Genomic DNA, 72,089 nt, shown 5'->3' on the forward strand with positions numbered 1-72,089 from the left:
AAAACGACACTATTGGAACTATAGAAATAGTATAAATTTTGGAGTACGTTCTCTGATATCTTATAATAGTAGTATATACAAAAATTTATTAATTGATTAAATTTTAACTGAATAACTAATAATTTGATACAAGAGTATCAAATATTTCTTTTTTTTTTATTTCTTTTGTGTTATTTCTAATTACAAAATAAGAATAAATATCCAGGTATAGACTGTCTACGTTAACATGGCACGCCCCTCCACCTGTTCACTTCACCGTGTGTGCCTCTATACAGTCGTGGTGCTCTCGTGGTCCCGAGGAGCCGTCTCCAGCAGCGGTCCGGCCGGAGGAGTGTTGTACTCCCTGGTCGAAACTTTGGAAATATTTTTACTTACACATTTTTAATTCTTTGGGTTTTGGAGGGGTGTTTCTTATATTGTCATGGACAATCTATAGCACATTGGACGAAGAAGACGAAAATTCGCAAACGAAGTGTACCTACTCATTCATTCATTCTAGTATAATTGTATTGTATTGAAATAAACAATGCTATTATGCCTTAACTGAGATACTGTTATTCTAAATATACATATAATTGAATGCAACGAATAATAAATTATATTCTATTTCAGAATAACTTGAAGTAAAAGTAACCAACCAGAGGGAACTTTGTAAAAAAGTCGTTAGCTTAGGTACCTCTTTCCCATTCGTATTTCAACCGTAAACCAGTTGTGTTTGCATGGCTGTGTTTCGATTTGAAGGGTGGGATATGGCGTGAATTTACAGGGTACAGAGGAATAACACCTAAATCCTCAGAAATGGCAACGCATGGGGGGTATCATGGACGAAACAGTATACTCTGTTATGTCCATAGTACTGCTCATGTCTATAGGCGACGTTTACCACATTTCATCAGGTGGACCGTCAGCTTGTTTGCCATTCTAAGTTGTATAAAAAAAATATATATTCCGGTCAGTAAACATATATTGGTTTGAAAAGCGAGTTTCATATAAGACTATTAAAAATGTCTCTGTTTACCCTATCTGAAATTGCCGTCGTTAGCTCATTTATTTATTTATTAAACAAACTATTTTTCAAGTGTGTTTCAACAAGGACTATTTCTATTATATATTTTTTTATTAATAATACACAAATATAAGAACGTAAGCGATCTCAGTAAACAGCCATATTCATTTTTATGATGCGAATATTTACTTTTTTTCGTAATTAATATAACTACCATCTATTAAAAGACACAAAAGAAGGAAATCTTTCCTTATTACTAATGCTTAAGCTTTCAAAAGAATGAGTAACTAAATTAATTAACATTTTCTTCGTACTTAGCATTCTTTTGTTAGTTTCATTCAAAAAGATAGCATCAAAGGAATATCAACAAGGCAAAGTATTTTTAAACATTTTATATTATGATTTAACTCGACCATCATCCTTACTAATATTATAACTGTAAAAAAGATTTTGCTTGTTTGTTAACTCTTAATGCATTTTTATCTCTTACTTTGAACCAATCTATATGAAATTTTGTATACAGGTACAGAACATAGGTTACTTTTTGTTTTGGTCAATGAACTTAGTCCGGTTTTTTTTTTGGTGGGTGAAAATGGAATGGTAACTCCGCCTGCGCTAACGGGTTACGCTGGCGGAGCACCAGTGAAGGGTGATCGATGAGAACGAAAACAGGCCAATTAGGGGGAACGGCATGGAGGTCGACCTGACAGGGTATATTGCTAGCAATGGAACTGATAGCTCGCATTACTAACAATCCCTTCCCCCCAACTTAGTCCGGGTATGCAGACGAATCCCGGGTGAAAAATAATAAGTCATATTTTGTGAATATGTAGTGAATTTAAGTTCAATATGCCTGCGCTATCTGTATACACTAATCAGGCACCAGTGAGAGATGAAATCAGTCCCTTCATGACGAATTCGACAAGATTTAACAACGATGATTTCCAGGGGGAACCACATGGAGGTCAACCTGGTGAATGTACCCTACATCGCTGGTAACGGAGCTATTAGATCCCGTTACTAACAAATCTTTTTCCCCCGACCAAATATGTCAGATGGACGAAACTCAGACAGACTTTTGTATATAACGAACATATATTATCCGATATACAACATCCGAGGGTCAGCTGAGATTGCTATTTAATTGCGAGCAACATTATTCACTGCCCCAAAAACTGTCTGAACAAAACGCAGCGCATTTTTCTTGTGGCGTGAAACTGGTTAGTCATTATTAGGTTTACTCAGTGGAGTGGAGTATTAATTTATAGTATAATATTACTACTAGAACTATACTATCTACTATTATTCGTGAGTAGTTATCGCCCTCTGATGTCAAGAGTTTTTAGATCGCTTTTGTTGTAATAGCAGACCTACTTAGTCATCATCATTATCATCACACCAGAGGGAGACTTTGTACAAAAGTCGTTTGCTTGGGTACCTTTATCCTATTCGTATTTCAACCGTAAAGCAGTTATGTTTAAATAGCTGTGTTTCGGTTAAAGGGTGGGATATGGCGTGAGTTTACAGGGTACAGAGGAATAACACCTGAGTCCTCAGGAATGGCAACGCATGGGGGTTACATGGGCGAAACAGTATACTCTGTTATGTTCGTGGTACTGCTCATGTCTATAGGCGACGGTTATACTTTCCATCAGGTGGATCGTCAGCTTATTTGCCATTCTAAGTTGTATAAAAAACAGCAAACTATTAATGCCATTATTTAAAAATTAAAATTAATTCATGAAGTTATTTAAAAACTAAACCATTGAACCAATTTTGATAATATTCCTACGAGACTAATCTAATGAAGTAACAAACATAAAAATGTTTGTTACTTTATCAGATAATAATATTAAATCGAATTAATAACCTCTTATTTAAAGTCGGCTGAAAAATGGATTGCTGCTACCACACTGAAGTGGTGACATTTTTTCGAGTTTTCTCGTACTGACGTATATAGTATGTATCTATTTGTTCTTCATATTTTATTTATCAATAGTAATATAAATAACTCAATATAATCAACATTTAGATGCAGCGTTTACCTATAAATTACAAAAATTTATAATTGTTAAATTTTATTCATAAAATACATATCATATATATATATATATATATATATATACATATCATCATTATTATATCAATCTTTAACTGTCCACAGTGAACATTAATCTCTCCTTTGGGGGCTTTGCCACTAGTTGACGTTTGCCTTAGTAGACGGATTGGCAACCGCAGGTAGGCTTTGTAGATGTTTTAAGAGGAACGCTGCTGCCCATTCCTCGCCCTTCTTTAGACACCCACGCGAAAGGAAAGGATGACCTATTCTATGCCGGGACCGACACGGTGATATTTCATATATATATAGATATCGATCGACAATATACACATATTTTTGACATTTAATATTGCCTTTTTTTTTTCATATAGTTCATTCATTCGTTTTGAAGAACCGCTAACAAACATCTGTGCTTGCTCCATGGTTGACTGGTAAAGAACGCCTTTAGGGGTTACGTGCGCTATATGTACATAAATATGTATATATAGTTAAATAATCTTAGGAACATTACTTTTATAAGCAGACTAAGCCGTGGCTTACGGCTAGGAATAAAATAAGATAGAGTATCGCAAAGCTTAATATAATCTCATCGGATGAACGTTGGGCCGTAATACGCATAATTTATGATTTCGTTCCACAAAAAAAATATATTTTCATCGTGACAAAATTAGTATGGGACGAACGGAGAAGGAAACGCCATAAATTTCCTGTTACAACTTGTACTGATAATAAACCTGATGGTCCATCGAATGTGTAATTGTAATAGCACCATGGATATCACAGACCATGGTTTTGTAATGGCAATAACGAAATTGTAACCCTTCGTTTCTATCAGCTTGTACCGTGTAACCCTTGTTACACGGTACAAGCTGATAGAATGCCAAGTGATAATAGGTGAGGATGGAAACATGTTAGTTATACCATCATCATGAAAAATTTATCAAGAGTTAATCATGAGGATTTGTAGAGGAAATCACGTAGAAATCGACTTGATAGGGTTATATTATATATTATAAGAAGTAGGGACTAGAGGGAACCTAATGGTCTAGGGGTAGGCAGCAGTGATCTTCTTAAAACATCACCAAGAGCTAATTGCGGTTGCTAAACTACTAGTCAAGTATGGCAACTACTGGCCAAGCCCCTCCCTTATAAGGGAGGCCTATGTTCAGCAGTGGATAGTTAATGGCTGAAACAATAATAAAATTAAGTCTTGAATTCGTTTCTCGATCGGGTCAATGAACTTTTCTAAATTGACTCGAACCTGCCCGGTTCCTCATAATACAGGGTGTCCTAGTTTGAGGACCAGGCAATTAGTGTCACTGTGTAGCAATAATAATTATACCGTCCAATTGAGAAATTCCACCTATACGAAAATTTAATTTGCTACCCATTTGGTCACAGGGCACTGAGCTGTGCCCGTGACTGGATGACAACCCATGATTCCCAGTCCGTGATTGATTTGGCCCCTATATATTTCGTCTGACATGTGATTAATGCTTCTTAGAATTGTGTGGGTCGCTGGCGTAGTTTGCTTACTAACTTTTCGGTGACGTTAGCGAATAGTTGGTTCGAGATTTGAATAGTTTAATTATAAAAGTTATTTTTTTTTGTATTTATAAAAAAAACTATTTAAGTAACATTACTTAAATACTTTTTAATAGATGACGTCAACTATTTCCAAGCTTTGCTTAGTTTGACACTAGATGGCGCTGTGAAATATGTACGAGTTATATTTCCTCTTAAATGTATTCCGGGGCTTTATCCGTGTGAATTAGTATGTGAAGTATTGTATGTTTTAAGTTAGGTTGCGACATATCTATGCATCAAATTTCACTTAAATATATACAACAGTTTTGAGGGATACTATATTGTATTCAATTACAATATATACAAAATTTATATAAATGTTACTGTGTATATATGTATTCATATTTTGTATGCAACAGAGTTTCAGTGTTTAATTGTGTTATTAATAGTTTTCTGCTCGCTTCTTCCTTTACGTGAATATCAGAAATAGAATAACCAATATAATAACTTCTGGAAGACGTGTGACGAAAAAACACACCAGTTTCAAAGTTACACCTTCAGGATTACAACATTAAAAACAGCTTTAAATTTGATATTTTTTGAGTGAAGCCGGAACAAACAAAGAGACGGACAATATGTATAAAAAATATTGTTTTTGCTTCTATTGATACTACTAAAACTCTTTTCATAAATTTTTCTTAAACATTTTCTATTACAAATATCGTCCAGTTACAATTTTATTATAAGATACTGGTAACATTTTTTAGGGTTTCGTTTGACAATTTTTTACGCTTGAAACACTGAAGCGATATACTAAATACTGTTACATATATATTACATATAATTTTATTCTTAACTGGAACGTTGATGTTGGTAACATCTTAATAATATTTTTTTTCCCTTAATATACCCAGTGAAACTTGTAAAGATAAGAATAATCTACAATATAATGGAGTCACGAAAAATAACGTTTTGCATCTACGCTCTGTTCATTTTATCTACTTTCGAATACACGTGATATACGGATTATTAATTCGTCAAGCGACTGTCAAATATAGTTATTTAGTAGTAATTTTCATATATGGTACTGAAAAAAATTTATCCATTTATTTATACTTTTGCATACATTACAATATGTTTATAGGGCAGATTTTATGCCCGATGGCATTCTCTACCAATCAATCGTTACGCTAACTTGTATATGACGAATATATGAATTAATGAATAATTTATTTGCATTATACAACATGGAGAATAAAGCGACACAAGTTATAAATGTATCAACACAATAATAAAGTGAGGCCGTCTTATTGCTAGAAGCAATTTTTTCAAGACAACCTATGGGTAACGGATTAATTGTTGTACTAGTAGGAATTCTGTGAGATCCGGAATACAATGGGCCACCCCTTCGGCAACTTTAGGCGACTATGGGAATTTAATTGTCGAGGGATGGGCAACATCCCTCCTAAAACATCACCAAAGCCTAACTATGGTTCCTAATTCACCTGCCAAACATGGCAATTGCTGGCAAAATCTTACTTTATGGGGTGGTCTTTCTTTTAATGAGTGATAATGGTATGGTAACCCCGTTTGCGTTATCGGTATACACTGGCGGGGCACCAGTGACAGATGACTGATGAGGATGAAAGCAAGTCAGTTAGCCCATCCTGATGAATTCAACTAGAATTAGCCACGGTGGTTTCCAGGGGGAACCGCGTGGAGGTCGACCTGACAGGGTATATTGCTGGTAATGGGGTTATTTGACTCCATTGCTAATAATCCCTTTCCCCCCTTATAGGGTGGTCTATGTTCAGCAGTGGACAGTTAACGGCTTTACTAGTATAGTATTATATTATCTGTGATAATAGTAATAAAATAATTGCAATATGCTCATTGTCACATTCACAAAAAGGACAAATCTAACATAATCTCAATAATATACATCTGGATATACTTATAAAGGGTAAAACGTTAGTCAAAAATCGATAAATAAGTTTTGCTGTGCAGACCCTAAAAATATTGTTTTTTTTTTATACAACTTAGAATGGTAAATAAGCTGACAGCTCACCTGATGAAAAGTGGTAACCATCGCCTATAGACATGAGCAGTATCATGGACATAACAGAGTATACTGTTTTGCCCATGATACCCCCATGCGTTGCCATTCCTGAGGACTCGGGTGTTATTCCTCTGTACCCTGTAATTTCACTGCCATATCCCACCCTTCAAACCGAATCACAGTCACTGTTACACGCTAGAAAAACGGATAAGACAGAGGTGCTCATGCAAACGACTGTTGTACAAAGTCTCCCTCTGGTGTTTAAATACACATTACAAATACTTTTTCAGTATTAACTATTTTCTTCGTTTTCTCTAAAAAAATAGTGTCTATTTTTTTGTTATATTTCTTGGTTCACCAAATCGTTCAGCCGTATGACACGCGTTCGTTGCCAAAGGCTCGTTCGTTTTTATTATAAATCGTCTTCTCATTTTTCGATCGATCAGACTTCAAGAGATGTTCCCAACTCAATGGATTGAGATAAATGTAGGCCGCTTCGTTGTTCGCTGCGAGGAAATATAGTGGCTAGATGGGAAGGGAGGGAAAACCGTATTTCATTGGTATGGCAGAGACCGTATGGAATGGAAAGATAGCCCGAAATTCGTTGTAGACTGACATACGTTGGCTATACACGTGACTTGTCAACTTTTTATTATTTTCTTCGAGAAATATTATCAATTTGTTTACACACTTATGACTATTTTTCAGTTTTCACAACTAATGAAAGATGATGAACTTTCATGTGGTACATTGAGTCTTGAGGGAAGATACAAATAAGGACATATTTTAAATTAACACTATATAGAGGAAATAGGGTGTATATGTTTCGAATAAAGGATAGTTTCTGTCAAGCGGAGCAACTACTTACAAAACTCTCTAATGAAGGAGGCCTGTGTCCAACAGTGGACAGTTAACGACTGATATGATAATAATAAATTTAGTTACAGTTCTAGTATATTCTATTCCATGTCTTTGCTCACGTGAATAAAAGTGTTGTATGTTATTGTAAAATACACGTGTACCAAATTTCATTCGTTCATTCAGTTATTTATACATACATGATTAAGTAATAAACGGCTTTACAAACTTTCACATTTATAAATAGGACTAGCATTTTCGCGTGTGGGAATTTTGGGAAGTTCGTGGAAAACGCCCACGATATTATAACACAATACGTCGAATACAATCATGCATAATAACATTAATACGCATATAAGACCAACATAACTATTTAACCACTATAGAATGCACATTCATTTAATTAAAATTAAAGGATATCTGTCCAGAATTGGTAAGGAAAGAAAGGATTTCGAGTGGCAGTCGCATATGTTTAAACGTAGTGATTGGTGCAGTGACCAATCACTACGTTTAAAAATCTTTTAGGTGCAGTGACCACCTCAATATGTTCCAGGCTAGCGACGATAATAGTCTAACTCGCATGGAGTTCTTCGAAAAGGGCGTATTAAGGCTTCTTAAGACTCAGCAGCGCGCGCGTGATATCCCTGATGTTACAAGCGTCTATAGATAGATAGATAGATAATTTATTTGCATTATTTACAGCACACAAACAAAAATAGACATAAGTGCACAATGAAAAAAGATACATGTACAAAAAATAAAAAAAAAAAACAAAAACAAAATGAATAAAAATAGTAACAATTTTTTCCCCTCATGCATGTGCCACAGTAAGACAAAATGGTCACAACTCAGCTTATTGCTTTGCCCTAAAAAGAGCAAAACACTGATATTCTGTTTTGGCCAAAAGTGATATACTGCACTACTGTACGGTAGTAATGGTAAACGGGCTATGGTAAGCCCGTTTACCATTAGAACGACCGTATACTTGTTTGCCACGATAGAAGTATAAAAAATATATTCGAACTAACTTTTATTTGGGACTCTGTCGGCGTGACCGAGATATATTCACTGAATGATGTATATAGTAGTCTTTCTTCGTCGAATATAGTATGTTTACACCAAATATCACAGCGATTGGTTAAACCGTTAAGGCACTAAGTAGTAACAGACGGAGACTTGGTACAACAGTAGTTTGCTTGTTATTTCTTGACCTGAAGCAGTTGTTTGCAGGACTTTGTTTCGGTTTGAAGGGTAGATTATGACAATGATATTACAGGGTATAGAGGCAACACCTCAGTCTTCAGGAATGACAATACATGAGGGGTATCGGATGACACAGTATACTCTGTTATGTCGATGGTATTATTTATATCTACAGGTGACGGTTACCACGTTCCATCTGGTGAAACGTCAGCTTTTTTGCTGCTGCATAAAAAACAAACACTTTACTTCACTTTGTTAATTATTATCATTATCATATCAGCCTGTCCACTGCTGAATATAAGCATCCCCTTTGGAGGGTATTGCCAGTAACTTTCATGCTTAGTAAGCGGGTAAGTAACCGCAGTTAGGCTTTAGAGATGTTTTAAGAGGGACGCTGCTGCCCATTCCTCGCCCTCCTTTAGTCACCTCTTATGATGGTCATGGAAAAGGAAGTGGTGGGCAATTCTATGCTGTGTGGTACCAGCATAGAATCAGCCACTTTACTAATATTAGTAACAATTAATAACTTAATTTTTAAAAATCGCTTAAAAGAGGCATATCCAGATAATATGGAGTTCTTGTTTTACTCTAAGTTAAGACCGCGTCACCTTCCGTTTCAAGGAGCATAGCTGATTAATGACAACTTTTAGTAATTGGGACTCAATTGGGCTATGAATGATGAGCTTAGGGTAATCATTGAAACGTCAATGCTGGAAAGAGGATCCTTTATTTTAATTGATGGCTGGTTATTCTGGCATTCTAATTTGAATTGATTAATTCTGTTTGATTTTTCACTGTCAGCCAAGGGGCAAGGATTCGTTTGGTTTCATTTTGATAAATAAAAAAATGCGCGGAAATTTAGAATTGATGGTGTCGTTGTCAGTCAGTATCGTAGTATTTTTTTATACAACTTAGAATGGCAAACAAGCTGACGGCCCACCTAATAGAAAGTGGTAACCGTGCCTATAGACCTGAGCAATACCATGAACATAACAGAGTATACTGTTTCGACCATGATACCCTCAATGCGTTGCCATTTCTGAGGACGGTGTTATTCCTCTGCACCCTGTAAATTTACTGCCATATCCCACCCTTCAAACTGAAACACAGCCATGCAAACAACTGCTTTACGGCAGAAACACAAATAGGACACAGGTACCCAAGCAAATGACTTTTGTACAAAGTCTCCCTTTGGCTCCCTTTTCTAGTAATTGTAGGCAATTTTAAACGGAGGAAAATCTCAATTCGTCTCTATATTTTTGCGTGTATATTCAGTGATAGCTTCGTTAACTCTGAACCGAATTTGTTATTTCTTTTTGCAATCGTTAGGTGTTTTTTTATTTATGGATGAAATCAGCTAAACCTGCCTGCGCTATCGGTATACACAGGCGTGGCACCAGTGAGTGATAATAAGTGAAGATGAATGCAGGTCAGTTAATCAGTTAAATAGTGATGAATTCAAGAAATAACCAGTATGATTTAAACAGGAAACCGCGTGAAGTTTGACCTGACAGGGCATATTGTGATTATTGTTACACAATGGGATTATTAGACCCCTTTAATAATAACAATCTCTTTCTCCTGCAATTGTTAAGTTAGGTTTCTGAGGAAGGTTTGTTTGGAAGGCTTTTTTTGTGGAGCAAAATCTTTGAGGAATATTTTTTGTAATTTGCTACTTTAAATAAGACTTTTTGATATAATAAGTATGCAATTAATAGGAAAGTCTACGTTACAATAAAAACAGAATCGTCAAAATCGGTTCACATATTAGTAAAAACAATATACACACATACACAAAAAGTGGAGACAGTTAAAGTACTTCCTTTTTTAGAAGTTGGTTGAAAATATGATAAGCCTCATTCAATTACCTTTTGTATTAGATCCAATTGTAAGTAAATTGATTTATAGAAACGGAACGAAACTTGATTGATTAAATGGAATAGCGGATAAGAGATATACTCTTCAATCACAACAAATACAGAATTGACGCAGATAATGGTTACCGTTTGTGAGTTGAAATTATTTTTAACCGATTTCATAAAAAAAAGAAATCTTAATAATAGTATTTTTTTATTTTTAATATATTGACGTTATTGTTTGTTAGCATTTGATGACATTTCGAGTTACGGGTTATATATGTTGTTACCATTATAAGAATGGTAATTTATTAGGCCAGTATGCTACTTAGTATATAATTTATTAACTACATTATTAAATATATAATAAAAAAAAAACATATATTGTCAAAATTTGCACAATTTATTCATGGTAGTTTTCAAGAAAAGAGCATATTTCTTTTTAAAAGGCCGACAGTGTACCTGCAATGCCTTTGGTGTTACAGGTGCTTAACACCATTTTGATCCAATTATACACGTAAAACTGAAAATCTAACTACGTTATTAAATATATTAGAGGAGAAATTTCGTTAATCAAAAATTCAAAAATGATACAAAATTTTGCGTCATTCACTCAGTATGGAAGATACGAATTTTACTGTTGGTGAAAATATTCACTTCCATCAAAAGATCATCATTACATCAGTTTTTAACTGTCGCTGCTGAACATAAGCTTCCCCTATAAGGGAGGATTTTGCCAACAGATGTAGTTGCCACGCTTGTCAGGCAGGTTAATAACCTTCAAAGGATGCTAAAGGATCATTTCACTTTAACTATATATAATATTATATTTTCAGATACATTCACGTGCCTATTATTTATTATGTGCTGTACGAATGGTAGTGACAGTGACAGATGGAAAAAAATGTCACCATTTACCGGCACGATGCCGAAGAATACATGGAATAGGGCACTTAGACAAGGGTAAATATTATCCTACATATAGACCGGATAAATCACTTTGCGCTTATGTTAAAGCTTTATGGTGTAGTCGCGAAACAAAGTGAACGGATTCGATCCCGGCTGACAGAAATTTGTTTGTAAATTCTGTTAATTCAACTGCCGAAGGAAGGAAATGATTTTTGGGTACATTCTTGTGTATTATGTGTGTTAAAGTGATTAGATTTTTCATACAACATGTAAAAGAACTTTAAAATTGAATAAATAGAATGATAGAATCGTCTCAATTTTGTGCTACATAAATAAAATACATTATGGAATAATTATATAAATTTTATTACATCTTATTCTCGTAAATATTTCATATGCATAATGAAATTATGGGCCCTTTTTATAGATTTAAATTATTCAAAGGATTTCTGACTATAATATATATATTTTTTAAATAATGTACAAAAATTTTTAATAGTAAATATCGTTATATAAATATTTTTTATATGTTTTATTTATTTATATTATTTTTTATTGTAATGGAATTATGAGTAAATTTATATAAACAATGGATAGACATTTTAATTACGACTCATAATCATAATGGAATTAGGTATGTATCTTTTGTATTATTTATATTAAATTTATAGGCAATAAAACATTATTAGGAAATTTTATGTGTACCTTACAGGAATCCCATTCCGGAAACCGAGGAGGGTCCGCAAAATAAACAATGCATTTGTTCTAAGATTTACGATCCAGTCTGCGCATCAAACGACAACTCCTATTACAACGTGTGCCAAATGGAATGCGAGAATGGGACGGAGAATATGACCGTGGTACATCAGGGCAATTGTATTCCATTTTAGTAACTGATCGTGTGTAAAGCCCGTCACAGACGAAGCTAAAATATATAATTATATAAATTACAATAAGGCATATTATGATATATAATAAGATTTTTGTTACGTTTATGAGTGCAAAAATATATATTACATCATAGTACTGTCTGTGATGGACTTAAATCCATTTTAGTTACCTTCTGAGTGGATAATGTGAGTTGCACAAAGACTTATATTACGAATCGTGATTGCTTGTTACGTTTTACTTGATAAGATAGTGTTAAAAATTGAATAATGAATAAGTTTAAAAATTCAGATACCTCTACCTAAGTTGAGGAGTAAACTTGTAACCGATATGATCACGGAGTAAATTTAAAATGTAAATAAAATTTTAATTTTATTTTTTTTTTATCCACAACTTTCACTGAACTATTAAAGTATATTGTAGCAAGAAACTGAGAGTTCTTAAAATTATTATTATAACATTTATGTTAGTAAGTAAGATAATATAGACAAATTTACGAGCTTCTTCTGTTTAGCGTTACTTAAAAATATAGTAATGTGCTAGTCGTTGCTCGCTTTATGTTGCCTTTAATGGCTAGATTGCACAATCTAGTATGGCGAAGCCATTAAATATAGATGTAAATCTTTCATACACTTTCAAAACTGGTATTTAAAATTTATGGAATGAAACAAATAGAAGTGGAACTAATTGAAAGAACATATTTGGATGTGACTTTGTTCTGGTGAATGTTTATTATGGATTCATATTATATAAATTATATGGATATTTATGTAACTACAAATTATACTTTTATAGTCCTTTTATACTTATTAAAAAATGTTAATCTTTTACATTTTATAATTATTATAATTACCTGTAGTGTCTTGAAGTTTAATCATTTGTAAACTGCAGGTAACAATAAATAAATAAAAAAAAAGTAAGTATTTTTTTTTTATACAACTTAGAATGGCAAACAAGCTGACGGCCCACCTGATAGAAAGTGGTAACCGTCACCTATAGACATGAGCAGTACCATGGACATAACAGAGTATACTGTTTCGCCCATGATACCCCCCATGCGTTGCCATTCCTGAGGACTCAGGTGTTGTTCCTCTGTACCCAGTAAATTCACGCCATATCCCACCCTTCAAACCGAAACATAGCCATGCAAACACAACTGCTTTACGGTTGAAACACGAATGGGAAAGAGATACCCAAGCAATCGACTTTTGTAAAATCTCCCTCTGGTAAGACTATACTCATACCATAAGAAGAAGGATTTATTCTTATGCTAATATTATTAGTCACATAAGAGTGTTTTCAGTGTTTCAAAAGTTCCTAAATCACCCTTTTCTAGAACTACTAAATAGATTTTTAAAATTATTTAAAAAAAAGAACTGAAAAGTTATACAAACTTTTGCATTTACGATTTTACTATAGTGCACTTAAATTAGGACTGTCAATTTGATATATCTTTGTAAATGAAGATACATTAAGTTAAATAACGTTCAATCTAAAATACAGTTCAATTTGTTTTAGTGAAATAGAAGTTTCAATGTTGTAATAAATTGTTACAATTTAATTAAAATGTTGAATGTCGAATTCATCAGTACATTGTATAATTGAATTGCAGTAAAATAAGTTATTGTTGAATTTTAATGATCCTTTTCACTGAGCGACATTTGACAAAATAGTATTTAGAATTTATTTGTCTATAGTTCTGAGATCATGTAAAAAAATATTGCATTAAATTGAATGTGGTTTAAGCAATTGAATTTTTGAAGGTTAACCTTAAAATCAGGTGAAATATGTTATATCTTTAGATGCCATCTAGAAATGCCATCCATATATATATATATATATATATATATATATATGAACAGGGTATATATAAATAATAACGAGGATTTATGTTACTATTGCCAAGTCGCTCCGTGACGGCGGGACAATTAACATTTTATTGTTATAGAATTCCAAAACAATGGTACCATGTTTCAAATGATAACGATTTTAAGCTGATAACTCGTCGTCTCTTCAAAATTCGAAACATGGCGACGCATAAATATTATGATTAATTATTACAATTACTGAGCGCTTCCTCTTCATAAACCTTGAAGAAATTACGTTGTTATTTACTTACATAAGAAAGAAGGTGGTTCAAATTTTAAACAAATTTATTTGAAGAATTTCTTTATTTTAAAGGACTTCGGTTTGTATAAATGGACTTGACGCACTGAAACTGCGTAGAGATGTTGCATTTCTGCAAATTATACTTTTATAGGCCTTTTATACTTATTAAAAAATATTAATCTTTTACATTTTATAATTAATAGTATTAAATATTGTAAATAATTTGATATGTACAAAAAATATAATTACCTGTAGTGCCTTGGAGTTTAATCGTTTGTAAACTGCAGGTAACAATAAATAAATAAACAAAAAAAGTAAGATTTTTTTTATACAACTTAGAATGGCATACGAAAGAAAGAAGGTGGTTCAAATTTTAAACAAATCAATTTGAAGAATTTCTTTATTTTAAAGGACTTCGGTTTGTATAAATGGACTTGACGCACTGAAACTGCGTAGAGATGTTGCATTTCTGTGCATCTTCTACCGAATTTATCATGGGGAGTGCTTTGAAGAATTGTTCGAATTGATACCTGCTGCTGATTTTCACAACGTACAGTCCGCTATACACTAAAATTTCATCCCAACTATCTGAACAAATGACTGTCTTCCACTGTCCATTTTTCAAGTCACTTTATTCCACGCACAAGTACTCTTTGGAATCAACTTCCAGCAGCAGTATTTCCGAACGGATACGACAGCATACCCTTCAAAAAAAGAGCAAATTCCTTTTTAAGAGGCCGGCAGCACACATGTAATGCCGTTGGTGTAGTGAGTGATCATGGGATGCGGTAGTCACTTACCATCAGGAGAGCCGCATACTCGTTTGCCCCCTGTGTTGTAAAAAAAAATGTAGTGATAGTTACTATAACAATAACTATCCAAGTAGAATTAATACTTCCGCGAGTTAAATTATAATAAATGTATATAGACATAATAATAAAAACGTTGTAATCGATAAACTCAAAACTTATTGTCAAAAATTCTATCTACCCGTGCGGATCCAGACTGGATGGATAGCATATTATAAAATTACTTGTAATATTTCGACACATTTTTTTTTAATTTAAAATAATCAATTCTATTGGTAGAACACTCTCTGAAATAATAAAAAAAAAACGTGTTCCACCTTCTTTTATTATGACAAAACTGGTTATTTGAATTTAAAAACTAAACTATTAAAACGACGACAAATTGTCTATGGGATCAATCTGAAAGTATACCTTTTTTGATAAAAAAGGATTTTCCAAATAGTTTTATAACTAACGGAATTAAGAGGTAAAAAACAAAAAAAATACTATTAAATTGAGAACCTCCTTCTGTTTGAAGTCGGTTGAAAAATACGAATCATTTCGTATTCCTTCTGTGTATTTAGTATAGCGATACTAGCGAGTTCTGAGGTCTTTTGTCTCCCTTTGGTTGAATGTAAAGAAATTTCAGTTAAATTCCAAGCTCGGAGCTAACTGCATTAATTCAAGTGAACTCCAGAGGACGAATAAAGACGGGACTTGAGTGAGGCAATTAAGAAGACAAATTACTTAAATATATAATACCGATCTTTGTTTCGCGAGCGGCAGTAACGTGATATCGATTTTTTAAATTTGGACATTGAAATACGAAATCTATTTATCTTTCAACTAGATAACTCTATAAACAAGATTCTATCCTTTTGAACATACTTTTTATTTGATTGTGTGTGAAGGTATATGTGTGTGCGTTCGTGTATGCGTGTGTGTGCGTGTAAGTGCATGCTTGTGTGCGTGCGTGCGTGCGTACGTGTGCAAGTCTGTGTGTGTGCGTGTGCGTGCGCATGTTTGTGTTTGTGTATGTATGTGTACATGTGTGTATATATACAATCAAATACGACATAATTAGTTAGTTATAAACTTAAATTTGTACAGTTCTTCATATTTGACAATTGTTACAACATTATACACCGCTCTACCCGCTGGCATTGATGCTTCTTTCCATTTTAGGTTTGTTGGAAAATAACTCTTTTAGAGTTATGCTCGCCTTTGTACATTGGCCTTTGTATCTCTGTCATGTAATTTTTTATATTATTAGTGTATAGAATAAATTAAAAATAAAGATACTATCGTAAACTTACCACTAGTTTTTTTGGCCACTATTTCGCACGCGTGGAAGTTACAAATAGAAAAATAATGATACGATATACTACTTCTAGATGGTGTATCAAGTTAAATCATATATCAAATTTTAAATTAGATCTTCAGGAATACAACTCTAGGAATTGCATCCTTTTTGGTGTAGTAGTTTTTACGTGATGGCAGAACAAACACCAGACAGATAGTCAGAATCATAAGAAAGGACGATGTAAAAGAGTTTGTAAAAACGTCTTTTTTAAAATAAGATGCTTTCTATTATATTCTAGATCCGGTAGATGGCAGTTGGGGGAAAAACAACTTTTCCTGGGTTAGTATAGGATATTAAGAACTAAGGCTTAACATTATAACTTGTTAGTAGAAGAGTACTAACTTTTGAAATACGCTCCTAGTTGTTGTATAACAAACTGAAGATAATGACTAACTATAAGTGGCTATTAGAACAATCTCTAGTCGTTGCGATGACGTAACCCTCAAAGGCTTATCGGATATGGTCCAAGAAACAACTAGGAACGGATTTAAAATTTGTAATATATTGTATAATTAACACATATATGTACGGTATATATGTATTAGTATTGTATAATTCAAATATGATATGTAAATTATTGTTGTATAGATTTCTATTTTACATCACTGCTGCCCACTCTCTATTTCCTATATCAGTGTGTTAGGTTGACTGGAAGAAAAATCTTTTTCGCAATTTGATCTGAATGACAGGACTCTGTTGATAGACTGGAATAAAAAGTTGCCTATATACTTCACTATCCAAAATGTGTATAAACATTACGATTGGTTGAGCTGCTAAATTGTCAAGTGAATAAAAAAAAAAACAAACAAATCCGCTTTCATATTTACAATATTAATAGGATTTTTTTATTTATTATTACAAAAATTCAAAATCACAAAAAACATGTTCTATTAGCATTCGAACACCATGTATGTTTATATTAAACCTAAGTACATTGAGACTAATTTCAAATTGTATTAATATTATGCAAGAACTATTGTTTTAATTTACACTTCATTTTATTAATTATATATATTTCATTATATTATCCCGTCATCGATTAGTAGTTACTTAATAAGTCGAGAAACTAAGCGTATAGAGAACATAATGTGGTACAGTTATGAAGTTTAAAATATTGAGTTCAAGTGAATTCGGCGCAATTTTTGCTTTACGTTTATTTCTGAAAGAAATACAGCCGTTGTCCTTTTTTATTATTATAATAGAATACATTGAAGGCCAGAATTGAAATTTTTTTCTTTGTGCAAATCGTTCTTGCGGGGACCCATGTGCGTTATAACACAGAATTCAATGCGTTCCATTATCACGGACAAGAATGTATGCAGAGGAATGTCGATAATTTTGTCATCCTTGGGATTGTTTGTTTTTTTTCGACACTCGGATATATTGAGCGACTAATGGAAAAAAAAGTATAACACATTAGTATGAGAGAAGGAAAATTCGAAATAAAACTCTTTACAAATCCGTCTATGGGGAAAGAATCGTCGCCCATAAATGTTACGTTAATGGGTTGGTGACGATAAAATTGTTTTAACTTTTATCCGTGGAGGACTAAATATCTTGTTATATTAGCCAGGGGCATATTACTCACAAGTAAGCGACATATACGAGGATATCTACGTATGTTATTTACAGAAGATAGAAAATACATCGGGAATTTTCCCTGATCTGCACAGGCCCTAAACATTTATTGTGAAAAAGGACATTATTGTTCCCTTTTTATCTTGCTTTTATGTAATTAAGTTTATGTAATTAATTATGCATTATAAAGATTAACAATATGTTTGTATACATACATTCTTTGTAGGGAAAAATAAAGAGTTTTCACTCATTCATTCATCTGAATCATATAATAAATTAACTATAATTTCAAATTCAATTAACATGCTTCTGATATCTCGAGTTATTTTTGTAAGCTGCAGATAATGTTAAACGATGTTATTTCAACTTTTTAAATAATACTTTGAGAGATAGTGCTGTTAATAGAAGTTAAGTAAAATTGCCAATTTCAGATACATGAGATATCGACTAATCTGTTAAGTAAGAAGAAGAAAAGTATTTTACTGTATTGTTTGAGATAATATAGCATAAAGTTATTTTAATACGTTTAAGAAGTGTTTAAAACCACGAAAATAAGGCTCTTTGTGACTGTACTTACCTTAATTAATGTTTTTAGAGTACCAGATTTTATTAAATTGTTTATCATTATAGTGCACGATATGTAATGTGCTCTAAATTTATAGGATAAAATATAATAAAGTAGGCATTAAATTTACTTAAAAGTTATAAAAACAGAACAATTAAATCGATCGTATCTATCTCACATCTCTCTCATTAAAATAAACAGAATAAATAGAACCCAGATGTTTCGATTCCAACAAGCCTCTTTTGCTTATTCCACATTCGTTAATCTTTTCTAACACGTTCTCTGGTTACGGGTACTTTTAATTTGGTCCTTCTTCAGCACGTTGCCTATGTCGACATATGTCTGTCTGGGGCGACTCCTACTGACATCTTCATTAAATCTACAATCGTACAGTTATTGTCAAGGCTTGGATACTTGTTTTATTCTACACATAGGGTCGAAACATTTTTTGTTCTTGTTTTTCTTTTGTTATTTTTTGTGTTTACTAATATTTTTGTTTTTTACTTATTGTTTTGCGCATGTTTGTGTATTGTGTTACTCTGAATGTTGATTTATGATCTTGATGGACCGGGCTAGGTGATGAGGTCTTAAGTAGGTGTGTTTAGTATTTCTACTTCTGCAGGAGCTTTAGGCTGAATTGGCATCCTTTTTCATTTCCATAACACTGACTGATTGTAACTACTCTTTATATATAAATGTAAACATTTTTTACTATATTTCATTTATTTTTTATGTTGTTATTACTTGTAATTTAAGTATATGTAAGTGTTATGGAATATTGAAATAAATTTTCATTCATTCATTCATTCATCTAGTTCGATAAATTTCTTTTGTAATTCTTCTTTTATCTATCCATTCCAAATGGCCAAACCAACGCAACTTTAATAATTCATTGCGAATAAATTCTTTAATAAAATACTAGTACAGTTCATATTTTTCAACTTACGAAGCAAAATAGATTAGCTGTTCACAAGCACTTATTGCTAAATAGCATTGAATTTATATGGAATGAAAATTCTTATGGATATAATCCCTAATAAAATATTTTTGTAAACTATTACAATTAAATTGAACGCACTCATAATATTTGTCATGTTTATGGACAAAATTGGCGAAACATGTTTCAAATAATCACAATTCAATATTAATACCTTTTGTGTAATTAATATAAAAAAGATTTTATTTGTATAGAGAGATATTATATTTGTTTATATTTATAATATAATATATAATATAATATATAATACAAAATTTATATTATATTTGTTTACTGAAATGTCTCGCTGTCATCTTATGATTTGTACCAAACACTCATCGAGGAAACGAGTCAGGCCTGGATTTGCTCTATTATAATTCCCGAGTAGTGTTCGTGTTGGGATGTAATTAAATATGGGGGATGTTGCCTTCCTCGCGAGCAAAAGATTATCTTATAATACGTGTATAGTGCAAAAATGCAGATGGATGAGAGAATTATGTACAAGTATATCAATATGACGACCCTGTACTGGCAATCGCGGTGTAGAACGACCCTCCCACTGGATGAAGCGACGACCTGAAATACATTGCAGGGAGTCAGTGGATGCAGGTGGTTCAGGACCGTCCTTTATGGCAGTCTATGGGGGAGGCTTATGTCCAGCAGTGGACGAATAATGGCTGAAATGATTGTAATGATGATGTCAATATTACTTTGCTATTTATATATCGAATACATGTAAATGCATTTTATTATTTGGCTAGAGACTAATTATGAACAGCTAAATTTTTTGATTTTGTTTATATTTGAAATCTTTGTCTTGTTGAGTTCAATCAGATTGTCATATTTGCATATGACAATCTCATTGCTTCAAATATAATAATAATTATATATTTTATAAATTATAATGGAACCGTAACCCTGCTAGCTTCACTATCATATGTTAAAAAGGTACTAGTGAAGATGAGAGTAGGTCAATTGGTCCTTCGTGACGAGTTTACTAGGAATTAACTAACGACCAATAGAAGTCAAGCTGAGAAGAGCTGTAGTAATTATGGTGCTAATTTACTATTAATGAATCACTAATAATTTCCTCTCCTCCCAATTACTATAGGACCGAAAAGTAAGAGTCATGGAAGACAGCAGTTTACGAGATTTGTTATGTGCAACAATATAAATATATTGCACAGACAGAGTGACAGAGTTGTTATGCCGACCTCTAAACGAACCCACCTGAAAACCATATAGTTAATTATTATTAATGTAGTAACTGACCTGCTTACATCTTCACCTATCATCGCTCACTAATGCCCTACATTTGATTATCACCTTTAAAAAAAACAAAGACTAAGAGCGATTTAAAAAGAAAGAATGTAGTAATACAAGCCTTCATTTTAGTGGAATAAAAACTATTTCTTTTTTTTATCAATACTTATAATAAATCTGTAGAGAGGTCAATTTTGTACATGAAATATATTTCCAAAATAACTATCAGGGGCTGATTAGTGATCGATACTGATGCAAAAAATGCAATTAGTAAAATTTTTGTCTGTCTGTCTGTATGTTTGTTATAGAAACAAAAACTACTCGACGGATTTTAACAAAACTCGGTACAATTATTCTTCATACTCCTGGGCAGATTATAGTATACTTTTCATCACGCTACGATCAATAGAAGCAGAGCAGTGAAGGGAAATGTTGGGAAAACGGGAGAAGCTACTCCATTTTTAAGCTTCCGTCGCGTGTGCAGCCTTAATGGTCACTTTATTAAATGTAAAAATGTCCACCCGTATGACGCCGGGACGGACCGCTAGTTTATTAATATACTAACAAGAAATCAAGGCGTACAAAGTATAGGAGAAACACTTTGCTTTGTAGGCGTTGATTTCTGAAGTAGGAAAAACAATAAAATAGATCTTTTCAGGATGGTGTATTAAGATACATATAAGATAGATAACATAGACGAAATTATAAATTAGACGTTCTGCCATATAACTGTGAAAACCGCATCCAATTTGGTATTGTACTCGTAGTTCTCTCGTGATACCCGAATAAACATACAGACAGATAGAGAGAGACAGACAGACTGACATCATTTCTAAAAAATACGGTTTTAGTATCAGTTAGTCTTATCAAAACCCCTTATATTAATTGTTCTTGAATGTATCCCAGGAGAAGATTAGTAAGATTCTACGGCAATAATAAGTTTTACAAAAGAATAACCAGCTTTAATGTTAACAAAATTAATAAGGGACTGAAATAGGAGTATGTTTTATTTTATTAATAATATATACAAACACCTCTGCTGGCTATTCTCACTTTCGTCAAGTTAAGGCAATTGAATTGACATATATTCATATACGTTTTATTGTCTGTGGTGCAAACTGGAAAGTAAACGTTTGGACATTTTTCACACGGTCTCGTCGAGCCTAATGGTGGTAAAAGATCTTCGATACCTTGAAATTGTCCAACACATGGTTTTGAGAGTATAAATAATAATAATAATGAAATAACTGAAAATAAAGCAAGCAATAAATTAATACTGGTGCAAATATTACGGTTTTACTTAGTCTCAAACTAAATAGACTAAAACAGAGTTTTCTGTTATTACGATGTATAAGAACGGCCATGTGGTCTCTGCATAGAATAGGCCACCGCTTCTTATCTCATAAGTATCGTAAGAGGAGACTAAGGGAACTTATAATGTGGTTACTAACTTCTTTTCTTCTTTTTCTTACACATCATCATCATCATACCAGCCTTAAACTGTCCTCTGCTGAACACAAGCCTTCCTCTTGAAAGATTTTATCAGTAGTTTTCACGCTTATAGGCGGGTTGGTAACCGCAATTTTTTTTTAATCGATGATAATGGAACGGTATCCTTGCCTGCGTAAACGGTAGGCGCTGGTGGGGCACCAGTGAGGGATGATGAAAAAATGATGGTGAGAATGAAAAAGCAGTACAGTTAGCCCATCGTAATGAATATATATAGAATCCAGCATAGTGATTTCCAGGGGGAACCACGTGGAGGTCAACCTGACAGGGTATATTGCTAGCAATAAGACTAGTAGTCCGTATTACTAACTATCCCTTTCCCCCCTCCCCCCCACAACCGCAGTTAGGCTTTAGTGACGTTTTAAGAGGGACGCTGTTCTCTATCTCTTGACCATTAACTTCCCTTAGTCGACTCTTTCTTCTTTTCATTTAAGAGTTTCCTCTTGTCGGTGCAACTAATTCATGCATCTTCCTCCAGCCAGCTCTATCCCAGGCCATATCCTTTATCTCCCTATACGACATGACGCCTAGTGTTTCCTTTATCTGTCCCATGTAGTTATTCCTCGGTCTTCCTCTTCCTCTTTTGCCCTTTAAGTCGACTCTTACGCCACGGGAAAGGAAAGGATTGCCCATTCTATACAGAAACCACGCATCAATGAAACTAATACTTACAGTGCTTAATTTTTTTTATATTATTCTCATTTTTGTTCATTTTAATATTAATCTGTGTTTCTTTTAATGAATATTCTCTTATTTAAAATATTAATCAATCTAAACAATGATTGTGCCTTAATATGCATGAGATTAATTCATAATACAATTTTAGCATACTAATTATAAAAGCATGTAAGCTCTTTTTAATGAATCTAATTTTACTTAATGTTGGATAATTGAAATACTTGTCTGATAACATTTTATGAATAACTAGTACTTAAGTAATCATAACTTACTCTTTGTGGTGATAATGAAAGAATTTTTTTTATACAACTTAGAATGGCAAACAAGCTGACGGCCCACCTGATGGAAAGTGGTAACCGTCGCCTATAGACATGAGCAGTACCATGGACGTAACAGAGTATACTGTTTCGCCCATGATACCCCCCATGCGTTGCCATTCCTGAGGACTCAGGTGTTATTCCTCTGTACCCAGTAAATTCACGCCATATCCCATCCTTCAAACCGAAACACAGCCATGCAAACACAACTGCTTCACGGTAGAAACACGAATGGGACAGAGGCACCCAAGCAATCGACTTTTGTACAAAGTCTCCCTTTGGTAAGTGTGGCTACCAACAGTCGAAGATTGATTATTATTATTATCACCAGAAGTGAACCTTCCATATTAGCCGTCAATCTCCACCCGCTATTCAGTCCACGCACGTTTTGCGATACAACCCCTTCCTTTCCCGTGAGAATCGTAAAATATGACTAAGGGAACTTAATGGCCGAGGGATGAGCAGCAGCGTCCCTCTTAAAACATCACCAAATCCTAACTGCGGTTGTCAACCCATCTGCCAAGCGTTACAAATACTGGTACAACTCCCCTTATGGGAGAGGCCTATGTTCAGCTATGGACAGTTACCAGCTGATATGATGACGATATAATGATGATGGTGTCATGCCTCCATACTCTGTAATTCCACTGCCATATGCTACTCTTAAAATTTAAACATACATAAACGTGGCATTCTTACGTGCAGGACTGGCAACGCATGGGAGGTATCATGGGTGAAACACCATACTCTGTTATGTCCATGGTACTGCTCATGTCTATAGGCGACGGTTACCACTTTCGATCACGTGGGCAGTCAGCTTGTTTGCTATTCTAAGTTGTATAAAAAAAACACACACATATACTAATTATAGCGGAATTAAATAAAATTTTCATCAAATAAATGTTTTATTAATAAAAAATACAAATACCTCGTCTAACTATCTTAACATGTTTCAAATTCAAACAATTAAAATGGCATATGTTCATATACGTTTTGTTTTCTGTGCTACACACTGGATAGTACACGTTTGGACATTCCTCGCACTCCATTTTCTTGCCCAGCGGTGGTAGCATGTTGGTATATTTCATTGTCGTAGTACCCCATTTCATATTAGAGAACCTATCATTTAATTGCATTTTTATTTGCGATAGTACAGCTAGAATTGATATAAGCGCAATGCCTGAAAAAAAAAATTAGTACAGCATAATTTAAATTTCAAATTATCTTTCTGGTGACGAAAAATACCAATAACAAAGCAAATAGTAATCCGAGTGACTAGTGTAAGCTCGTCCTCTGCAAAATTGGATTCTAATTTTGCAGAGGGTTGCAAAAGGATTGTTAGGAATGGAAACTGAGAATCCCTTTGCTAGCAATATACCCAACCAGGTCGACCTCCTCGCGATTCCCCCTGGAAACTATCGTGGTTAATTCCTGATGAATTCATCATAATAGGCTAACTGGCCTGTTTTCATTCTCATTTGTCACCCTTCATTGGTGCTCCGCCAGCGTATCCCGTTAGCGCAGGCGGGGTTACCATTCCATTTTCACCTATCCAAAAAAAAAAAATTCTCAGCGAAATATATACACTGACAGGGCATCAGTGAGGGATGAGAGGAGGTAAGGAGAAAAGTTGATAAGTTGACCTATTGTGACGAAGTCATTATTAATAAACCACGATAATTTCCAGGGGGAACCGTGTGGAGCTCGACCTGACGGAGTATAAAGCTAGCAATGGGACCGCTAGTCCTCATTACTAATCATTCCTTCTCCCTCCATGTTGATTGATACGTTCATCACAACTCAACACTCTTTTATGTTTTTTTTTGTGTTTATAAATTTATGGAACTGTATCTTTATTTAAGGGGAACAAAATCGTCATCTCAGCCATTATCAGTCCACTGCTGAATACAGACTCCCTCACAGACTGTCATAAGGAACGGTCCTGAGGCACTGACTCCTTGCAATGCATTTGAGGTTGTAACTCCATCTAGTGAAAGATTGCCACTCAAGAATTTCCCCGTCGGTTGATGTTCTTCGTTCTTCAATCAGCCCATTGGCACTTGAGTTTGCTTATCCTTTGGGCTATGTCGGTATGTAAATAAATCTCTCAGAAACAAGGACGATAAATACTTTAAAATAGAATAATATGGGAATGATAAAGCATGATAATAAGAACTTATAATCATCGTCATCATCATATCAGCCTTAACAGTTCACTGCTGAACATAAGCCTCCCCCTATCGGGGGGTTTTGCCATTGATTTATTGAACAAGAACATTGAAAAACGATCTTACAATCATCATCTTCCTACCCTTATCCCAATTATTATTTGGGGTCGGCGTAATATGGTTTTATCCATATTACTAAAGGATTTGTCTTATAGTTTTACGACCGGTCGCCTGCCTGACGTCAACCCCTTTTAGGAACTTAAAAAAAAATCCTAAAATAAAAAAAGAACTTACAATATTTATACATAATTCTATATTTTGTCAGCGACATGTGACTGTAAGTATTTAATAATGAAAATTAAGTCGACCTTAATAGAACTGGAAATTGATTACTAAGTATTAATTATTGGGTAATTTACAACACACGTGTCCATGTAATTTACAACACACGTGTCCATGTAATCTAATTAGATAGTAGCTTTTTATTTGTAATATCCCGTTTCGTTAATTTTTAAATAAATGAGTTTAACGCACTATATTTAGATTAGAACTAAACCCATAATTGTGACTAAAAAATAACTCATTGTATATAATAATACTCACAAGATTTATAATACATCATTTTATAATTCTTAGCAGCTCGTGGTATTATTTAATAATAAAATAAAAATTCCAATGAAGTTAATAACATTGAAAAAATCTAACTTAGTAATTGGTACAATCTTAAACTGTAAGTGGCATTAAATGAGTAATTATAAATAGTACTTAGTCATTTGAATTTATCAGGCAGTATTTTTTTTTATACAACTTAGAATGGCAAACAAGCTGACGGCCCATCTGATGGAAAGTGGTAACCGACGCCGATAGACATGAGCAGTACCATGGACATAACAGAGTATACTGTTTCGCCCATGATACCCCCCAAGCGTTGCCATTCCTGAGGACTCAGGTGTTATTCCTCTGTACCCTGTAAATTTACGCCATATCCCACCCTTCAAACCGAAACACAGGCATGCAAACACAACTGCTTCACGGTAGAAACACGAATGGGACAGAGGTACCCAAGCAATCGACTTTTGTAAAAAGTCTTTCTCTAGTATAATAGAATGTGTCTTTTCTCTTTTTCTCTAATAGAATGTATCTTTTTACCCCACATTGTAGTCTCTGGGGTATACCTTTTGCGTGAAACTTATCCAATAACCTCAGTATATGTTACTGAAAACTTCTCTGGAACTGCGTCTTCCGCGTTTACTTCATCTATCTATCTATATCATGAGGATAAATTTTGTTTTCGTTGGTAAGAAATAGATATGTATTAATCTCCCCTATAGATACAATAAACCTAAATAGGAGGGAAAAATAAAGAACATATGTATATCTATCACTATTTTTGTATCCTAATGGATCTACTATGAAATAACAGATTCGAAGTTTCTACCGAACGAAAGTTTGAGCGTCTGTTACTACGAACTTCGTTGGATTCGGTCGACCTGTACAGGCATCCCACACAGTGCAACTGAAATATATTTAAGCCTAACGGATTGAGAAATAATTTTAGTTACGTCAACCAAAGCGAAGTTTGATCGTGTATTGTTTAAATTCGAACTATTCGATTTCGGATTTCAGAGTACACTCTTGGTTTTATTTAAAAATCTATATACATATCTACTATACATTTCACGCACGTGACATCCCTAGTGTTACAGTCTTCTATAGGCTATGGAAACCCTGTTTATCATCAGACGGGTCGTATGCTTGTTTACCGTCATATTACTATAAAAAGCATGACTTTGTCAATATCAATTCAATCAATTATGTTATCTATCGGTTCACCAAATTACATTTTAATTAGTTCAGTTTGTATCTATTGTTCTTTCTAACATTATAAATGTGAAAGTGAGTTTGTTTGATTGTTATATCTTGGCATGTTAACGGTTTAACCAATTGCTATGAAATATGGTATATAGGTATGAGATAGAGAAGGACATAGACTACCTTTTAACATATCCATAGCGAACGAAGACGCAGGTAATAATAAAAATATCATCATCATCGTATCAGCCTTTAACTGTCCACTGCTGAACATAAGGTTCCTCCTTGGGGGGTGTTGCCAGTAGTTGTCATACTTGGCAGGCGAATTGGCGACTGCGGTTAGGCTTTAGAGATGTTCTAAGAGTGTCGCTGATGTCTATCCCTCGCCTTCCCTTAGTCGCCTCTTACGACATCCACGTGAAAGGAAATGGTGGCCTATTCTATGCTGCAACCTTAAATTATATAGATAGTGTCTGCATACAAATACTACGAAAAAAAGCGGGTAAATTTTTCATACAATTATACGTGATATATAGTTATGAGTGTTTCCTTTATAGTTTCCTGGGTGGGCGTATTGGGAGACTGTAAGGCTCACCCAGTGGATGTAATAAATAAATAAATAAATAAATAACTTCTATATTTATTTTGTTTCATAATTTTTGCACTTTGCGTAAATGCTCATTTTATTTATTAAACAATACGTCAAGATACATTTGATGCGTAAGTATAAAGTATATTGATAAAAAAAGAGTCGGCTAATTTGAGAATTAGCTGATAAAAAGTTGACCCGCCTTTGAGGCTCGATGCTCTATCTATGTAATCTAAGGTCGCGACCCACTACTGGCAAAACCCCCTAAGAGGAGGCTTATGGTCGTCAGTGTACAGTTAAAAGCTAATATAGATAGACAGATAGATAAATTATTTACATTACTTACAGCACACAAACTACAATAAAAAAAAACATACATATAATAAACAGTAAAAGAGATAAAATAATGAAAATAAAAAGGCAACAAAACAAAAAAAAAAACAAAATATATTTTTCCTTTCCTTTTCTTCATGCGTGTGCACACAAAATGGTCACAACTCAGTTGATATGATATGATGAAAACAAATATGATGTTGATGATGAAATTGCAGTTTAGTAAATTACTTCATAGATATCCAGACTCAGTCTACAGTATAAAGTCTTGTTCTGAAAGATAGTGAGATAATATATTCTCACGCTTTTCTAGTTCTAACTGCATTAATAATATAGTAGAGAGACGAGTAATTTTGCAGCTAAATTCAACTAAAATACGCTAGTTCCAACTGCATTAGTAACTTAGTCGACTGGCTAGTAATTTAGTGAAAAGTACTCTATTAGGCATTCTTTGTAATGAATGATAATGGAATATACCATTCCATTTTCTGCCTACGCAATGCTCTACTTAATAATTAGTGTTTGTTTAATTTCAATCGGTTTATAAATAAAAAACTTATATCAATCTAAAAAATCACATATAAAATGCTATAAAATAATCGATCAGTTGAATTGGGTAAAACTTTATGAAGGTAGGTTATCATATTTTAACTCATAGGATATTTTAAATATCGATTCACAACAAATACTTATTGATATATTACTAAAGCATTCGTAATAGTCTACAGAGCACTGGCAGTTCATGCCTCGAGAGTCCAACGTCGGTATAAGAGCACCTCAGGCCGTTCAGAACTCAATATGCTGTCGACACACACACACACACACACACGCACACGCACACGCACACATACATGTATAAACATACATACACACACAGAGAGAGAGAAAGACCACACACAGGCACACACATACTACACGACAATTATAAAACAATTTTAATAATTATTACTAATGAAATTTATTTCTGAATCCGTTAGGATTGAAGCTGCCGCTTTTACACGACTGTTCGAAAAAGGAACGCAATGTGTTTTTGGATCATGTATGTATGTGGTGGATATCACCAATAAATACATTCCCAAGGAGGGTTGACATCAGACAGGCCGGTTGTAAAATTAAAAGCCAAAATTTTTGGTAATATGGATAAAAACATATTACGTCGACCCCAACATTTATATAATTGGGGTTAGGACAGGAAGGTGATGATGATGATATGTATATGAGTTCCTTTATTCCACCATTACTCTTAAACGCCAGGGCAGATTTGGATTAGAATTAGAATCCTTATTAATTAGAATCATTAGAATCCTTACATTGGAAATATTTTTTTTTAACAGTTCATTTTGGCAGGACATTTGGCGGGACTTTTTTTTAAATATTGAGCTAAATATACTTGTTATTTGCACAGCTAAAAATGCCTTTTTGTGTAACATAATATTCTGGTACAAGTGATTAAATCTAAATTGAAATATTAATTTTTAATGTAATGTGTTTCAGCGCTTACTTTTCTTATTTGAATAAATTGAGGTATTTTCGTGGACCATCCCTATTTCTGTGCTAAAAACATTTTTAATATTTATTTCCATTAATATTTATAAGGGTAAATTTAAGAAATTGTTTCAGTTTTTTTTAGGAAAAATAGGTAGATTATTTTATTAATTCTTTTTATTAATTGTCTCCCATTTTATTAAATGGCTTCAGCAATATTGTTTTTGTTTATCAGAGATCTCTTTTTTAATTAACTGATTATTTTTTTTAATTTGAATTGTGTTTATGATATTTTTTCGTAACTGGGGTTTAAATTTGGTAATTTTTTTTACTATGAATGAATATATAATGGTGCCTGTATTAACAGTATCAATGGTGGGGCACCAGAAAGTGAATAAATTGATGAAAATGAAGCCAGGTTACTTGGCATATTTTCATTGAATATTGTGACGGTTGGAACGAATTATTGTGGTTTCCAGCGGGAGCCCATGAAGGTCGGCCATATTTGGATATATTAACAATATTGGCTAGCATTTGCAACGCTATCCCTATCCCACCTTCTGGTTATATCAATGGGAGATCCTTAGAAACCATTTACTATTACGGTTGATCCCTTTTGATAGGCCAACGATCTGCATCTTCTTCATAAGTTCATCCACGCCTAAAAAACCGCCATTTTATATAGCATAGTAGATATTCACGGCAAATCTCTTAGGTAGAAGGCAGAGAGAACCTAATGCTCTATCTTTTTTTATGAACAAGTCTTTCTTTATGAACTTTCATAGTTTGTCTCTGGTATACACATCGCTGTGTTATTTCCAGAGACATTCGATCTTCGTTCAATAAAAAAAATACAATGCAAGGTTATAGAACTTACAGACAAGCGAGCAGATGTAAAATAAAATAAAAAAAAAACAATATAGCATACATCATGTCCTTTTTTACAATCGAAAGGATCTAAAAAGTTTAAACATAAGCCCATGTAATTAATTGTGACAGGTCTCGTCTTGTTTTCATTTTTACAATTCATCCAACATCAATTTGTGTATGTCTTATTGTCGGTGCCACATACAGGTAAATATATTCTAGGACATTGGCAATTTTTTATCTTTTCCAGTTGAGGCAAAGGATCGGTTATGTTCGACATACTCGTATAGTAATCTTGTATTTCGGCGGGAGACGCGTAGCGGTACGAACCGCTCGACGCAAAGGAGAATAATAGTAGAAATATTGAAACTGTAAAAAGAATGGAATATTATTAAAATATGCAAATAATAGCCCAATAATAATTATTATTATTGTTTTTTTATATAACACAGGAGGCAAACGAGCATGCTGCTCATTTGATGGTAAGTGACTACCCTCGCCAATGATCACCCGCAACACCAAAAGCATTGCAGGTGTGGTGTCGACCTTTTAAAAAGAAATATGCTCTTTCTTGAACCAAAAGGCCAAAAGGCAACTTCGGTTCTTACATAATACTACCTCTATCTAATATGCTCGGTGCATATTGGGCATATTGTATGTTATATTAATCATAACAGTAATAGACGACCTCTGACTTTCCCATTCGGAATTATAGTTATGAGCATATAATTTTTTTTATTATTTAATAATATTAATTTATTTGTACAATTTTTTTTATTATTTGGAATAATACATCCCAAGATGTAGAAGTATGAAATGCACAAATCAAATAAAAATTTCAAAATAACTGAATGAAATATGCCTATTGGTTATTAAAAAAATCTTTTGTAAGAACAATGTAAATTCAGCTATCAAGTTAGCAAGCACGGGAAGCACAAGATTTATTGTCGTGTTTCAACTTATATTTCTTTGAGAAAAATGTTTAGTTTCATTGGTACTACGCTTCCTTAATACACGATCTCATCTATTATTTCGATTTTAATATAGTAATCGAGTCGAAAAGTTGCTTTCCCTATAGTCTGATATAAGAAAATTCTTCTGCTGAAAGGAAAAGATTCTTAGAGCCAGTATAATTAAGAATATGTATAAAAAAGACTAAAAAATAACATATATAATGTGACTTACCTACGAATCGAAACATTTTCAAATTCTTCTGTAAATCGCAGGCAAGGAATAATAAACGGTACTAAACTATTTTACTGCTATTGCTTCGTTATTAACTTTTATTGTTACTAATTCGCTTAATCGCCCATTATAATTGATGGCAAATACGGCAGATTGCAATGTATGCAAATTGCACTGTAATTGCGACTCATTACGACTCACTTTGTAGTAATAATAATATAAAAAAATCATCACGTCATTATGTCAGGCATTAAATGTCCACTATTGAACATAGACGGTCCCTATAAAGTAGGATTTTGCCACAGGTTGGCAACCGCAATAGGCTTTTGGTAGTATTTTAAGAGGGACGCCCTTTCTCCATGTCCTCCTGTCCATCCCTCGATCATTAAGTTTCTTTAGTTGCCTCTTACGATATCCATGGGAAAGGAATGGGTGGTGGCCCATTCTATGCCGGGACCACATAGCAACTGCACTAATCTAGACTGCCCATGGTGCTGTAATATGCCGTAAGATATACAGAAATGATATACATATATAATATATAAATAGCAATAAAAATGTCATATCTCTTAAAACATCTTTAAAATCTAACTGTGATTGCCAATCTGCCTGCCAAGCGTGGAAATTTCTGACAAAATCCCCCAAGGAGGAGGCGCATGTTTATCACTGGTTGATATGATGATGAATTTATACTGCTATTGGACATCAGCTGACTGACTATGGCCAAATATGTCTAAGTTCTATTGAATTCTTTTAGTTCATAAATACGTTATACTAAGTCTGTTTCAATCATAAACTTACTAAGTCTATGATTGAAACAAACTACAGTAGGTATTGATTATTCTTCTCCAATGTGAAACATAAACAATTCATGTTGTGAAAACTTATTATATTGCTATTGATCATCAGCAGACTGTCTATGGTTGTCTGTATAACGTGGAAGACAAGGACCGACAATTAGACGTGAGCGAGTTAAATATATAAATACGCTGCACTTCTGCAATCTCGTAATTCAAGACATTGGTATCAGCGGTAACCAAGCCATAAGCGTAAGCGGGTAGCTCCATAAATATGAATCGTACTCCGGTGAGCACCAAAAACCACTATGGATCAGATTCTAATGTCTTCGTTAATAAAGAGTCTGAAGAAAAAAGCAATAATTTAATCAATCGGCTAAAGAGACGTAGAGATGATGAGGATATTATGGACGAATTTAAAAAATTCAAAGATGAGATAAGGACAATGCTTATAGAATGGAAATCGGATAACGACTATAAACTATCAAAATTGCAGACTGATATAACGGATGTAAAAAACACGTTAACCGATGTCCAAAAAACCAACTTTGAAATAGAGAAATCCTTAGAATTCCTATCTACTCAATATGACGATATGAACCTTAAAATACTTAACTTAGAAGAAAGTAATAATGAACACCAACAACAGATTAAAGACTTACAAAACAAAATTGAAGAGTTCCAAAGGCTGTCCTGTGTAAGTACGTTAGAAATAAGGAACGTTCCTGTATGTGTCACTGAAAATCAATCTGACCTATTTAAAATTGTTGAAAATGTCACCAAAGCAGTGGGCGCAGATGTGTTATTGAGTGATATAAACGATATAAGAAGATTACCAGGTAAACCACACATTAAAAAACCTATTATAGTAAAATTCAACACACCATTATTAAAGAATAAGGTCATTAAGGCAGTTAAGACCTTTAACATTCAAAATCAAGCGGAAAAACTAAATACTACCCATCTTGGTATTTCTGGATCACCCAGTCCAATTTATGTAGTAGAACATCTGACACCAACGGCCAGACGCCTATACTTTTTAGCCAGAGAATTAATGAGAAGTAAATTATTTAAATACTGTTGGACCATGAATGGTAAAGTTTTCTTACGACAAAATGATGGGGCACCGTTATTACATGTCACTAGTGAGTCTCAAGTGACATTACTCAAAAGTGGTGATAAGTGACTATCTATTACATACCTAAATCTAATTTATCAAAGCATTTACATTTCAGGAATACTTTTTGTTTTTATCACTATAAATTTGTCTGTACAGATTTTATTTGTAAGAAGGAATATTTTTTCATTCGCTTTTAACTTGAACCACACACACTCACGTAAACCAAATAATAAGCCCGCAGTGGTGATATTTCCGTGTCGTACATCTTGCTCTCACTCACTCCAAACAAGCTTCTATCCATCTCCCTCAGATTTGTTAGATTGGTTTGTTTTCATAGTACCCCATATATTCTATTATGTTTTTACCCACATAACAAAAACATCAAAACTCAATTCGAGACATTATCTTATTTTGGTTTATTATTTTTATACAAATGTGCAATTTTGTGTTTTCTTATTTTGTGGGATTATAAATGAATTTATTATTACCTTAAAACGGTTCATACGTAGTGACCACCTATTAATAATTAAAATTCACCTCGTTTGATAAAAATATTACATCTGACATCGACAAAATAAAAGTATCTAACGCGATACAATGTGATCCAGAAGACTGTATTACCCTGCTGCCAAACCCTAGTAAGTACCTTAAGCTTTTAATACAAAATATTAGGAGTATATCTTGTAATTGGACAGGAATGGAGACCTTTTTGTCTCGTCTAAAAATAGAAAGTGATATTATGATTTTTACCGAATGCTGGCTGTCTTGTCAACCCACTATTCCTAACTTAGATGGTTATAGACATTTTTTTACAAAGAAGATACATAACCAAAATGATGGAGTTGTTGTGTATATTAAAAATAATATATATGTTTCTGTGGATGAACAAAATGATCTGGAGGGAAGTTGTTTGATTTTAAAAATTAATAAAGACACAGCTATTGTTGCAATATATCGATCTCCGTCCTTTCGGGATACAAATAATTTCATAAATAGCCTTAACAGTATTTTGTCCTCGTTAGCTATGTATAAGAATGTCATTGTAACTGGTGATATTAATATCGATATAAAAAACAATAACACAGACTCGCGTTCTTCAGACTATCTAACGACACTTGCATTCCACGGTCTCCTACCGGCTCATATTTACCCAACCAGATATGACAACTGTCTTGATCATGTAATGATTAGATCCAGTTTATCTTCTACTACAATGGTAATTAATTCGTCACTAACAGACCACAACCCCATTATGTTTTGTCTCTCATCAAACATTAAAAACAAATTAGCTCCAAGTTATTATAACAAAATTAATGACGCTAAGCTTAGGGAAGATATATTTACTATTGATTTTCAACCAATTTTTGAGACTGATGAACCAAATGAAGCTGCCATATTTTTTGTAAACTCTCTGAGAAATGTAATACAGTCAAATACTATTATCAAATATATACCAAAACGTAAACGCGTAACAAAACCCTGGATTACACCAGGGCTCTTACGTTGCATTAGAAACAGGGATAAACTATTCAAAAAAGTTAAAAAATTTCCTAATAACGTCGTTTATGATACAACTTATCGTAGGTACCGTAATTTCTGTAATTCTTTATTGAAAAAAATAAAAAAAGAATATGAAAAAGGTGAAATTGAAAAAGCTGGAACTGATAGTAAGAAAATTTGGACCGCTGTCAAAAAAATAACACATCTACAAAAATCTAAAAATTGTGCACAAAATTTACTCTCCTTATCAGAATCGCCACACAAAACACTGAATAAAATGAATAATTATTTCGTTGGTGTAGGCCGTCGCCTTGCAGATAGTATTCCGCATAATCAAACCCTCTTACCATTGTCATTAAATAATAACCTACACTCACCAATCAATTCATTTGTACTGGAGAGTGCGGACGAATCAGAGATTGAACGACTAATACTGTCGTTACGAGATGATTGCGCGGTAGGCTGGGATGGTATATCGAGTGGATTTCTTAAACAATACTCCAAAATATTAATCCGACCTTTAACATATTTATTTAATTTATGTCTCTCAAAAGGGGTCTTTCCACTGGTTTTCAAAAAGGCTATAGTCCACCCTATTCATAAGGGTGGAGAAAATGACCTCTTCTGTAACTATAGACCAATTTCTGTTTTGCCGGCACTTTCCAAAGTATTAGAACGACTTATTAACAATCGTCTCCGTAAGTTTTTAGATAAGCAGGAGATATTATCAGATAAACAGTTTGGCTTCAGACCAGCCCGATCTACATCTGACGCTGTCTCAAATCTGACTGATACCATCGTGAAACATCTAGACGAAGGCAAAAAGTGTCTAGGTCTCTTCTTAGACCTCGCTAGGGCGTTCGATACGGTCTCCATACCCATTCTTATTCAGAAACTGGAAAATATAGGCATTAGAGGCCTTCAATTAGATCTATTCAGAGATTTCCTGAGCAATCGGACTCAATGTGTTCAACTCGGTTCCCATCTTAGTGATGAGCTAGTCCTGGAATATGGAACTCCTCAAGGTAGTGTTCTTTCTCCCACCTTGTTTTTGATCTACATTAACGAACTTGGTCACCTCGATATACAAAATGGAGCAATGACCCTCTTTGCAGACGATACTGCGGTCATCTTCTGGGGTGATACTTGGGAAGATACTTTTAAATTGGCTCAGTCGGGATTTGACACAGTGTTAAATTGGCTTTCTAATAATTCACTTACATTAAATGCTAATAAAACCATAATGATTCCTTTCTATATACGCAACACTCCACCCTCTAATGCTTTTCGTCTGTTTGCCCACTGCTGTAGAATTTCAGATCAAAAACCCTGTTCTTGTCCCGAGTTAAAAAGAGTAAACACAATTAAATATTTAGGCATATTACTTGACTGCAATCTCAAATTCCGCGAACATATTAAATTGCTTACTAGTAGAACCCGAAAGTTGATTTACGTATTTAAACAATTAAGACATGTATCGAATTTTAAATTACTAAAAACGGTTTATTTCGCTCTGTGTCAGTCAATTCTCACTTACTGCATTACATCATGGGGCGGAGCATGTAAATCACACCTTATCACCCTGGAAAGAGCACAGCGTGCGCTTCTCAAGGTATGCACATTTCACTCCATCTACTACCCGACACATGAATTGTACCGAGATTGTGAAATTCTTTCAGTTAGAAAACTATTTGTTTTATACATAACTTTAAAACAACATCAAATATTACCCACCGATCTTGATACCTCAAAAAGACGTAAAGACATTATATACAAAAAACATCGCTTTAGAACAATACTTTCACAAAGATTTTTCTGTTTCCTCGGCAGCCATCTTTATAATAATATAAACCGTATTTTGAACATATATTCATATTCACACTTCAATTGTAAAACTGCACTTAAAACATGGTTATTGAGTCTGACGTACGATGACACGGAGAAATTACTGAAGGTTGCGTATTAAATTACAACTTATGAAAATATTATTAAAATAATGTATATTGTGTAAGTGTGTGTAGGATATATCGGTTGTATAACCTTAACTATATAGGTGTATATATGTGTATGTATGTGTGTGTGTGTGTATATATGTATGTATATGTGTATGTATGTATATATATATATATATATATATATGTATATGTATGTGTGTGTGTATGTGTGTATGTATGTGTATATGTATTAATGTTGTTATTATATTCATAACCAGAACAAATTGTAATATAGTGCCAACACCGTGGGGTGAGGACCTGGTGATCTGTAACACAGGTTTATCCTACTTCAGACACCAGTTCTTCACAATACATTAAATTATGTAACCTCCAAAAATAAATGTATTAGAATATAATAGATGTACAACTGGTATTGTGAAGAGAATAAACTTTATTATTATTATTATTATTATTATGGTTGGTTATGATTACCTTCATTACCTTATTTACATTTTCATTAAGTTCGGTAGAATTATTTTAGTAACTAAGTACGTTATACTAAGTCCATTTCAATCATAGACTTATCAAGTCTATGATTGAAACAGACTAATAGTACGAATTATTCTTTTCCAATTCGAAACATAAACAATTCATATTGTGAAGACATAACATCCATTTACACGTTATAATAAAAAAATAAAACCAGTCTGGGGTTTCAATATAGAACATGTGTAACGAAGATCACAAGTCCATACTACGACATAATGTATTGGAGTCGTGAAATATCCGCTGTTCCAGTCGATGGGACGAAATCCAATTTCATGAGACGGGATATTTCTGTGGTACTTATAGTGTGACCATGGGAAATTAGCGTTTGATGTTATTTATAAGAGTCACGTAATAAAATAAGGTACAGATTTGATTGTAAGAAATAAAATATATTTTTGACACAATTTTTTAAAAAGACTAGTGAGCAGCCCAGTTTTGCACGGATTTTTTTGAAAGTAAAAAAACCATTAAAAAACCCATTTTAATGGCTGATAAAGTAGTTCTCGATAGGTGAAAGAATTTTTAAAATTGGTACTTTATTTTTGAGTATAAATATTGTAGGGATCTCTAATTTTTTTAAATAATATATAATTTATTACTTGCTGATAATGTAGGTAACAGAATTTTTAAAATGGATTAAATAGGTTTTGAGTTTTTCCATTACAAACAAAAAAACAAACAATCCAATCTTTCCTCTTTATAATATTAGTACAAAAAACCATAATGTCTCATTTCTAAATAGTTGGGGGTTATATTTCAGCACAGTACAAAGGTATAAATATTTTTGAAAATGTCTGTTTGTATTTGTTTGTGTGTTCATTATTTATAATATATATTTTTTTAAAAATATTGTTAGTTATATAGCCCACTGAGTAATTCTACGCATAGACCTGGAAACTATCTTGATTCATTCGTCATGAAGGGCTAACCTAATTTAATCTTCATCTATCATTTTACTGGTACATCATCAGCGTATATCAACAGCGTGGAGATTATCATTCCAGTCTAATTTCTAAAAATAAATATCTATTACGTGAACACAAGCCAGATATCGCCGGTGGTCCCGGCATAGAATAGGCCACCCCTTCCTTTCCCGTGGGTGTCGTAAGAAATAACTAAGGGAATTTAATGGTCAAAAATGAGCAACTGTGCCCCTCTTAAAACATCTCCAAGGCCTAACTGCGGTTGCTAACCCGCCTGCCAAGCATGGCAACTACTGGCGAAACCCCCCAATAGAGGGAGGCCTATGTTCAGCATTGGACAATTATCAGCTGATATGGTATAGTATAAGCCAGATATATTAATATCCAGTACCAACTACCAATGTACAATAGTTTCACTTTATATGGGGAAAACGGAAGATAGCTGATAGCGAGGAATGCCCCATTTATTTGACCCGTTTAGTCGAAACGGCGACCGACTGTTTAGGAAGATTTGTTGTTATGTTGTTTATATCTCGATTCTTTTATGTTACCTTCACTTTTGTTTTTTTGTCAGACATTTCGGGGCATGTTGTAGGCTGTTGTGTGTAGTATGTCCGCTTACACTGAATTGGAAAGAAAAATTTTCAATTCGTATTAGTCGAATTAAAATTTGATTGAACTTGTTATGTGCCTTTCGTTTTTTTTTTCTTTTCTTTTTTTCTTCATTAGCTGTGTTAATAATGAATTTAATTAGAGATTAAGATTGTGTTCTATTAAAAAAAAAGACTTTAGAATTAGCATGTAATTTTTGGGATATAGCAGTGAATTTACAGGGTATAGAGGAATAACACCTGGTCCTCAGGAATAGCAACGCATGGGGGTATCATGGACGAAACAATATACTCTGTTATGTCCATGGTACTGCTCATATTTATAGGCGACCGCTACCACTATCCATTAGGTGGGCCGTCAGCTTATTTGCCATACTAAGTTGCAAAGCAAAAGCAAAACCAATTATTTTGATTTAAAAACTAAATTGCTGAACCTATTTTGATGACATTTTTATAGGACCAATCTATAAGTACAGGATATTCAGATAAAATTGTTTTGATTAAATGTGTCGATGATGCATCGAGGATAAGACATAACATTTATCAAGGAAAAGATAACACGACCTCAATTATACTTTTTCTCTATTTTTGTCGAAGTTCTAACGATGATACATTTATTGATAAAAACATAACATAATTCCCTTAGAACTTTGTTTATTAAATGTGTCTATGATGCAACGATGATACATTTATTGAGGAAAAATAAAACATGGTCCCATTCGTACTTTTTTCGTTACTTGTGTCTTATTACTATTGGCGCAGTTCAAACGGCATTCGTTTGTATAAGTTTTGTTATCATCTCCGCACACAGGGAAATAAACTCTCGGACACGTCGAGCAATCCTTCACTATCGGTATTTTGTCCAGGGCTATTAAACCATCTTTGGATAATGAATTGAAGAAATCTTCAAAACTTTCTCTTTTTTTTTGCGAGCCCTCAGAATATTTAGTTATTATTTCGTAAGGTGACACAAGGTTGAAAACAATTACTGAAACATAAAGTAAACATTTTTAACTTACAATTAGATATTTGCTAATTTTGCTAGTTACGATTTGATATATATCTACAAAATTAATATTTTTAATATTAATAAAATATACAAATCATGTTCTAATAATTAATAAGCTATATAATGTGTCAAAATGAAATTATGTTTATTTTTTTGTATTTGTTTATACGTAATTATGTTTTTTTTTTTTATACAACTTAGAATGGCAAACAAGCTGATGAATCACCTGATGGAAAGTGGTAACCGTCGCCTATAGACATAAGCAGTACCATAGACATAACAGAGTATACTGTTTCGCCCATGATACCCCCCATGCGTTGACTCTGTTTCGGTTTGAAGGATGGGATATGGCAGTGAATTTACAGGGTATAGAGGAATAACATCTGAGTCCTCAAGAATGACAAAACATGGGGGGTATCACGGGCGAAACAGTATTTTCTATTATGTCTATGATACTGTTCATGTCTATAAGCGACAGTTACCACTTTCCATCAGGTGGGCCGTCAGCTTGTTTGCCATTCTAAATTGCATAAAAAGACTTTGAATATATTCGAAAATAGATGTCAGACCGATATTGGTGATACCAAAATGGGTGATACCTTTTTTTAGTCGTCAGTGTTCAGAGGTACTCAATATAAAGATATCGAATCTGCATCTATATTACTCATGCCTAAAAAAATAACATAAGTTTAAGAAAATAAATAAATAAATAAAACATTACCTATCATTACATGTATTGTAATTAACATACAAGAGAACAGAATCTGCATTGTCAATGTAACAAGCTATTGTTGAATCTCTTCACAATAAAATTGTAAATACAAAATCAATTACCAAAAATGCTTTTACGTTGTACACGTTCCGGTTAATTAATACATTAACGTGACTAAAGTTATCAAGGTTTATGACATAATGGTCCATTACAATTCATTAAGTGAAATTAAGTTACAAAACTCATTTCGATGTTTCTTTCAGTACTTAATGCTATTTCGTTTGCACGAAATGGCTATAAAGTCAAAATTAATTTTGGCAATTAGAAATTAATATAATTATTTTTATTACTTTGATTTTGTAGCTTTTATTCTTGTTTATAGTTTATATCTATTATTTTTAATCTTTACTTTAGTTTCCGTAACAAATTGGCTTAAAGGATGGGTGTTTTTATTTGTTCGTTGGTCTGTCTATATTATGCTGTACAGTATAGGGTTTTGGGGAAAAAGGGATTGTTCGTAATGGAGATTGAGAATCCCATTGCTAGCAATATACCCAACCAGGTCGATCTCCTCGCGGTTCTCGCTGGAAACTATCATAGTTAATTCCTGATGAATTCATCATGATGGACTAACTGGCCTGTTTTCATTCTCATCTATTACTCTTCAATAGTGCTCCGCCAGCGTATCCCGTTAGCACAGACGGGGTTACCATACCATTTTTACCCATAAAAAAAAGTATAGGGTTTTTAAATATTAAGATTTTTTCAAGGTCGGCGACGCACACGTAGTACGTCTCTAGTATTGCGGGTGCCCATGGGCTACAATAACCGCTTACCATCGGTCGGGTTGTATGGTTGTTTGCCACATTACATAGTATAAAAACACACATACAATGACTGATGTTTTACTTGATCTGATGAAATCTTTTAGATATTACCCCCTCAATTTATTTGGAAATTATTATTATTATTGTTTATTACGAAAAAAATATTAGGAAAAATTCTAAAGGGATGCTTGAAATATCAAAATGAGAGCTTATTTTATTGAGGTATAAAGTGGTTTTAATATCTGTTTATAGCACGTATAAATGGGGAAAAAAATAACAAGCCAGCATCTTGGTTTACATTACTAACAATCCATTCTCTTTCAAAGTACTGAGTTGTTGTTAATGGGATGTAAATGGAAAGGTAACTTTGCATGCGTTATCGGTATACGCTGGTGGGGTAGGAGGGATGATAGATGAGGATGAAACCAGGTCAGTTTGCTCAACGTAACAAAGTCAACAACAATTATCATATATATTGGCATTGCTAGCAATAGATCTATTAAAGCCTATTCCAAACAATAAAAATAGAAAATATAGTAAGTGTAATATAAATAAATGCATTATAATTATCATTTCAGCCATTATCCGTCCAATGCTGGACATAAGTCTCCCCCATAGACTGTCATGAAGTAATGCATTTTAGGTCGTCACTCCATCTAGTGGGAGGGGGTCGTTCTACACTGCGTTTGCTCGTACTCGGTAGCCATTTAAGAACCTTTCTTCCCTATCAGTTGTTGGTTCTTTGAGCTATGTGACCAGCTCATTGCCACTTCAACTTGCTCATGCTCCGGTCTATGTCGGTTATTTTGGTTCTTTTGCGGATATCCTCGTTTCGGATTCCGATATATATATATATTAGATATAGATATTCTATATTCTGCGATTATACCATGTATTTATCGTAATTATAATAAAAGCAACGGTAAACTAACAATATTTATATAAGCTACAAGTCTATCTTCAAGTATCTAATTTTGTTGTCTAAGTAAACAGAATACTGTATTACAAAGCAAATTCAAAACAAACATAGTAAACAACTACTGGTTAGGAAATCATCTCCTTGGTGGTACCTAACACATATTAGTTTGGAGAAAAAGGGACTGTTAGTAATAGGTTTCAACAGCCCATTGCTAACAATACACTCTATCAGATCGACCTCTACGCGGTTTCAAAATAAAAAAAAATCTACTTTAATATTCACGAAATGGAACCAATATGGACTATGAATAATTTACAATTACATTTAATACATTTTAGTTATGGAAAACAATAAAAGGACGTAACATATGAATTCAGCATAATTAAGATTTTGTTAAAAATCCGACTTCAGTAGGAGCAAACCAGTTATTTTGATTTAATTCATTTCCTTCCATGCATTACCTTTTACTTCTATGTAGCAAGTGGCAGAAAATGCTTGTTTTGTATACATATTTTGTTATTTTCATAATATAAAAAATATAAAAGAATATAAAGTAATATTATAAAGAAAAACGATTTAATTTTCTGTTTGTAATAGATAAACTTAAAAATATTATATATATTCTTTATTACACTAAAACATACAGTAACAAAAATAAGTTAATAACAATGTTAGCAAAGGCGAACTTATCTCTAAAAGAGATTTCTTCCAGTCAACCTAGTGAGTGGGCAGTAGTAGTGCAAGACAGAAATTAAATATTTACATAAATTATAAATAATTATATACATACATATATATACATACATATATATACATACATATACATACAATATAATATAATTATTATTGTAATATAATATATATATGTGTATATGTTTTTAAAAACTTTCACTTATTGAAACATACATTATAAGAAAGTAAAATGAGCTGTATTTTGATCTAATTTGTATTACCTACTTAATTATATGTACGTATTAACTTTTTTTAAACTAATTTACTTGCACGGGGCAAAGGCGATACGAGTAAGAAAATAAATATTAATTATGTTTATTTTGATTAATTTCAACACAAAAAATATAACACAACACAGTTATGATACAGTAAATACTATTAAAATATCAGCTATCATCTGCATGAGACTACAAAGCGTAGAATATAAACAACATTTTGCCATTTTTAATTTGACTACTACAAAGTGAAATATGTTGACGTAAAATTAATGTCGAGTATTTTAAAATGTTGTCAGAAGAAAAATTTATTACAATTTTGATAAAATTATTATCTAACCAACAATGTAAAAACAGAAAGTAATATATATATATATATATATATATATATATATATTTTTTTTTTTTTTTTTTTTTTTACAACACAGGGGGCAATCGAGCATGCGGCTCACCTGATGGTAAGTGACTACCGCCGCCCATGATCACCCACAACACCAGCGGCATTGCAGGTGTGCTGCCGGCCTTTTAAAAAGGAATATACTCTTTTCTTGAAGGTTATGTTGTCGTATCGGTTCGGAAATACTGCTGCTGGAAGTTGATTCCAAAGAATGGTTGTGCGTGGAAGAAAGTGCCTTGAAAAACGCACGGTGGAAGACCGCCACTCGTCCAGATGATTGGGATGAAACTTTAGTTTGTGGCGGGTTGTACGGTGGTGAAAATCAGCAGCAGGTATCAATCCGAACAATTCCTCAGAACACTCCCCATGATAAATTCGGTAGAAGATGCACAGAGATGCAACATCTCTGCGCAGCTTCAGTGGATCAAGTCGGACAGTAAGGCGTTGACTATCGATAATTCGAGCCGCCCGACTTTGAATGCGGTCTAACGGAAGGAGTTGGTACTGTGGCGCTCCTGCCCACAGGTGAGAACAGTATTCCATATGCGGCCTGACTTGGGCTTTATATAATTTCAGGCGGTGTTCTGGCATGAAATATCGTCTCACCCTATTGAGCACTCCTAACTTCTTGGAAGCTATCTTAGCCTTCTCCTCCAGATGACCGCAAAACTGGACGTCGCAAGATATATCAACGCCCAGAATTCCTAGACTCGACTTTTTATCAAGGGAAGTGCCCTGAAAGTGAGGAGATACGACAAACGGCGTCTTTTTTGCGGTAAACGCGCAGACTTGTGTCTTTTTGGGGTTAAATTGGACAAGATTTTGTTCACCCCAGATCGAAACTTGATGGAGTGAAGTTTCGATTTCAGACACAAGTCTATTCCGGCACTCATCGGTATGTGCCCGCGAGATCCTTGCATGACCGGTATATAATGTATCTCCTGTACTGTCGTCTGCATAGCAATGAATATTACTTATCTGTAACATATCATTGATATGCAGAAGAAACAGAGTCGGAGATAGTACACAGCCTTGCGGGACACCAGCATTCAAAGGTTTTAAATCAGAGCATGCTCCGTCGACTACGACCTTAATGCTACGTTCCTTGAGAAAACTGGCGACCCAAATGCACAGTCTCGCAGGCAACCCAAATGAAGGTAGCTTTGAAAGCAGCGCTCTATGCCACACCCGATCAAAGGCCTTCGCGATATCCAGACTAACTGCTAAGGCCTCTCCCTTACTCTCGATAGCCACTGCCCATCGGTGTGTTAAGTAAGCTAAAAGATCACCGGCCGAACGTCCCTGCCGAAAGCCGTACTGGCGATCACAGATCAGCTGGTGTTCTTCTAGGTACCGGAGCAGTTGACGGTTAATGATGGATTCCATAACCTTCGAGAATAAGGAAGTGATAGCTATGGGCCTATAGTTAGCTGGATCTGAGCGATCTCCCTTTTTAGGGATCGGATGCACCAGAGCAGTCTTCCAAAACTTTGGGACTATGCCCGATGAGTAGCTAAGCCGAAAAAGACGCGTAAGAACCGGAGCCAACTCTGGAGCGCACGTCCTAAGCACAATTGGAGGAATACCATCGGGCCCACTCGACTTATGGATTTCGAGGGAGAAAAGTGCTCTACGCACTGAGCTATGCGTGAATTTAATGTCAGGCATAGAGCTCCTACAACACGTGATGGTCGGTGGTGATTTCTCCCCGTCATCCAATGTCGAGTTTAACGCAAAGATGGATCCAAGAAGATCGGCCTTTTCCTTAGCGTTCTGGGCCAACGAGTCATCCTCCCTGCGCAATGGTGGAAAAGATGACTTACAGAAATTCCCTTGTGCAGCTTTGGCAAGAGACCAGAAAGCTCGAGTTCCAGAGGGCAAACTAGCCAATCTCTTGCCAATTCTACTAATATGCTCTGACTTCGCTGTGGCTATAACTCTTTTGAAAGACCTAGAGGCAGAGTTATACTTCTTTTTAAGAGCACTGGTGTTAGGATCTCGCGACGCCACACCTTTAGCCCAGGTTAGGAAGCACTCCTGTTTCAGACGAGATGCTGTTCTACAAGAGGCTCCATACCAGGGCTGGGATTTCCCGCCGACGGGCACCACAGAGTTAGGAATAAATAATTCCATTCCCTGAAGCACCACATCAGCAATGGAATTGGCAATGGCGTCGGGATCATCCAGTGTGAAGCAAACCTGCCTCCATGGGTAAGATGCGAAAAAATCCGCATCTCATCCCAGTCTGCTGACCTGTAGTGCCAAACACGACGTCTACCCGTGGAACGTGGTGGAATCGGACTCATGAGAGGCACCTCGCTCCGCACCAGACTGTGATCCGACGATCCAAGCGGAGCTTCGACGGAAATCACATAGTTGTCTGGGTGGGTGGTCAGCAGAAGGTCCAACAGTGAAGGTGAATGGTCCAACACATCAGGTATTCGCGTAGGCGAGGAAACAAGCTGCGTCAGACCATAAGCCAAAGCAAAGTCATGAACAGATCTTCCCGCATAGTCGGTTGTACGTGAACCAAGCCATTCGGTATGGTGGGCATTAAAATCGCCAAGAATCACGACTTCAGCGGAAGGAATCTGTTCGAGTAGGGAATCTGTAGCCATTTGGACGTGCTCAATGAGTTGGTCGGTTTCGATGTTACCGCTGTGGGACCTGTATAGGCATGCATAGACGCGAGGATGGTCATTGCAGTCTACGCGTAGCCATAAAATGGACAGGTCCGTACCTTCAAGAGTTCCAAGGCGGCGACAGCAGATATCCTCTCTGACATACGCGCATACACCGGCACGCGAAACAAAACAATGTTCAAGTTTATAGCCCGGGTACGTCAGGTATGAAGTTTCGTTTGGAGAGGATATCTGTGTCTCCGTTAGAAAGAGCAATGCCGGCCGCGCCGTTTCTAGGTGGTGGTGGACAGCGTTTAGGTTAGAATGTAATCCCCTAATATTGCAGAAGCTCACATTGAGCGAAGGGGATGCCGTAGAAATCTTGCTCCGTTTGCCCTTGGTTCCAAAGAGCGGAATTTTGCCCCCCCCAGAATACGCAGGGCAGCCCGAGCGTGGTTGCTCGAGAGAGGATTCTCCAGCAACATGGTTACTGGTACCTCCCTGGGGTATGTTATTTTATATATATATATATATATATATATATATATATATACATATACATATCAGAGTTCTATAATAATTATCAAATAGTATTTCTTTATTTTAAGTTTATGATCAATCCTACTACTATTATGAATGCAAAAGTTGACAGTGTCATCTTGTGCCGCAAAATAAAGTAAACTAAGCAAAGTTTATTTACTGTGGGAACTAGACCACTGCTGAATATAATTATATATTGCTGAATATAAGTACTTTTTTCATACATTTATACATATTATAAAAAAAAATATCCAGACCAATTCGAAGAGATTTATGAGTAAAAATTTTTGTATTGTTCGGGGATCGAACCTGTGACATGTCATGTCAAGATATCTGCAGAATGGATTTGAATGAACTTTTAGCGATTCACGCGAACTGAGCCGCCGGATACAGGTAGTAATATCATGAAGGGAAAGTGAGTTTATTTATTATTTCCCGGCGTCTTAAAAGCTCTACCAAACATCATGAAGCATATATCCGTATATCGTAATTGGAATGGAGAAGAACATAAAAATAAATGACTTAATATATCTATGAAATATTTCTTGGTACGTAATGGATTAAAAGTCATAAGGGGTATGTATGTTTTTTTTATGTAACATAGAATGGCAAACAAGCTGACGGCCCATCTGATGGAAAGTAGTAACCGTTGCCGCGTATAGACATGAGCAGTACCATGAACATAACGGAGTATACTGTTTCGTCCATGATACCCCCCACACGTAGCTATTCCTGAGAACTCAGGTGTTATTCCTCTGTACCTAGTAAATTCACGCCATATCCCACCCTTCAAACCGAAACACAGCCATGCAAACACAGCTGCTTCACGGTTGAAACACGAATGGGACAGAGGTACCCAACCGATCGACTTTTGTACAAAGTCTCTCTCTGATAGACTCTCTCCCTTTAGCGTGTAACAAAATATTCATGCCGGTTATTTTGGGGTTACAGACCTATAATAATATCATAGTAAGATCTAAAGGTTACACGTGTAAGAACAATATGTATATATACCTATTCTTACGTATTAAGCTACGTAATAACTAGTTATCCGCCTTGGCTTCGCATAGAAAAAAATAATAGCCAAATTTTTTACATTATTGTAATTTTAGTTGGAATCTCTATTTTATGTAATAATATATACTCGTAGTCTAGTGTACATACGGGAAAACGCAATGTAGGACAACCCTCACTAGATAAAGCGAGGACCTTAAATGCATTGCAGAGAGTAGATGCAAGTTGCTCAGGACCGTTCTATATGGCAGTCTATGGGGCCTATGTTCAGCAGTGAACGGATAATGGCTGAGATGATGATAATGATGATATATGTGGCTCCCTGATAATTCGTCATAGTCGTAGAATACTGACGGGTCTGACAAAGATTACATATAAAGATCCGTCAGTATTCTACGACTATGACGAATTTAGCTACAGGCGATATAATTTTCTAAATAGGTTGAGTCGTTTTTTCGTGTTTAGATAAAACATTCATATTAAATTTGAAATTAGATCTTTAGAAACATAACAGCGAAATTCGGCAGATAGACAAATAAAAATTCCAAAAAATACTGTTTTGGTTTCTATTGTCCTTATGGGGGGTAATATAGTTTTTATTAAATATGTCCCATGTATAGATGTCATCTAGTTACAATTTTACTATATTAGTAAAACAAATCAAATCAGTCCAACACGACGTGTATATATATATATATGTATATATTTTTTTATACAACTCAGAATGGCAAACATGCTGACGGCCCACCTGATGGAAAGTGGTAACCGTCGCCTATAGACATGAGCAGTACCATGGACATAACAGAGGATACTGTTTCGCCCATGATACCCCCCATGCGTTGCCATTCCTGGGGACTCAGGTGTTATTCCTCTGTCCCCAGTAAATTCACGCCATATCCCACCCTTCAAACCGAAACACAGCCATGCAAACACAACTGCTTCACGTTTGAAACACGAATGGGACAGAGGTACCCAAACAATCGACTTTTGAACATGCGTAGTTCACGAGTTCCATGCTATACTGTTAAACTAAACTACATTACAGAGACTAAACTATATAGTACTGTAATATTAATTTTTGAATTTACATTTCTTGTATTTGTTTATATTTATAATAAGTTTACTATTGTAATCTTTTGGACGACACAATAAAGATTATCTATCTACCTGTCTATCTATCGATCTGTCTATCTATCTATCTGTCTACTTCACTGAAATCTGACATAGCCAAATTTCAGTGAAGTCGGACGTCAGCAAATTTATTATTATATTATAAAATATGATGAAGATTTTGAGCCAGAAAACGTATATCCAAAACAAGGTAAATAAAATCTTGCAATAACAATTTGTGGCGATGTTGTTTGATATTTCAAATCGCGTAAAAGGAATGAAAAAATATACTTGAATAGATAAAAACAAACGAAATATGTAGGTACTTACGAAAAGAAATAAATGTCTTATAGTCGTATATACCATACACATATTTCGCTTAGTGGACGTACAAAGCCGAATCTTTTATTTACAAATACATGTTTCACAAGGACCTTCCAGTTGCTACATTAATGTAATAATACGACATTCAGTGCAGCTTCCTTTACAAAATTTAAGGGAGGACATTCTTAATTTGTCTATTTTTTTATGTTGTTATATCAACCGTTAATTGTTCACTGCTGAACATAGTCTCCTCCATAAGTGGGGTTTTGCAACTACTGCAGCTTGGAAGTCTGGTTTTTTTTGTTTGTTGAAAATGGCATGGTAACCACGCCCGCGCCAATGGGATACGCTGGCGGAGCACCAGTGAAGGGTGATAGATGAGAATAAAAACAGGTCACTTAGCCCATCATGATGAATTCATCAGGAATTAACATGATAGTTTCCAGGGAGAACCGCGAGTAGGTCGATCTGGTTGGGTATATTGCTAGCAATGGGATTCTCAGGCTCCATTACTAACAATCCCTTTCCCCCCTGGAAGTCAGGTTGACAACGGCAGTTTGGATTTTGATGGTGTTTTAAGAGGAGTCGCCTCTTACAACACTCACGGGAAAGGAAGGGGTGGCCTATTTTATGCCGGGACCTACTATACTATTTTTTTTGTGTACATACTGTGTATTAATATTATAAATGCGTAAGTTTGTATAGATGGATGTATGTTTGATATTTTTGTACGCAATAACTATTTAACAGATTTGAATGAAATTTGGTACACGGGTAGTTTATATCCTAACTTAGCAGATAGAAACTGATTCAAGCTAGTTTACTTTCTTTTTTTTTTAATGCGATAAAATTTATTTATTTACTTATTTAATTTAAATCCAAAAAATAATAATAAGGGATTAACTATGATGATTTCCAGGGGGGACTGTGTGGAGATCTACCTGAGAAGGTCGTAAATATCATGGGGGTTATTAATTCTCTAATATTACCTCTTTTCTTACTTTCTTACGTGTTGGTCCCATATTTCGTGACGACTGAAGCTGCTGTCTGAAGCTAAGTATCACGAAATGATAAACAAGCTGATAGCCCACATGATGGAAAGTGGTGAATGTTACCTACAGGCACGAGCAGCATCATGGCCATCACAGAATATACTGTGATGCCCACATACTTTGCCATTCCCGAGTAGGAATTATCATGTTATGTCTCCGCATACTGTAAATTCATTATCATATGCTAAACCAATACTGCTATTCAAGCTTCGTTGTTTGGCGGCAGAAGCATGAGAGAGCAGATACTTACAGAAACAACATCTATACAAAATATCTCTGAAAATATCTCTGTTTATAATAAAATAAAATAACACTTAATTACATCTTTATGAATTCCTTTCATTTATATTTGTTATCGAAAGGTTGTATATAAAAATTAATTTCTTACCATAAAGTATTCTTAATACAGATTTAAAGATGAACCATCGATTTTTTCCATTGGTGTCGTAAGAGGCGATTAAAAGAAATTAATGGTCTTTTTTTTAACAATTTAGAATGGTAAACAAGCTTACGGCTCACCTGATGGAAAGTGGTAACCGTCGTCTATAGACATGAGCAGTACTGTTTCGCCCATGATATTCTCCATGCGTTGCCATTCCTGAGGACTCAGGTGTTATTCCTCTATACCCTGTAAATTCACTGCCATATCCCACCCTTAAAACCAAAACACAGCCACTCAAACACAACTGCTTCACGGTTGAAACACGAATGGGACAGAGGTACCCAAGCAAATGAATTTTATACTGCGTTCAACCTATTGATAAAATCCTCCTTTATGGGGAAGGCCTATATTCAGCAGTCTACAGTTAATGGCTGATATGGTAATGTAAAATTAATTCTAACATAACAGTGATATCATAATTTAAATAAATGTATAATAAGTGAAAATAAAATAATCAAATCTTTTGATTAATCCATATACATAGTATCGAATTTCATATATCCCGACTCCCGACTAGCTATTTTAATACTCACTTTTTTACCTACTTATTATAATATTTATTAATATTTATTTAACAGATATCAAAAGATGGTAAGTCCTCATTTCATTTTCAAAGGTTTTGGTTCTTTTTTAGTAATGTAGTGAGTAGATTAAATTCTGTTAATTTGTGAAATTATAAATTATGCAAAAACTATTTTTGGGTTTGTTATTTGACGTGTCCATTTTTTTAAAGTATATTTAATTCTTAGTTAACTTTGGCGTGAAGTATATTTATAAAAATAAAAAGAAATTAACCAATAATATTTCAATATTATTTTGATAATAAATAATTCGATAATTTTTAAGAGACACAATTATTATACATCACTTTAATATAAAAAAATATGACTTTTTCCCGTTTATAATTCGTTAAATATAGTAACAATATTTCCCGTTAATAATTGTTAATTAAAAGTGGTAATAATAACGGAATTTTATATAATTTATACGGTTCACCCTTGTCCAGATTAACTGTAGTAACTGTAAAAACTTATTTAGACTTTTAGAGACGAGAGAAAGGTGCTGTCGTTAAACACGACAGACGTAACGTTCACCCACAAAAACGTGCTTTCTAAACGAAACTGGCACTTTATACTGTTTCGTAATTTTTATTTTATGTCTATCTGAGTCGACAGAGGCTCGGCATATAAAAGAACGGGATCGATATCCATTAACTCCCTGCTATTTTTTAGCTTCGAAGGAGTTTTGATAATTTATAATTCAACGATTCTAATTTAATTGCCTTTAAAGTCACATAATACAATCTTCAATTTACCTCCGCAACGAAAGTGTAAATGTGTGTGTGTATGAGTCGGTGTTACGTTACGGTGTGACACTTCGCCACGACGGATACCCATGCGTAACGTTCGCACCGTATGCGAGGAATTCTTTTGACCTTTCTTCTTTGACCCTTTTTGACCTTTTACGTACGGGTCAATACATAATGCTCGCGCATTACGACGACGACCCAAACTGGTCGTTCTCAAAAATTGGAGGATCATTTATGCATGTGTTAAAGTTGAAAGGCGCTTAACGCAATTTGTGGAACGATTTTCGTCTCTGTTCCAACGGAACACGGTCCGCGCCCAATACTGCCGTGTTAGTATAATAATTTTCTATGGATTTCTTTCCACGAATGGAAGGTTAAGTTGGCGGTTGAAAGCATAGGTGAATGTTACAAGGATACTCTAATTTGAAAAGAAAAAGTTTGATAAGTGTAGTTGTAACTTTTTTGATTCTGAATTGGGCCAATTAGGGGAAAAATGCTGTGGGTCTTGCTGTTTTACGTTCATTGTTAAGTTTCACATAATGCAAAGTACTTTAAAACGGCTGATTGTTGTTATTAAGCGGTGCTTACAAATATTAATAAAATTTATTGAAATTTAAATAATTGGATATAATAATTAATAAGCCACATTTAAGCCCATTCTGAACAAATAATTTAACTCAAAAATAATATATATATATATTTTTAATTTTTCTTTTATATTCGACAGAATCTAAAAGGCTGAAGGTATCATCCATAAAGCCCTGTCATATTTTTAATATTATATTAAAGTTAATTATTAACATATTAATAAGTATATAAGTATTATAGAATATAATAAATACTTATTAATTAGTATATTTAATTAATTAATAATTAATTTATTAGTTATACTTTCCGAATAGCCTAAAAGGCTATAAATAGATTTTCATCTAGTTATCCTTACTTTAGATTGACACTAGGTTTTCTGAAGAAATGTGTTGTATTGATGCGAGTATAATTTTTCTATGAAATTGGTAATTTCACAGAATAATGGTAATATTTCGTAATTAGAGCAAATGTAATCTAAGCTGTCTGGCTAACAGTAATTGTGTAATATCCATTAATACAATTATTTTATTTATCTGTCTATTGTTTTTATATATGTTTACCACGTATTACATTATATATATATATATATATATATATATATATATATATATATATATATATATATAATATATATATATATACCACATTAAAAAACATGTCTGTGTAATAATTTAAAACGGAAATTTTATATGTTTTAATCCAATATTTATTTGTAATTTTTATAATTTTTACTAAAATGGTTTTATATAATTACATACTATTATTCTCTAAAAGATCGCTAATAATAGAACTCCCTCATTTCGAAGGCACCACAAAATCCTGGATGTTTACTCTCCTATATTTGATGCATGGTCCGGATCTCATCAACTTTTCACCCAAACAATTCATTATACAAGCATTGACGTAAGTAATACCATTTGTGGCACAGGCAGGCCAGTAAATTCTTGGACAATCGCAATCGACTATCTTCTCCAAGTCCATTATTTTGTTGTCGGGAGGAAGGGTGTAGGGTTCAAATAAGTGAGCTTGTTTCTTATAGTCTTCATAACCGTAACAATTGACACTTATTATGAAGTAAACTAGAAAGGAAAATAGTTGCTATTATTTTAAATTTAGTTACTTCGTGATATGTTGCGCGTAATGAAGTCCCGAATTCGATATTCGATGTACAAAATGCCAATGGCCAATGTAGAATATTAACTTTTCTAAATCGGTTTGGATCTGGCTGTTCTGGGTTATACTCTCAGATATTTATGGGTAGTTCTCTGTTACATAGGGTCTGCTAGTTTAAAGACTAGGCGATTGGAGGGATTGTGTGAAAAACAGTCAAACGTTAGGTGGATCAAAATCTGTACATCTTGATGATGATGATATCACCCGTAACTGTCTATTGTTGAACATAAGTCTCTACAGGTCAATTGGTCTATTTTAACTAATTCAGCAAGAATTAACCATTGCGTGCCGTGTGTGCGAACCGCGTGTAGGGCGACATGATAGGTTATATTATTAGCAATATATATATATATATATATATATATATATATATATATATATATATATATATATATATATATATATATATATATATATATATATATATATATATATATATATATATATATATAAAAGCTTTTAACTACTAGTTGCTATGCTTGGCTTGGACGCTGCTGCCGACGCCTCGCCCGCCCTTATTCTATGCCGGGACGACAAGATCAAATTATTAGCAAAAATATTTTGAAAAAATATCTGCCATTGATCTACTTTATTCCATTATTAATAATCCCTTTCCCCCATACTGAACATATTAAACAGTGGCGTCTAGTGCTAAACTAAGAATAATTTTTACTATTTTACGCAAATATACGCAAATTAATACAAATAATCACGCTCATAAACACAAATGTTTGTATTGTGCAAGGATCGAACTTGCAACCATTGTAAGGCGAGGCGATATGTTAACCCATTAGATCATTAAGGTTTTCAATTAATTAATTCAAATAAATCTTGTAATATACATACACATAAATACAGGTACACTATAAATAAATATCATGACAGAAATTTCCTAGAAATTAACTTTAAACTCGTACTATTCCAGATATATTAAATATCAATTCAATTATAAAATGTGACAGAAAATGTCATGGTTAGGGAAAATTATACTTAAGTTAATGAGCAATTAAAAATTTTATGAAGTAATTACGCGAAGTCGTATTTTTATAGCATATTAATTAACTGACCACCTATTATGATATAGATTGTACAAATTTATGAACATTATACCGATTTTATGAGTATTATTATTTTAATATGTCTACGTAATTTTAATTTTTAATTTTTTTAATTTTTAATTTTTTTTATGCAACTTAGAATGGCAGACCACTAATTGCCCACGTTATTGTAATTACCAATTACATGTCTATGATATGAGCAGTACCATGGACATAACAGAGTATACTCTTTCGGTCATGATACCCCTCATGCGTTGCCTTTCCCGAGGACTCAGGTATTACTCCTTTGTACCCTGTAAATTCACTGCCATATCCCACCCTTCAAACCGAAACATAGCCATGCAAAAATAACTGCTTCACAGTAGAAACACGAATCCGATAGAGGTGCTCAAGCAAACGACTTGTACAAAGTCTCCCTCTGATAAATTAATTATTAAAATTATTTCAATCATATTTTGCTTTTAATAAAAACGAACAAAAGTTTTAATAAGAAACAAAAATTTTATTATCTCTGTGTCCATTTAACAATCTTGATCATGCATTCAAATATCTACAGGGCTGTTATTCGTTGTAGCTACAAATATGAATTGAAAGGAAGAAGGGTCCTTATTAATAATTATTTATTTATTTATAATATAACTACATATTTTTGGTGAGGTTTACAGATTTACCAATGCACTCACCAAAAAGTTTCTTTACGTGATAGAATCCGAAACGAGGATACCCCCAAAAGAACCAAAATAACCGACATAGTCCGAAGGATAAGCAAGCTAAAATGGCAATGGGCTGGTCACATAGTTAAAAAAACTGACAACCGATGGGGAAGAAAGGTTTTTGAGTGGCGAGCTCATATGGGCAAATGCAGTGTAGGACGATCCCTTATTAGATGAAGTGATAACCTCAAATGCATTTCAGGGAGTTAGTGGATGCAGGTGGCTCAAGACCGTACCTCATGACAGTCTATGGGGGAGGCCTAGTTCACAACACATAGACGGATAATGTCTGGAATGATGATGATGATGATGACTCGTCAAAAACCAAAAATAGAACATTAATATAATACAAACAATGAAATCAGGTCATTTGACCCATTTGTAGTATTTATATTATCCCTTCGTACTCTGTAATTTCACTGTCATATTTCACCTTTCAATACAAAATATAGGTAAAAAGTATAGCTTCTTGATGGCCAAAATACAGGTACGACAAAGGTGTCAAAATTTTATATATTTTGCCTTAGACAAAGAACTACTTAACAAATGCTATGTTTAATATCTAGTTCTAACTATATATTTATGGGGGGAAAGGGATTGTTAGTAATGGAGACTAAGAATCCCATTACTAGCAATATACCCAACCAGGTCGACCTCCTCGCGGTTCCCCCTGGAAACTATCATGATTAATTCAAGATGAATTCATCATGATGGGCTAACTGGCCTGTTTTCATCCTCATCGATCACCATTCACTGGTGCCCCACCAGTGTGTCCCGTTAGCGCAGGCGGGGTTACCATTCCATTTTCATCCAATAAAAAAAAACAACTATATATTTATATAGATAGATATATAATTTATTTGTATTACTTGCACAAATAACAACAAACATAGAGAGATATACACAAAAAAGAGATAAAAGAATACATATACAATAGAAAAAGTAAAATACATAAAAGAGGTAACACAGTTTTTCCTTTCGTGCGTGTGCCATTTATATATGACCAGAGGGAGACTTTGTACAAAAGTCGTTTGCTTGAGTACCTCTGTCCCATTCGTGTTTCTGTCATGAAGCAGTCGTAATTGCATGGCTGTGTTTTGATTTGTAAGACGAGAGAAACTAAATGATTAAGTGAAATTACAGGATACAAAGGCTAACACCTTAGTCCTCAGAAATTGAAACGCATGATCGATGTCATGGGTAACACAGTATACTCTGTTATATCCATGGTACTGTTTATGTTTATAGGCGATGGTTACCATTTTCTATCAAGTAGATAGTCAGCTTGTTTGCCATTCTAAGTTGTATAAAAAATATCCCCTTCCAATCAAAACACAGTTTTTTGATGGCAGAAACGCAATTGGTCATATCACTCCAAGCAGATAACTCTTGCACAAAGGTCTCCATTTGGTAAATAACTATATATAATAAACGCTACATATAATACCCACAACCATTGTATTACATTTGAAAACTCCCCAACAAACGTATGACCTTATTTGATGTTCGCTGTTTGTCAAACACGAAAAAGTTAGAAAAAGGCTCCACAAACAAAAGGGAATATGGGCTCCGAATAAAAATATGTGCTCAGCTTATGGATTATTAATGTTGTTTTTTGAGAGCGCCATATAAATACGTGTAGGTTTGTAACAACAGGCAGAAACCGTGCAAACGAGAAGCGGTTATGCCGTGCAATCAGCAGTGTACGTGATTTATCGAAGATTTTAGTTAATTAAATATTAAATTGAATGTATTTTTTTTAATTGAAATGTTTTGGAATAGATCTTAATCATATTTATTTATGCGTATTAAATTTTCACAAAATTAAGAAAAGGGAATACTAAAAATGTATATCTTTGAGTAATCAAAAATCAAAAAAAAATAATAAAAAAATAAAATGGTAAAGGGTATCTGAAAGCTATTTATTTTTAGTTTTCTTGGGTTGTAACCAATTACTCTTCCATTTTGTAAAATAGCTGTTTGTAACATGATTGTGTTTCAGTTTAAAGGCGATTACAGAGTACTGAATTCAAAAACCTCATGGCAACGAAAAAGGGTAACCATTGATATTATAGCATAAACTGTGTATATCTACAATAGAGTAAGAAGAGATAAAGAAGAGAAGTATAAGTAAGAGAATTTATTTATTTGGTACATTTTATAGATGTTATTATCAGAAGAATATTATAGTCCAATCTTATTCTGCCATAATGGCCGACAAAAATTAAAAATTATTACACAAGAGAGGAGAATGAAAATAACTAATTTATCAGAATCTAAAAAACATACACATTTGCAATAACATTTGATCAATTTATCCATATTCATGTCCTTAGATGACAGTTGCAACCTTTCATCAGGTCGACCTTCTGCTTGTTTACCATTCCAAGATCCGTAAATAACCATTCATATTAAAAAAAAATTCTAACTGACTTGAACACATACCTAATCATACTGTATTATTTTTTGTTATAATCTCCGAATGAACATCCCTGCCATACAAACAAAAAGGAAACGCAAAACAGAAGAACTAAATGACGCGTCACTATAATGAACGCAATGAAATAGCGCGGCAGGAATCTATAAAAAGTTTTCTCGCAGTTCATAACTCATCCTAAGCCGCGTGCACACGAGTACCCTTGAGGGAACTAGGCGGACAGGAAAACGCTCAGTCGTTTATCCAATTCACAAGAGGCAGCGGACCTTTTTGACTGTTTAATGTTAGCGTTTCGATAATTCTTTGAATATGAATTAATTTGTTTCGGCACTGTATGATTTATCAAACATCTGGCGATTAGTTATGAGTACTGTACCGTTATTATGGACTATGTTTATTAGTTAAATCACTCTACATTTTATTATCCATAAATAAATGAGCATCATTTTATGTCAGTTTTTTACTGATTTTGAAAGGCAAAAAAGGTAACTGTTGGACAATAATTACTCGATTATACTCAGATATCTATAGAAACTAAAATACCTATACAATATGAAAACCTTTTTCAAATATATGTCGGTTATATATTTCGTCCAATTCATTTTAACTTAAAATATTAAATTAAGAAAATTGTTATAAAATAAAATTGAAACTGAAATAAACTGAAACAAAATTGTTCAACATGATAATATTTTATATATAAGGGCACGTCAATTAATCCTCTATTTTCCCTATCATAATATAATTTTCGAGAGTACATCTATTTAATTTTTACATCATATATTTTCAATTTGAAATAACCACCTTTAAATTATTGCTGTTAAGTGAAGTGTTCTTCCGCTGTAAGCTTATATATTATTCCTATACTTGTCTCATACATCATAACTAGGTCACCTGCGATGTGTATAAATCACAAGCTACCCGGCCGCTACTGTCGACACTGTCAAATGAAATAATAAGCCCTTCGCGCGCTTGTTGCCGGATATCTAAACTTCTGATCCCCTGGCGCAACACCTGAGTTACAAATTAACGGATGGCCTTACTTAATACATATAATGCGATAATTATGATTTCAATCTCATGTCTCTTTTAATTAAGATAACATATAATGTATCTTATATATATTCTTTATTGGACTTGTAAGTTACATATAATATAATGCATTTATAAATGTTGTAAGCAAGGATGAACTTATCTCTGACAGAGATCTCTTACAGTCAACCCAATACAGTGAGAAAGCATGTCGTTAGCGGGCAATTGAAGTGCTACAACTATTAATACATAAACAAATATACAGTTAAATAAAATATTAAAATATATAATATAATAAAATATTACATAAATACATACAAATAAGTATAATACTTACCTACTTATATAATAAATGTTAAATATATCTATAGCACGTATCTTATATCATATATATAATGTATCTTATATAAGACAGAATAGAGAGAATACAGAGAAAATTTGTTCGTAGAATAGCTTATCGTTTTAGAATATCAAGATATATTAAAACCTACAAAGACAAAATTAAACATTTTCACCTTGATGAACTATGCCTACGTAGATTTTACCTTGACATGTCATATCTTCTTAAGTTAGTGAATAATTACATTGATTGCCCACCTCTACTGATGAAACTTGGATACAATGTACTTACTAGAGTGCCGCGGCATCCTTGCAATCTATATAAAAATGCAGCTTGCAGAACAAACTTGGGCCGCGAATTACCTATCATCCGCATTACGCGTCTGTATAACGATATTGTAAAAACCAAGCCTGAACTTGATATTCACAACGATAGTCATTCTATGTTCAAGTCTAAATTAAAAAGTTGATGTACCTCGCCATTGCATTATATTTATTTATAATTTAAAATAATTTAATCACAATTTACATTATTTATATTATATTACTAGCTGATCCAGCAAACGTTGTTTTGCCATATACATCATTTGGAGTTATTAGCTATTTCTTTAAGTCTAATAAAAAAAAAATAGCTAACACTATAAATGTGTAAGGATGTAATTAAAATTTAAAGAGGAATGAAGCATTCTATACAATTAAACTAGCTAGCTGACCGGGTGTACATTTTTCCCCCTATGTGCTTTTTTCTACAAAATTAGCGCATATTGGAAACGGTGGGTATCAGCAATGAATTGAAAATGATTATTTCTTCTTCGAATCATGATTTGTCGCATAGCTGTACGGTCGCCAACCATGATTCCAGCAACGTCGTCAACAGATGCGTTGAATCTACGTATATGCTCTCCAGCTGCAAAGTAAAAAATTATGAGATTCGCTTGCCATTGGCAGCAAAGTGAGCTTACTTTGGTCTTTGATTTTGAACGTGAATTAAATTTTTGAGCGGTTGCAGCAATATTTTGAATTATTTCTGTTCCTCCAAAAGATGTCATTACAAGAGGGAAATTAGCCTGTTTTGTTCTAGTGCCTGTAGTGTGATAGAACTATATGGATGCTTATGAGTATTACTTTATTCCTTAAAATGTTTTTTTTTTCATACTGCATATTTATGTTAAAGTAAATATTGTGAATAACCTTAATAGGCATGTGCATTAACATTGTATTATATCTAATGTTTGTTATATATGTTATAATACAATTTGCTTTTGGTTGGAGTTATAAATAAATAAATAAATGAGTACGATTTTCAGGGAAATTATCATTGTTTTAGTAAAATTCAATAGTACAATTATTAAGCATAAAAATGAAAGTTTTTTTTACCTACTGGTACTAAAATATACATAAAACATTTGAAAAGAGCAGTATAATTATTGCTTTTTTTATACTACTTAGAATAGCAAACAAGCTGACGGCCCACCTGATGGAAAGTAGTAACCGTCGCCTATAGACATGAGCAGTACCATGGACATAACAGAGTATATTGTTTTGCCCATGATACCCCCCATGCGTTGAACTCATCATCATCCTAAACTCACAAGGATTGTCAACGCGCGAATGATGCTTTCAAATATTAATAGACATTGTAAGTATTTATTAGGTAGACTGTATGCTTAATATAAACATATACATATATAAAAAAAATATTTTATACTTATTTTAACCTCAAATTCGAACATTTCTATTAAAACCAACCGAAAACTAATCGGAAATTTGAGAAAATTGACACGACATTCGTCCGGATCAATGGACGCCCATCGTAAACTTCGAGCATTAATCTTCCCGAAGTCGATTCAAATTTATCTTTGTTTTAGCAACTTTCCAAAATAAATTTAGCCCCCCCCACCCATTAAAAAGGAGAGTTACCCCCCCTTTTTCGTACGGACGATCGTTGACTTGCGATTTGGTAGCGTACGAGTATATGTCACGTCGAATTTTTCATTTTTCTTATCTTTTAGCAGAAAGTAGCTGTAATATAATAATTATAATAAAATTTCAGTTCTACTAACACGTGTAATTGGGGGGAAAGGGATTGCTAGTAATGAGGACTAATAGCCTTATTGCTAGCAAGCTCTGTCAGGTCGACCTCCACGCGGTTCCACCTGCAAACCATCGTGGTTAATACTTGTTGCATTCGTCACGATGGGTTAATTGACCTGCTTTGATGCTCATCTATTATCCCTCACTGGTGCCCCGCCAGTATACCAACAGCGCAGGCGGGGTGCCATTCCATTATCATTCATTATAAAAAAATACGTATAATTTATTTTAATACACTATCTCGACCAATGCGATGAAAATTTATTACAGGGAAATAGTACCAACATACCTGCTTCGGGGGGAAAGGATTGTTAGTAATGGGGAGGTTAGTCCCCATTGCTAACAATACACCCTATCAGGTTGATCTCCACGCGGTTCTCCCTGGAAATTATCGTGACTAATTTATCGTTGAATTCGTCACGATTTTCATAACTGATCTGCCTTTTCATCCTCACCTATTACCTGTCACTGGTGTCCTGCCAGTGTATACCGATAGCGCAGGCGGGGTTACCATGCCATTTTCAACTAATAAAAAAAACATACCTGCTTCTTTTTTGTCGACTTTTTTCACCAAAAATTTTTCATCATGTTGAGTCCCGATAGTATATATAAATATATGTATACAACACCAAAGTTTAAAATTAACTAAATATATAATTTATTACATTACTATTCTAGCGATAAGAGCAGAGTTAATAATTAGTGTTTCCATATAGAAAATGTGCTAAATATAATCCTACTTTTTAGGATTACGCACCAAAAGAGTACAAAGAAACCATTATGGTATGCCTTTCTCTATCTATTTAACTGCCTCAGTGCTTTATTTTAGCAATTAAAAATGTTATAGGATCTTTGTTTTTTGTTTTTGTATCAACAGTATCATACGATTAATAGAAACTAACCTTCGGTCAAGACAAAAAAAAATTTTGTTATAAAATTACTATTTATTTATTTATTTACTTTTAATATACATAGAAGATTATAATAATGAAAAAGACAATAAAAATGTACGCAGGCGGACTTATCTCTTAAAGGGATTTCTTAAATAATAAATTATTAGTAGCTATTCTATAGTTAGTAATAGAATATATTCGTTTAGCTAATTTATTTAATAATTATTTAATTGCAAAATATGTATAATCGAGTAGTAAAGTCGCACGTCTGTTTAGGAGCTAAATTATGTACTAGGAGGTTAACTTAAAAATTGCTAACTTAAGGAAATACGATATCTAACTTTGGAGATCGGAAATGCTTTTGCCTTAGATTGACATCTTGTCGACTCTTTATTACATTAATTTTTAGGGGTCCGCAGGGTTAAATGGTAGAAACTCGTTAAGTCACAAATTTTAATAATTTTTTCAGAATAACTAAAGATATAAATTTTATATTAAGTTTAAAATATGTGTAATTTTATTTTATCTTTATTTAATATTTTCATTAAATATACACAGAATCTTAGAACCTTATAAATTTTCAGTTTTAAGTTTCTAAAATGCTCCAGGTCCTTGAAATTTGACACAAAATACCCCTTAATGATCAGTAAAAAAATATACTAGAATAATATTTTTATCTTTCTATATCTTAAAATATTTATTAATGTTATAAATAAATGTATTCGTTTATTTATTAATTTGTTAACACTTGCCGTCTTAATATCTTAATCGATAATTTATTTATTTATTCTTTATTGACCACATTACAAAAAATATTTGGTATAAAAGGCGGACTTAATGCTAAACAGCATTCTCTTCTAGTCAACCTTTGGTAAAACAGAAATGTAATTATGAAAAATTTAAAATTGTTGTAGATAAACAGTTACAGACGTACTAACAAATTATGTAACATATACAATAGAGAACTACTGCACATTATATTTATATATACCATACATTATACATATATTATTTACGTATACAAATATATATCATAACAGCATACATAGAAATATAAATACATATTATACATAGCATATTATCATATATGTACATGATAATATACTATAATTCTAATAAAAAATTATAGAGATCAAAGGTGATGAGGATAAAGACGATGATGAACTACATGAAATAATTTTACAATCATAAACTATGCCAGATCTCACCGTACGAATAGTAGTTCGTATAGAGAAGGACATAGCATACTTTTTATCTCATTCGCTCAAATAAAGTTGTAATTACAACTGTTGGTAATAAAAAAATTGTTATATCTTCTATTTAAATCGTAATAGTAATGAATTCTTGTTACATAACATCGATTCGCACTTGACCGCCTTATATAATACCTTATTAAAACTTTTATAAAATGTCGATGAATTAATGGCTTCCGTATTGATCGCTAATTACCTATTCTGAGTGCTGAAGGCAATTTAATACATTTTTATTAACTATAAATTAGGCATGGGTAATATCTATATATGGCAGGGGTGACCAATGATCGACTGCGATCGACCGGTCGATCGCGACTATTTGTTAAGTCGATTGTGGCAAGGTAAAAAATATAATATTTTGCTAATCTAGCGGAAGATACTCAGACGCAATGCTCACACACTAATATAAATAAGTAGTTACTAAGAATAATTTTCAGATAGATATAGATAGATAGATACTCTTTATTGTTTCCTCCAAAAGATTACAATAGTAAACTTATTATAAATATAAATAATTACAAGAAATAATCACAATGAGATAACAATGGGCGGCCTTATCGCTAAGAGCGATCTCTTCCAGGCAACCTTTGGATGGAGAGGAGTAATTATAAACAATTTGGTGGGAGTTTATTGTTTTCCCTCTTAATGAAACAAAAAATACTACAATACTATATAATTGTGTACTGAACTATGTTGTTTCATTTGAGATTTCAAGAAGTATATAACTAGTAGACCCTGTGCAAGGGTTTCATCAGTAAACAGTAGATCTTGGGTCTAGTCAAGTTGGTCACTCCTAATATATGATTTCCGCTAGACATTGATGATAGAAGATCATCAACCATTTCGTAATCGCCCATACCAGTCGGATATTTATATTTATTTCAGTTGGGGGCTTCATTTCAATATTAGACTCGTATATTGGATAACTGATTTTTAATGTTTTATTTTATTAGGCCAATATATAGATATTGTAACTAAAATATATGCTAAGAGTATATTATCATCATGATATCCGCTGTAATCAGTTCACTGAAGAACATAGGTCGCTCCCATAGTCTGCCATAAGGTGCGGTCCTGAGCCACCTGCATCAATTGACTTCCTGCAAAGCATTTGAGGTCGTTATCCAGTTAGGGGTCATTTTACACTGCTGTAAATAAATTTAAATAAATTTGATCGTATCAATATGTTGGTTCCGAGCATTTTTTTTTTTTTAAGATAATTAGCCTTGTACCGTCGTGTAATATATTTAACGATATATAATTTTATAACTTAGATAAAATTAAGTACAATTTAACGCTTTATAAATTACTCTCCCCCTCCAAGGTAATTTTTTAAACTAATCTAGCCTGTATATTTTTTATTAATGATAATTGAGTAGTACCCGCTTACTTTATTGGTAAATGTTGACGGGATACTAGTGGGAGTAATAAGTGATGCAGAAAACAGGTCAGTCGGTCAATCATGACGAATTCAAATTCCGTGGGGAATCGTGTGGAGGTCGATCTGATTTTTACTACTAATATACTCTATATTGTTAACAATGAAGCTATTTGCCCCCTATACTAACCATCCCTTTCCGTATAAATAACAATCGTTTACTGTCGACTGCTGAACATAAGCCTTCTCCATGAGGAGGGTTTTACCAGTTGTTGCCATGTATGGCAGGCATGTTGGCAACTACAGATAGGATTAGGTGATGAAGAAGGACACTATTTCTCATCCCTCGACCATTAAATTCCTTTAGTCGCCTCTTATGACACCCATTACAGAAAAAGTGGTGACCCATTCCATGTTGAGACCGCATGGTCATTATTGTAGTCTACATGTTGGTACATATTTACTTTAATATACTATAGAAATTTCCTTCATTGTACGTGTAAAAAAAAATATTTTGTATATTTTTTAGTAATAATAGTGCTTTTTGTCGTTTCATAATTATTAATTTACAAAGTGTGAGTTAGAAATATAAAAATTTCCGTCCGACTTAGTAAAAAATTCAATGCACGTTTGGTACCGTTTGAATATCAAATAACGATAAGAATAATTTAAAATAAAAAAATCAGCTTTTATCTAAAAATAAAATTGTATTTTTGTTTTGTAATTTTATCTTCACGCTAGATCTGTTATAGGGCTGGCAAAAAGGCCGAGCGTTTGTTTAAACCTCTTTTGTATCCTCTCATATCTATAGCATAATATTACAGTAAGTAACAATATAATAAGCAAAAACACATTAACAGCTTTTTTCAGTAGTCGGATAATTAGAGTTTATAACATTTTCACACAAGTGACCTTCAATAGCTACATCAAAATGAGACTATATATTTTTTTATTGCGTTCAGATGTATGCAGTAAAATTCCGACGCCAAACCAAATAAGTGACATGGAAATAAAAAAAATTTACGTTCCATTCCATGCAGCCGATCAGCTCTCATAAAAATTTCACGACGCTTTTTATTAACTACAGGAAGTCCGTTTTCCGTAATATATATGTTATATATAGGTATGTACGTATATATATGTTTATAAATATAAAATATATACATAATTGAATATAATTTAATGTGTCACCTATTTGTACTATTTTAAAGTGAATTTGAAATATAAGCGATATATTCGCCAAATTCAAAACCATTTTAATTATTATTGTCAAAATCGATTGGATCCACGTCTGTGTTGATTTTTTACAAATACCTTAACTTTTTGCATGTGGTTTGTTGTGGTAAGAATCATTTTCATTATCATATCGGCCATTATCTATCTATTATAAAATATAAGTCTCCCCCTATTGAAAGATTTTGGCAGTAGTTTCCACGCTTGAAAGATGTGTTGATAACCGCAGTTAGGCCTTTGGTGATGTTTTAACCCTCCAGCATAAAGTTCTCTTAGTCACCTGTTACGAGATCCACGGGAAAGAGGTGGCCCATTCCATGCGGAGATCACACGTCCTGTAGGACTATGGTAATAATATTTATTACAATTTCAATATAAATGAAATATACTTTCATAGATTTTTTTTATACAACTTAAAATGGCAAACAAGCTGACGGCCCACCTGATGGAAAGTGGTAACCGTCGCCTATAGACATGAGAAGTACCATGGACATAACAAATTATACTGTTTCGCCCATGATACCCCCCATGCGTTGCTATTCCTGAGGACTCAGATATTATTCCTTTGTACCCTTTAAATTCACGCCATATCCCACCCTTCAAACCGAAACACAACCATGCAAACACAACTGCTTTACGGAGATATAGATGATTTCGTGTTCTAAATTCAAATATTTTATTCTATCTGTAAAACATCTCTTTACATATATAATAAAATTGTAACTAGAGGATGTTTATACATGGGAGATATATAAGAAATATTTATACTAACCCCCTCCACCCCTCTTAATTATTAGAATTTTTGTCTGTTTAAATGTTTGTTCCGGTATCATACAAAAACTACTATGCAAAATTGAATGCAATTTTCACTGTCATATTCCTAAAATCTGATTCTGATTTAAAATCTATATTAGATTTTATATCTTGATACGCCATCTAGAAGTAATTACCTACAAAAGACATAAACTAGTAATGAATAAATAAACAAATAAATATAACCATTACCCTCATTCTTTATGCCATCAGAGTAAATTCCGCCTTGTAGACATATTTTAATTTGTGAAAAAGTATAAATAAATTAGGGAGTCATTTAGAAATCTGAATTATATTTTAACAAAATTCGAACTCATGACCGTCATAGTTAGATTTAGAGGAACTTACCTCCTAGGCTCTATACTCTAGATACTCAAATAATAAAATACTGGAATATGATATCTTTTTAAAATGTTTCACTATGCCCGCAGGCGGACAAAGAATAACTCGGTCAAAACAAAGTTAAATCTCGACTCAGTTAAAATGTACATTTACTACGGCTTGATTATAAATTAAATAAATTGTGTCATAGTTAAATTTACTTTTGAGTCGAGATGTCTTTTTAGCTGAGACGAAAGTTTCGAGTTTGTGTTTAACAGAAAACATTAAAGGAGATGTAGCTATTTTGTATATCCACCGAATATAACAAGCTTATCTCTCGGATTAATTAACTTCGGTACCAGTTAAATATATACTTAATATAATCTTAAATTCCTATCGAGGTTTTTCCAAGAGACTACAGCATGGGGTTCTTAAAAAAAAGGAGGTAAAGTTTCTTCTAGGTAGGCAATGCGCGCATAATATTCCTGGTATTGCAGGCGTTCATAGGCTACGGTAACCGCTTACTATCAGGTGGGCCGTATGCTTGTTTACCATCTCAGTGGTATAAAAAATCTTCCTAATATAATAAAATTTATAACTAAAAAACAAAGAAAAAACACAACATAATAAACCTGATGTATTTTTTATCTTTATATGGTAGCCCGCGCAGTTTCTTCAGTTACTTTCACATTTAAACGTATTTATCTATATGATAGATAGATAAATATATAACTTATTTACATTACTTACAGCACACAAATTACAATAAAAAAAACATACACATAATACACAATAAAAGAGATAAAAGAATGAAAATAAAAAGCACAAAACAAAAAAAAAAAACAAAGTATATAAACTAACAATTTCCTTTCTTTCCTTTCCTTCATGCGTGTGCCACAGTAACACAAAATGGCCACAACTCAGTTTATTGCTTTGCACTTAAAAGAGCAAAACACTGATATTCTGTTGTGGACAAGAATCAGTCGCGAAATTCTTTATTAAAAATAATAATAAAAAGAAATATAAATAAAATGCATTGTGTGTGTCCATTACATTCGCCTCCATTTGATATTATATTCTAAATAAATAAGTAAATAACAGATACCGTTAGATGAGAGGTAGTCGGAGATCACTTTCTGTCACATTCAGGTATTAAGGCAATATATGCATTCTATATATTAAACTTACGGTATTCACGGTATTTCATTCATTCATAACCTGGCTTTCTCGTGTGGGACATCACAGTAGTAGTTTTTATTGTATTGTGTTTATATATATATTTTAAACAACATAATATTTAAAAAATTAAAAAACACGACTGCCCTATCAAATTTTATGACCAGTGACGGTATGATAAAGGGATTCTAAAGATAAATTTTTGTGCCATATTTTCTTTTGGTAGATAAAATTATTTAAATAAATAAATGATAAAAAAAAGTTATGGTGGAATAAAAAAACTCATCTGCATCACATACACAAATCCTGAAAACATTACATTTTGCACAGTCACGTAAAAAAAATTCAAACTCATAACTCGAACCCTGTTTAACAGTAAACATGTGTTATCTATTATCATATAAATAAAAAAAATAAATTTATTCCATTAGAAACATTTATCTCACATTATCTGTAAATAAATAAATATAGACTGGAATTATTATACTAAAAAAAAAGTGTAATATTAGTATACATGAAATTGAAAATATTAGCATAATTTTAATAAAAAAATATTCTATAAAAAAGTAAAGTTTCAATAGCATCCATTAACAAAGTTCTGTCCATAAAACATATGAAGGGTTAACACATTCTCACATATTAAGACTTATCGATATGACTGTGAAATTGTAGCTATTAAATCGTTATCCCACGGGACTTTATAAGGTGAATATTACTAATTAAATACATCATTAATCAAAACAGAAACCTCCACGTTATTGGAATCAATAAATTTAACCTAAATCAAATGGAAGGCATTGTTCACTATCTCGCGTCTAACAGTGGCTGTGTTCGAAATAGAGTTGATTTATCACGGTATCTAATTTAATTGTGCTTACTCATAAATATATATACTAATTTAGTTGTAGTGATATTTCTATTGAAATAAGTATATTTTTCTCTGCAAAAATATTACTTGAATTCTGAATTAACTGGTGGGTATTTTACCAGTAGTTACCACGCTTGGCAGAATTGGCTGCACTAAGTGCTTTGTACAAAAGTCGTTTACTTGGGCACTTCTGTCCCATTCGTGTTTCTACAGTGAAGTTGTGTTTGCATGGCTGTGTGTCGGTTTGAAGGGTTGTATATGGCAGTGAATTTACAAGGTATAGAGGCATAACACCTGACTCCTCAGAAATGCCATCGCATTGGGGGTATCATGGGGAAACAGTATACTCTATTATGTCCATGGTACTGCTCATGTCTATAGACGGTTACCACTTTCCATCAGGTGGGCTGTCAGCTTATTTACCATTGTAAGTTGCATAAAAAAAAACAACTAGTTGTTTAATATAGTCACTTGAAAAACAAACGATTTTAAAACTACCTTTATTTGAAACTCGCTAGATAAAAACAAACAGAACTATAAACTGTATTTATTTTGTTATTTGAGCTATTTTAAGTTGTTACTTGTTTAACCTGGAGCCGCGTATGTGTGCTACATATGCGCTTTCAGTTTAGTGAATTACAGTCAGTTCATTAGTACCTATGTTTGTTTATATAAGCCTGGCTATTTTCAATGCAATATATATTTATTCGATAAAATTATAAACTTTTTTCTCATTTATATTCAAAGTTTTTACTTTTTCGTTTTTATTATCTGTCTAAGAGTTATGCTCTTGTCGGTGGAGCTCTAGGCACTCACTACGGTTTTGATCGAGTCTCTCCGCTTTTTGATACGACACAATACCGACTTTTTCCTTGATCTGCCTGTAACTATGCCTTGGTTTCTCCCTTCCCTTCTTTCTTTCTATCCCAGTATTATAATGTTCTTAAGTTCGTCGTGTCGTATCAAGTATCTAAAAAATTTCTCTCTTCTGACCTTAATAGTTCTTATAATTTGTCTCTTTTCCTTAACAGTAAGTACGACCTCCTCATTACTAATTCGTTCATTTCAGCTAATTTACTCTCTTTTTCTCTAGCACTACATTACAAAGGCTTTAAGTTGATTTAGACCTCTCTCATTCTATTTTGGATTATTTATAGAAGTGTTTGTGAAGCAAGTAATATTAAATTTAAAGTTCTCTTACATTTCGTCATTTAGCATTTAGAAAGAAAGAGAGAGAAAGATACATAAATACCACTAGAATACACAACGCCATCTAGTCCCAAACTAAGCGGAACTTGTACTATCGGTACTATAGTATAGACAATGAATAGAAATACTTTTTAAATATTTTTCCTTGTAAACACATAAAACACACCCAAATTGATACAAAAGACATACTTATGAATACAAGAATATGTTTTGCGCGGGGATCGAACTCGCACCATCGAAAGCTGAGACTTATTTGTAAAACCACTACATCACCGAGGTCGTCAAATAAAGTGAACAAAATAGATTTATGACGACTAAAATAAAACAATAATATAATATTTATTCGTATAAAATAAAACAAATTCTATTAAATTAAATAATAAATATTATGATAGTTCGTATTGTTAGTAATGATATAACAGTAGACAATAATAACTGGGAAACCATGAATATTCATAATTTTGGAGTACATATCTAATTTCCATGATTTGTATCTATTTGAATAGGTAATAGAAAGTAAACACCTAATAATAGGTTAACAATCGAAAACTTTATGTTTTTACTTCAAATTATTTCTAACATCTATTTCTGTAACTTCGTACACGTATTAATATTTTATTCGTTTGTCACCTTGGCACTTTAATCGATCAATCATTACAATTCGGTTATATATAGTACACTTAGTACATGGCGTGGAGGAAGTCACAAAATATAATTTATGATTGTGTTCTCTAAAACAAAAAACGACTTCAACTGTGGCAAAATAATTTATTTTGATTAAAAGACTTGATTAAATTTCTATGGAACAAATTTGTAAGTATATTTTTTAGATAAAAAAAAATTTAAAGGACTGGATTTAAAATCTTCTTTTTTGAAATAGGTTGGAAAATAATTTTCATTCAAG

The 72,089-nt window shown here is 33.4% G+C and overlaps 2 protein-coding genes across 2 annotated transcripts; one reads left to right on the forward strand and one right to left on the reverse strand.

Annotated features, from left to right (window-relative positions):
- Positions 1-10,675: 10,675 nt before the first annotated feature.
- Positions 10,676-13,495, forward strand: LOC116413259 (serine protease inhibitor dipetalogastin-like). The gene is made up of 3 exons (XM_031911293.2): positions 10,676-10,720; positions 11,405-11,531; positions 12,190-13,495. The coding sequence occupies exons 1-3, from the start codon at positions 10,708-10,710 to the stop codon at positions 12,365-12,367; spliced, it is 318 nt and encodes a 105-aa protein (XP_031767153.1). The 5' UTR covers positions 10,676-10,707; the 3' UTR covers positions 12,368-13,495.
- Positions 13,496-23,388: 9,893 nt separating this feature from the next.
- LOC116412696 (ovoinhibitor-like) lies at positions 23,389-41,298 on the reverse strand. Its single transcript, XM_052902044.1, is given in 5 exon segments — positions 23,389-23,419; positions 24,502-24,691; positions 30,922-31,134; positions 40,094-40,372; positions 41,115-41,298. Coding segments are annotated over 5 exon segments (762 nt in total). The 5' UTR covers positions 41,164-41,298.
- Between the last annotated feature and the right edge of the window lie 30,791 nt (positions 41,299-72,089).

This window comes from Galleria mellonella, unplaced genomic scaffold (assembly GCF_026898425.1).
Source record: "Galleria mellonella isolate WM207_F2 unplaced genomic scaffold, CSIRO_AGI_GalMel_v1 utg87, whole genome shotgun sequence".
NCBI classification, from domain to species: Eukaryota; Metazoa; Arthropoda; class Insecta; order Lepidoptera; family Pyralidae; genus Galleria; species Galleria mellonella.

What these genes read in the sequence shown, in the direction of transcription:
- LOC116413259 (XM_031911293.2), top strand. An exon ending in AATAGGGCACTTAGACAAGG is followed by an intron (nt 11,532 to 12,189) that starts GTAAATATTATC and finishes TGTACCTTACAG; the next exon opens with GAATCCCATTCCGGAAACCG.